Here is a 72089-nt window from a genome sequence, read left to right as displayed (position 1 = left end):
TAGAAGTTATTTTTCATTCTCTCGTTCACAGCTTGCACCTGTACTGTCTGAACCTTCTAGATGGTAGCAGGGTGAACATGCCGTGGCTCGGGTGACTGAGATCCTTGATAACCTTCTTGGCCTTCCTGTGATACCGGGTGCTGTAGATGTCCTTGAGGGCAGGAAGTAAGCTGATATCTGGTGTTTGGAGGGTGTTGTATACAGTACAATCCCAGTGTAAGTGTTTTAACACACAGAAATGAAGTGCTCTGAAACACTCAAACCTAAATAATGGTGTTTTTAAGAGAATGTTGTGAAAACACTTTTTGGGGTTTCAGTTTATGCAAAAGGCAGCATCAAATCACAAAAACTGGGTTAGAAATGAGAATGGTTTATAGCCTAAATATTTATTGATAATATAAGGGTCTACTGAGAATATTTTTAAAAGAATTCCACCTTTATTTTTTTCAAAGCTTTGTTTAGACATATTGGAAACAGTAGGGCCAGTAAGATGGTACATTTCATTGGAATTGTACCCTCTCAACCACATAGCCACTCTACAATAAATTATTCTGTGATGAATTGAAATTTACAACAAAAAAACAACAACATATACTTAGTAAAAATGTATGCAAGTCATGTGGTCTAACGGACAGCAGAAACGCACCTGGCTTAGACATTTCACCCCTCTTCCCACTGAAGATCGGGGTTCAATTCCGTGCTCCAGCCATTCAATCTGTTTCTCCCACCTATCTGTATCCCCTCTGTCATTTCATTACTGCCAATTTATTTTTTATTTTTTTAATGTATGCAAGTTATTTAAATGATTTGTTAATTTTATTTTACTTTCAGGAATATAACCAAAGAGAGAGAAAATGTTATGAGAGAAAATGTTATGATTTAACTTAAATAATTAAAGTCTTTGGTTTTAAACACATTGCAGTTCCTATCTTGGCACTCCTATCTTGGCACACATCATCCAAAGTTATACGCTACTATGCACAGCCTTCCCAGAGCCACCAGTCATAAGCTTTAAGAGATGTCCTACCCTAAATGACAAACTAGTCTACAGCTACCTTCCTTGTGACTCTCAAAAAACGTGGCTAGACCACAAACCCAGGGGCTTTTTAAAATGCAACCAGTGCAACCATTGCAGAAACATTGCACATAAAAAGTATTTTTTTGACACAGCTTCTAAAACGGAGTATCAGGGTAGCATTTCATTAACTATAACAGCACTCATGTCATTTACCGATTGGAATGTCCACAGTACAAGGTATTCTACATTTGACGGACATAGAAACGCCTTCGAGACCGCTTAGCGGAACACAAGTACACCATATAGGGAGGCTATGAAGACTACCCTATGACAAGGCACTACAAGTATTTACACCATGGCGACCCTGCCTCCATACAAGCTATGGGTATGGATCATGTTCCGGCCTCAATTAGAAAAGGGGACCACCCTAAACAGCTAAACCGAAGGCAAAGTTTTGGGATTTACATACTACAGGTCACTAAATTAAGTATCCCGGTTTAAATGAAGATATGTTTTTTTTAACTTTCCTGTAGAGTTGTGAGAGGTCCCTTTGCTGTCATCTAGTGGACATATTGCTATATTGCCCTCAGCTATGTTTAGACTCCTGTGGACTAGTCTACTATAAAATAGATGTCTCTCTTATTCTTACCACTTTTCCCAGTCATATTCAAGGATAGAACTTTGTTTTTCTTGGGGTTCTGATGCTTCTAGCCTTGTTTAGCACTTTGAAAACATATCTACAGCATTTTATTTTTTAATGTGTATATTGCTTACAAGGTGTTGTCCAATGAATTCTGTAACCACTCCCTCTTCAAATCAGGATTGATTGGAAAATGCTGTTCTAAAGAGGAAATTGTATTATTGTATCTTTGTACTCCCTGACGAAGACCATGCAGCCAAAGTTTGTAATCTTTGTTTCCATTGAACATGCCATACAAATAAAGGCATTTTAATAAATGATATGAAGAGTGCCTTGCAATGGTGTAATGGACCATGATGAAACCATCAGGCAGATTAATGTTCAATGAGGACTGCACCCATTCCCACATCCAGAATTGTCAATGTGAAGGATTGTGTGGTACCAGTGGAGAAAGTTGTGTGTGTTAATTGTAGGGGCTGGAGATCGGAGGTGTCCAGTGAGAGAAAGGGAGACTGAGGTTGCGAGGGTTGGAGTAATACAGAAAATGTATTATGCCGAAGCAGTGAAGAGTGGTAGAGAAAGATGTGTACAGGGTGAGGGATCCTGAGAGGATTCTTGAAAGTAGGCAGAGACCAAGAGACAGTGATGGGAAGAACATGAGCTTCAGTAAGGTGGAATTTTTAGCATTTATAACCATGGTTGTCAATTATACTGCAGAAGTGGATTGAAAGTCACAGAAAATAGAAGTTGTGGTGGCAAAGGCAGAGAAGTATTTGAGATTGCAAGGATTAAATGCAGAACAGCTGCTGGAGGTTGTCACGTTCTGACCTTTGTTCCTTTTTTATGTCTTTATTTTAGTTTGGTCAGGGTGTGAGTTGGGGTGGGCATTCTATGTTGTTTTTCTATGTTTTGTTCTGTAGGTCATTTTCTATGTGTTTGGCCTAGTATGGTTCTCAATCAGAGGCAGGTGTCAGTCTTTGTCTCTGATTGGGAGCCATATTTAGGTAGCCTGTTTTCTATTGTGTTTTGTGGGTGATTGTTTCCTGTTTTGTGTTTGCACCTTTCGGGACTGTTTTGATTTTCGTTTGTATCATTCACTTTGTTATTTTGTATTTTTTAGTGTTCAGTTTTAATAAATTAAAATGGACACTTACCACGCTGCACATTGGTCCGATCCTTCATACTCCTCGTCTGAAGACGAGGAAAATCGTTACAGAGGTGTTGTGTGGTAGTGTTATGTCCTCTCAGACTGTTGGTCTGGAGTAGGACTAGATAGGGTTCAATAGTGGAATGAGTCGTATTTTTGGGGGAGTTGGCATGGCAAATTTCCCAATTTTATATTGTCGTATCAAATAATATAATGTAGGTAGGTGATGAGAGACCTCACACACCAGTACAGAAGGTGGCGTTGTATGCACCTAAAAGTTGGATGCGATCCACCAACCAAATCTCAAAAAAGAAGAAGAAGAAGAAGAAGAAGAAATAGGATTTTCAATGAAAGAAGCAAGTGCAAAATCCCAAATTCTTGCAGGCCAATCTCCCAGTGGAAGCTCGGAGGAGGAGGAAGGGGAGGACTGTCCCCCTCAGTGAATTTTATGGAAATAAAAATAGTGAAACATTTAAAAAGTTATCAATTTTAGATAAAACTATACTTAATATATTCCCGCCACCAAATAATTCATGAAAACACACTGTTTTGCAATGGATGTCTATAGTAACCTCAACAGCACTCTGTAGGGTAGCACCATGGTGTAGCCGGAGGACAGCTAGTTTCTGTCCTCTTCTGGCTACAATTACTTCAACACAAAACCTAGGAGGCTCGTGGTTCTCACCCCCTTCCATAGACTTACACAGTAATTATGACAACTTCCAGAGGAAGTTCTCCAACCTTTTAGAACTCTTGCAGCATAAACTGACATGTTGTCCACCTAAAATCAAAGGATCAGAGAATGAATCTAGTACTGAAAGCATGAGATGCAGCTAGCTAGCACTGCATTGCATAAAATGTGCCAAGTAATTGACTCAAAGAGAGAGAAAGACGATAATTGAACAGGGGCCCGCCGGTCTAACTGCTAAACTGTAACTGCACGATCATAACGGGTTTACTAACGCATTAGTTCTAGTAGCTATGTTGACTTGACGCTAGCTAATATGGTGAAAACAATGTAGGCAGTGTGTAGTGTTTAAGTTTAAATGTGACTTTGTATTATTTAGGTAGGGTAACTTCCTTATTGGGACATTGCATAATTAATTAGGGGGACCTTGGGTGACAAATAATATTGCTGGCGGGCCAGATTTGAACCACGGGTAGCCAGTTGGAGAACCATCTCTATTAAAGGGTAGCCAGTTTCTGCTCTGCTTGCTTTTATAACTCGGTGAAAGAGCGCAACACATACACACTGAACTATGATCAACTCTATAATTAATAGACAATGAGACAAGAACATAATGCCCTGAAATAACAGTACTAGTCACAATAGGCTTGGCAACCTCACTGTCGCAGCGAACAGGAGACAGTAGGCTAGGCTCAGTGGCCAGGAGATAGTGTAGCCTATGCTTATAGGGTATTGTTTGGTGAATTTCAAGTGTTTCTCTATTTATTGAGTTTAAGTGTGTGACATTTTGTCCTGTCACTTTGCATGACATGCAGCTTTACATAAAACATTTTAAAACAATAAATACTGTAAACAGTAAATGTTTAACTTTTTATTTAAAAAATCCTATAAAAGTGCAAGCATTGTTTTGATAAATGTTGGGCTTTTCTTCTGATGCCTTTCCCCAACTAGCGCTATGTTAGGTTACCCATCTAGTGGTTGAATGCTTTTATATTTCAGCATACTTTATACCAGTGGTGCAACTTTCACTGGGGACAGGGGTTATGTCCCCCGCACATTCTGAAATTGCATTTTGGTCCCCCCCAGTTTTATAATTGCAATGTGATACAAAAAACAGCTAAGGTGTGCTTTAGTACCTTGCAGACGCCTCCGAGCGGTCGGGCTTTTTGGAGTGTTCAGCTGGCTGAATTTAGGACCACTGGATTTAGGACCAAGGGCACACCACAGGCTGTGTGAAGGCAAAGCTGAGAGTTGAGCATAATTCAGTGTGTATGAGTTGCACTCATTCACCAAGTTGTAAAAGCAAGCAGAGCAGAAACTGCCTACTCTTTATTTGACTGATGTAGCTGGCAAGGTAAATACTGTTTAAATTAACATAATTTTAAAAAAACTACTGTTTATTCGAAGTGCTGAGCTAGTATTGTAACTGACATGTAACGTTAGCTAATGTTTCATCCCCTCTCGACTGAGGTGAATTTATAAGCTACAGTAGCTACCTCAGCCAGGTCGGCTCTAGCTTCTAGCTGTCTAACAGCTGTTGTTTTTACAGAAATGTTTTGTAGTCTTTGTTTTGTCCCGTTTCAGATGTAAATTAACTTGGTTAGCGTTCGCCAGTTGATGTACCGTTAAAGAGAAAGCTGGCCAAAAGTTGGCTAATGTTAGCTATTATTTTAGCTTCAATCACACAAGACCTGAATCAAACGATGAAACCATCTGCCAAAGATTGATATTCTGAAGTTTTTCCACTGCAATGTGAGTTTTATTAGTCATTATGGCAATGTAATGTTATTGATCTGTCAGTTTCCCTAGCTAATTCCCTACTTTTCACACCGACACAGTAATAAAGAGCTCTAACATTACAGGCTTCACTGTCATGGTGCACAGTAGAGGTCTGCGCACCAGCTGGCTTTCTGTCTGACTCCTAAACCCAACCGCAATCCCGCAATATTATTTTAGGCGTATGTGAGGCAGCTTACTTGCCAGCCACGGTCCCAGCAATTTTGCATCCTATAGGCAATATTGCATTTGCAAAAATATCTTAAGAAATATGTACAATTACCAGAGATTCTCACATGGTAAAATGTCTGGTAAAATGTCCAGAGATTCTCACATTCTCCCTTATTATGTATTACTGGGATATGTCAGCCAACGTCATTCATCAGGAGAGAGAATGCAGGAGGCAGTCAACTAATGAAGCATGCAGTTGACCATTTTGTGGTGCTGAAATGAACAGATGCAACAGCTGAACAGCGCCTGGTGCTGAAAATATAGATAACTTTCTATGCAAGTGTTGCACAGCAATAAATAGAGAAAAACTACCCCATTCGAGTAATTCATTTCAACAATAATCTTAATTTGATTTCGCAAACAACAAGATGGCTTAATTGGAGTCTATTTCTGCCGAGCCTAGGCCTATATAAAATATACCTTCAGTGGCTGAGGTAGGCTATGAGGCTTAACAGAATCTTTCACAATAGAAAAAGTATATGGCCTAATAGAAGTGGGATTGTTTTATTAGGTCTACTTACAATTGCAACTGGCCAAACATGTAGCATCCTACAAAAAACAATCATTTAAAGAAAAAAAGGTGACATCTGTGTCTGAATGTCTGTATAGGGATTTCCTGCTCCTGTAACAACGGAACACAGAAAATAATGTCAGCTTGATACCTAAATATCCCTGGATAAGCACTCACAATAATGTTAGTATTTACTAAATACAGTGATATAGGCCACTAAGTTACTTACTCAATGGGAAAGGTTGAATTTACCCTCGGACACGATCTTGTGGATGTCGGGTGAGAGAAGCGCAGGCAGTCCACAATTGACTTATGTGAAACCCGAATCCTGTGGTGAGTCTATATTGCATTCATAGAGGAAAAATAGGACTCGCAGGTGTAAGTCGATCCAAACATTGTTAGCACATAAAATGCAAGGTTATTTGTTGTGCTGTATTCTGAGCATGCCACCCAAAACGCAGACAAGGATTCGGCACTCCTGAACTCATTCCTGATTTCGCTCAATGTCTGGAATTCAAATCAGCTCAGTTTGAATTGAATTGCGGCCTAATCCAGCAAGGGTGCCGTTTTCTTAGCAAGGGAGGAGAATTCTCCACCTGGGCGGACTGTGAGAGGAACACGTAAAAACGCAATGATATCATTGGGCATGCTGTAGTCTTCCCATCTGGTGGAGAAGTTGTCCCTCAGCTGCTTGGTGAAATCTTCCATCACCTCTGTGACAATGCCTGGTCCCTGTCACGTTCCTGACCTGTTTTCCTTTGTTTTATCTTTATTTAGTAGGGTCAGGGCGTGAGTTGGGGTGGGTTGTCTATGTGTGTTTTTCTATGTTGGTATTTTGTGTTCGGCCTGGTATGATTCTGAATCAGAGGCAGCTGTCAATCGTTGTCCCTGATTGAGAATCATACTTAGGCAGCCGGGGTTTCACATGTGGTTTGTGGGTGTTTGTTCCTGTGTTAGTGTTTCGCCACACGGGACTGTTACGGTATGTTCGTTTATTGTTTTGTATCGTGTATTGTTTTCATGTTCATTAAATTACCATGGAAACTTACCACTCTGCAAATTGGTCCTCCGATCCTTCTCGCCTCTCCTCGTCCGATGAGGAGGACGACTTAGACTGCCGTTACAGTCCCTCTTCCTGTCGTTTCTTCAGGGTGCTGAAATGCAGCAGCCTTCCAGATGACAAGTCCAAATCGAACAACTCAAGATTCCTAGTAAAAACTGCAGATTAAACCCGTGTAAGTGACATAATATGTCCGCCAAAAAAGCCTTGTGTGTAGCTTGCAGTTATTAACGCTTCAATGTTTCTGCTCCGGCCTCTGTCTGGGGCGGGAAGGACACTTTGAAAGTTATATGCTTGGATTTTCAATGACGTCTGAGATTGAATTATTTGCAAACAGGAATATTTTCATTGCAAATAAGACACATTGGCTCGGAATTTGGAAAATATGGAAAGATGAACCTATCTCTGTACAATCTTCCCTGAAACTTCCATTTTTATTATCCACCTTTCTTTTGATACTTTTCTCTTGCTATCAAACTAATTGTTCTGAACAAATGTTAATGTATAACAACGAATTGTAGCCTAGAGTAGGCTACATAGACCTGTTTTTCCCACCAATTAACGCACAGAGAAATAGAAAAAAAATAGTATTGAATAGAGATGTGATTTTGTGGGCATATTTATGGATTCATTATGTACTAATCAGATGTGTTAAAAATGTTGTTCAAATTGTAGTGTAGGCCAATGAATTGTGCTAATATTATATTACAACTTATGTTCTGGCCCGACGACTTTTGGCTCCGACACAATTTGGCCCTGGGCCAAACCTAGATGACAAACCCTGATTTGGGGGATGTATGTAGACACCGCAGGAGTGCAGGGACGGTTTTAAAAGTGCCTTTTGTCTTTTGAAGAACACTGCAAAGATTTCTGAGTACACCACAAAGGCTGCTGCTGGGATAAGAGTATGTTCATCCATGCCTCTCATCTGTGTGGGTGAAAAACAAATACAATACATTACATACATAGTGTACCTCACATAAATAGAACACAGAAGAATACAAGGTAATGCAAAAACAGTTTTGATTTGATTTTATTCGGATCCCCATTAGCTGTTGAAGAATCAGCAGATATTCTTCCTGGGGTCCACAAGCGCAAGTATATAATTGTAAAAGATCACAGTGAAATTCAAAATGTCCAATCTCATCTCAGGCTAATCGCACATTAATTACAAAAAACTAACCTATATTTAACTAGGCAAGTCATTTAAGAACAAATTCTTATTTACAATAACGGCTTACCCTGGCCGACACTGGGTCAATTGTGCGCTGCCCTATGGGACTCTCAATCACAGCCAGATGTGATGCAGCCTGTATTCGAACCAGATACTGCAGTGATGCCTTTTGCACTGAGATGCTGTGTCTTAGAGAGCTGCGCCACTCGGGAGTGCCAATATAACAAGTCTATTAAGCCTTTGTCTTAATTTTTTTTTAACAATAGTGTATTGAGCTCAGAGCTGATGGCAATAAAGGATAATGATCTATCTTACCTTCTTCATCTCCAAGGTCTCCATCTTCACAGGGTGTAGTGATGTTGACAGTGAAGGTCTGTTTAGTGACAGGACTGGCAGCTAACCAGCTGTAAATGGAGTTGTAATGTTCTCTCCCTACCTCCAGAGGGAGTAAGAGGTTAGGTTGGTGGTGAGATCAAGTCTCACATGCACCTGTAAGGTCCTAACCGTTAGGACATGGAGAGCTAAACTTAAATTGAGGCTGGTATGTCTTGTCGGTATGTAGGCCTAGGTTGACCTTTTTTTAATTAAATTATGTGCATTTGGTTTATTGATTGCAGCCTAACATGGTGGGAATTATGTTAAAGGAACTATTTGTGCTGAACATACCAGTAGCCTATTTTACCGCTACGCCTAAAACTTAAGTGTAATCCTGTATGTCCTAATAATATAATTAAAATGAAAGGACATTGCATAGTCCTACGATGTGGATGCTTTTTTGATTGGGGTAGTCCCGATAGGGGAATTAATTTCATTACATCATTGATGTTTCCTACTGTTGGTTTGTTGTTTTGAAACAATGTGCTTTATTTGCATCACTGCACGAGATAAATAAAGAGAGAGTTAAATAGGGTAGTAAATAGAGCTTTTTCATGGGAGAAGGAAGCTATTACAGGTTGTGGTCTGCACAATATCTCTAACGTGGCCTCAGGGGAATTCGTAAGACTACTATATAAATAAACTCAGCAAAAAAGAAACGTCCCTTTTTCAGGACCCTGTCTTTCAAAGATGATTTGTAAAACTCCAAATAACTTCACAGATCTTCATTGTAAAGGGTTTAAACACTGTTTCCCATGCTTGTTCAACGAACCATAAACAATTAATGAACATGCACCTGTAGAACGGTCATGAAGACACTAACAGCTTACAGGCGGTAGGCAATTAAGGTCACAGTTATGAAAACTTAGGACACTAAAGAGGCCTTTCTACTGACTCTGAAAAACACCAAACGAAAGATGCCCAGGGTCCCTGCTCATCTTTGTGAACATGCCTTAGGCATGCTGCAAGGAGGCATGAGTACTGCAGATGTGGCCAGGGCAATAAATTGCAATGTCCATACTGTGAGACGCCTAAGACAGCACTACAGGGAGACAGGACGGACAGCTGATAGTCCTCGCAGTGGCAGACCACGTGTAACAACACCTGCACAGGATCGGTACATCTGAACATCACACCTGCTTGACGGGTACAGGATGGCAACAACAACTTCCCGAGTTACACCAGGAATGCACAATCCCTCCATCAGTGCTCAGACTGTCCGCAATAGGCTGAGAGAGGCTGGACTGAGGGCTTGTAGGCCTGTTGTAAAGGCAGGTCCTCACCAGACATCACCGGCAACAACGTCGCCTATGTGCACAAACCCACCGTCGCTGGACCAAACAGGACTGGCAAAAAGTGCTCTTCACTGACTAGTCGCGGTTTTGTCTCACCAGGGGAAATGGTCGGATTCGTGTTTATCGTCGAAGAAATGAGCATTAAACCGAGCCCTGTACTCTGGAGCGGGATCGATTTGGAGGTGGAGGGTCTGTCATGGTCTGGGGTAATGATTCACAGCATTATCAGACTGAGCTTGTTGTCATTGCAGGCAATTTCAATGCTTTGCGTTACAGGGAAGACATCCTCATCCCTCATGTGGTGCCCTTCCTGCAGGCTCATCCTGACATTACCCTCTAGCATGACAATTCTACCAGCCATACTGCTCGTTCTGTGCGTGATTTCCTGCAAGACAGGAATGTCAGTGTTCTGCCATGGCCAGTGAAGAGCCCGGATCTCAGTCCCATATAGCACGTCTGGGACCTGTTGGATCGGAGGGTGAGGGCTAGGGTCATTCCCCCCAGAAATGTCTGGTAACTTGCAGGTGCCTTGGCGGAAGATTGGGGTAACATCTCACAGCAAGAATTGGCAAATCTGGTGTAGTCCATGAAGAGGAGATGCACTGCAGTACTTAAATGCAGCTGGTGGCCATACCAGATACTGACTGTTACTTTTGATTTTGACCCCCCCTTTGATCAGGGACACGTTATCCCATTTCTGTTAGTCACATGTCTGTGGGACTTGTTCAGTTTATGTCTCAGTTGTTGAATCTTGTTATGTACATACAAATATTTACAGCAGTTGACAGTTGACGCAGTTGACAGTGAGAGGACGTTTCTTTTATTTGCTGATTTTATGTTCCCCACCATTTAGTATGATACATTACTTTCTGTTTGGGTACATTATGAATGGAATAGTGTGTGTACATTATCACACGAAATAGAGGAAGCTATCATAGTTCCTCTGAATCGGATGATGTAACTTATCATACATTTTGGAGGATGTACAGTGCATTCGGAAAGTATTCAGACCCCTTGACTTTTTCCACATTTTGTTATGTTACAGCCTTATTAAGAATTTATTCAAAAAAATATATCTACAAACAATACCCCACAATGACAAAGCAAAAATAAGTTTAGAAATTTTTGTAAATGTAAAAAAATGAAATATCACAAGTATTCAGACCCTTTACTCAGTACTTTGTTGAAGCACCTTTGGCAGTGATAAAAGCCCCGAGTCTTCTTGGTTATGATGCTACAAGCTTGGCACACCTGTATTTGGGGAGTTTCTCCCATTTCTTCTGCAGATCCTCTTAAGCTCTGTCAAGCTGAATGGGGAGCGTCACTGCACAGCTATTTTCAGATCTCTCCAGAGATGTTCGATCGGGTTCAAGTTCGGGCTCTGGCTGGGTCACTCAATGCCATTAAGAGACTTGTACCAAAGACACTCCTTCGTTGTCTTGGCTGTGTGCTCGTTGTCCGGTTGGAAGGTGAATCTTTTCCCCAGTCTGAGGTCCGGAGCACTCAGGAGCAGGTTTTCATCAAGGATCCCTCTGTACTTTGTTCCATTCATCTTTCCCTCAATCCTGACTAGTCTCTCAGTCAAACATCCCCATATCATGATGCTGCCACAACCATGCTTCATGGTAGGGATGGTGCCAGGTTTCCTCCAGATGGGATGCTTGGCATTCAGGCTAAAGAGTTTGATCTTGTTTCTGATGGTCTGAGAGTCCTTCAGGTGACTTTTGGCAAACTCCAAGCGGGCTGTCATGTGCCTTTTACTGAGGAGTGGCTTCTGTCTGGCCACTCTGCCATAAAGGCCTGATTGGTGTAGTGCTGCATAGATGGTTGCCCTTCTGGAAGTTTCTCCCATCTCCACAGAGGAATTCTGGAGCTCTGTCGGAGTGACCTCAGGTTCTTGGTCACCTCCCCGACCAAGGCCCATCTCCCCCAATTGCTCAGTTTGGCTGATCAGCCAACCCTAGGAAGAGTCTTGGTGATTCCAAACTTCTTCCAATAAAGAATGAGAGAGGGCCCTGTGTTCTTGGGGACCTTCAATGTTGCAGAAATGTTTTGGTACCCTTTCCCTGATCTGTGCCTCAACATAATCCTGTCTCTGAGCTCTGCAGATAATTATTTCGACCTTATGGCTTGGTTTCTGTTCTGACATGCACTGTCAAGTGTGAGACCTTTTATAGACAGGTGTGTGCTTTTCCAAATCATGTCCAATCAATTGAATTTACCACAGGTGGACTTCAATTACGTTGTAGAAACATCTGAAGGATGATCAATGGAAAACAGGAAGCACCTGAGCTCAATATTGAGTCTCATAGCAAAAGGTCTGAATACTTATTTAAATAAGGAATTTAAATGTCCAAAAATTTGTTTTCACTTAGTCATTATGGGTTATTGTTTGTAGATTGATGAGGAAAACATATATTTTAATAAATTTTAAAATATCTGAATACTTTCAGAATGCACTGTATAGTATTACACGTCTTTCTCTGAGACCAGGTTGCTTGTTGTGTTGTAACAACAAATGAGAATTATGTGGAGAATTCACGTTAGCGGTTAGGAAAAGTAATGACAAAGGTAAGGATAATTTATGTGAAAGGTTAGATGAGAATGCTGTTCATCGACTATTATCAGCTCAGCATTTAACACCATAGTACCCTCCAAACTCATCATCAAGCTCGAGACCCTGGGTCTCGACCCTGCCCTGTGCACTGGACTTCCTGACGGGCCGCCCCCAGGTGGTGAGGGTAGGTAACAACATCTCCACCCCGCTGATCCTCAACACTGGGGCCCCACAAGGGTGCGTTCTGAGCCCTCTCCTGTACTCCCTGTTCACCCACGACTGCGTGGCCATGCACGCCTCCAACTCAATCATCAAGTTTGCGGACGACACTACAGTGGTAGGCTTGATTACCAACAACGACGAGACGGCCTACAGGGAGGAGGTGAGGGCCCTCGGAGTGTGGTGTCAGGAAAATAACCTCACACTCAACGTCAACAAAACAAAGGAGATGATTGTGGACTTCAGGAAACAGCAGAGGGAGCACCCCCCTATCCACATTGACGGGACAGTAGTGGAAAGGGTAGTAAGTTTTAAATTCCTACGGCGGACACATCACGGACAAACTGAATATGTCCACCCACACAGACAGCGTTGTGAAGAAGGCGCAGCAGCGCCTCTTCAACCTCAGGAGGCTGAAGAAATTCGGCTTGTCACCAAAAGCACTCACAAACTTCTACAGATGCACAATTGAAAGCATCCTCTCGGGCTGTATCACCGCCTGGTACGGCAACTGCTCCGCCCACAACCGGAAGGCTCTCCAGAGGGTAGTGAGGTCTGCACAACGCATCACTGGGGGACACCACCCGATGTCACAGGAAGGCCATAAAGATCATCAAGGACAACAACCACCCGAGCCACTGCCTGTTCACTCCGCTATCATCCAGAAGGCGAGATCAGTACAGGTGCATCAAAGCAGGGACCGAGAGACTGAAAAACAGCTTCTATCTCAAGGCCATCAGACCGTTAAACAGCCACCATTAACATTGAGTGGCTGCTGCCAACATACTGACTCAACTCCAGCTCACTTTAATAATGGAAATTGATGGGAATTTATCAAAAATGTATCACTAGCCACTTTAAACAATGCCACTTAATATAATGTATATGTATATACTGTACTCTATATCATCTACTGCATTGTGCCATCTTTATGTAATACATGTATCACTAGCCACTTTAAACTATGCCACTTTTATGTTTACATACCCTACATTACTCATCTCATATGTATATACTGAACTCGATACCATCTACTGCATCTTGCCTATGCTGTTCTGTACCATCACTTATTCATATATATTCATGTACATATTCTTTATCCCTTTACACTTGTGTGTATAAGGTAGTTGTTGTGGAATTGTTAGGTTAGATTACTCGTTGGTTATTACTACATTGTCAGAACTAGAAGCACAAGCATTTCGCTACACTCACATTAACATCTGCTAACCATGTGTATGTGACAAATAACATTTGATTTGATTTGATTTAGATGAATTGGGATAAGGTTAGAATAATGGTAAGGGGAAGGGGAAGCTAAAATGCTACAATTTACCCTGATGCAACTTAAACACACAACCTTTGGATTGCTAGACGGTCGCGATATACACCCTACCCATCCTCCTCAACCAACCTTCCTCCAATTAATTTTTCTTAAGTAACCTTCTGTCTTTATAATCAATACTAATTATTGGAGGTGAAAAGATTTAAGTAAAATACCAAACGTCTTTCCATTGAGTCCATAACTACAGAGTATGCCAACACTTGATTGGTTGTTTTGATTCACAAGACATGTGGAACAATGATTATAAACTCCACATTTACAGTGTCTGTGATTGTTAACTGATTCATCTCTCGTTAGAATTGATCTGAGTTAATTAAAGGGTATTTTCCTCTGAAAGATGACTTTCCTTCTCTCCAATTACTTTTCTCACACTAATACAGGAACAGTATAGACTTGTTTGTGTTTCCCATTTCAATGAAGTTTGAGGACAATTCCTTCTATGATGATGTAACTATCTATAGAGGATGTGCCCAACCAATATATTCAAATGTAATACCGATCAGCTTTTCATTCATGAGTTTTATCCAAAGTAGGCATGTTAAAGGTTAGTTAGACTGCTCGACTCTAAACAGAAAATATTGGTGGTTTCCTGTGATTACGTGGTCAGTGTCTATCTGTCACGTAGAGGCCAGATGGTAGAGTGAAAGACGAGTGGTTGAGGAACAGGTCATGTGCTTTATTAAATAGATCATGGGCAGAGAAGTGAGATGGGTGAAAATGTTGTAGTTAGTTTCATGTCAAGTGTTGCAGCATGAGCAAAACAAGACTGCCGTTTTTGGGGTCTTAACTGGAAAAAACAGACTCTAAATGGTGTAGCTTACGTATATAATATATACTCTACTTTGTGACAAGTGTGTTGATACTGAGATATCGAAGCTATCTACTCTGTGAAGCCCAGCATTCAGCCCAGTCTGAAACTCAGCAGGTGAAAGAGATTGTGGGAAAGTATTTTTTTTATACACTTAGTTATACATATATGCTGGTTTCTGGTGAAAAAGTTCAACACCCTGACAACTGTGCACCGAAAGAGGGGTTGTCAGTGTGAGCTGCAGAAACATCTGTTTTAGGAGGAGCCAAAGACAGTTCTTCACACTGACCATAATGCTAAAGATCAGGAATCAGGAAGTTAAAATGTAAACAAAACACTGGAGTCACTATATTGCACAATCTGAAAATTGTAGAAAAATACATCACATACATACACAGAATGATAAATGAGGCACTCATGTTTTCTGACCAAATGTGATTAAAATTATATTTGGCATGGAATAATTTACAAGACATGTTTTTATATAAAACATAAATTGGCACAATAATGCATGACCACAGTCCAAATGTAAAAGCATAGAACGGTTAGAGAACATTTTGCTGACACATGATTTAAGTTACACTTACAATATACAGTACACTGACTCAGAGTACAAATTGGTGTACACTGGCTCAGAGCACAAAACTCTTCCTGGGGTCCACACAAAACATTGTAACCGTACATTCAAACTGCATGAACACAGTTATTGTCAAAGCAAGATCTGAACTACACTTAATCACGTCTGCATTTTGGGAAAAGCAATAAGAGTAAAATGTCACCAAAGATCACTTTTTGAGTCAAAAAGCAAATCAAGATCTACCACTCAGAAATGTTTCAACAGAATTTGGTGGTTTCCAACGTAGCCTAATTGTCACGTTCTGACCTTAGTTCCGTTTTTATGTCTTTATTTTAGTTTGGTCAGGGCGTGAGTTGGGGTGGGCATTCTATGTTTTGTTCTGTATGTTCTATTTCTATGTGTTTGGCCTAGTATGGTTCTCAACCAGAGGCAGGTGTCAGTCGTTGTCTCTGATTGGGAGCCATATTTAGGTAGCCTGTTTTCTATTGTGTTTTGTGGGTGATTGTTTCATGTGTTAGTACCAATCGGTACCAGTTCGATTTTCATTTATTCTCTTGTTCTTTTGTATTTTGTATTCATTCTCGATTAAATGATATTATGGATACGTACCACGCTGCATTTTGGTCCTTCCACCAACGAAAGGCATTACACTAGTAGCCATTGTGCTGAGGAGTAGGTGGCTTTATCTCACCAAACATCTGCTTTTTATGTTCACAGCTACTATCCACTGGCAAGCTAAATAATGACCAGTTATAAAGAAATATACAGGGGCGGCACCTACATTTAAACAACAGAACAGACAATACTGAAAAGAAGCTTTGGCACAGCAGTAGTATAGTAAGTACACTAATTAATTGTATTAAAAGAGGTTCCATTTGTTTTAACCTATACATTTGGACAATGGGCACTTGAAAAGAGGGATCATCCTACTAATAACCCTAGGCATAGTTATTGAATTTGTCTGTATCAGTGAATCTCATTGAGGCCCCAATTCAACAAGAGACTGTGAGAATGACCAACAGAGGAAGTTTGAAATGATAACAGCACAATCGTTAAATGGGAATTTCCTCCAGTAACAACTGTGCCTCCATTAAGTTTTCCAGATGAATATTTACTATAATTTTGTCTCAACATCCACTGTAAGATTTAACGCCTTCTATTGAATGTGAATTATCATGTCATCCTCTGAGTAACTTGCGGTTCTCTCTCTCCTTCATGCTGTGTTAACATCCTCGCTGGCAGCGATGTGATGTAACGGGAGTGTATAATAAACTAATGTCAGGTTAGGGTTGTCTCTAAGCAGATCCAGTTCTGGTATACCTCTTCGCTCCTCCTAGACAGGGAGAGGGAAAGAGGTAGGGAGGGAAGGATTGAGAGGAACAAGGACAGAGGGGCAGAGACGGGGGGAAGAAAAGAAAGAAAGTTAAAGAAAAATTATAATGTGTTTTGTTATTAGATACTTTGTACCAGAGGAAGGAAACAAGACAGGTCTGATGCTCTCTTGTCTATTCTCATTGTTCTGCTGTATGTACCTCAACAGTCAACACATCTAGAACCATTCCTAAATCTAGTGGGAGGAACCAAGAAGCCAAGCTTAAAAGTCCACTGACTTGACAAATACTATTAAAGAAACAGGTAAATCAAAGGCATTACTATACTGAACAATAATATGAATGCAACATGCAACAATTTCAAAGATTTTACTGAATTACAGTTTATATAAGGACATCAATAATTTAAATTAATTCAATAGGCTCCAATCTATGGATTTCTCATGACTGGGCAAGGGCGCAGCAATGGGTAGGCCAGGGAGGGCATAGGTCCACCCACTTGGGAGCCAGGCCCAACCCTCCCACCCCTCCCAGATGACCTGCAGGTGAAGAAGCCTGATGTGGTGGTCCTGGCTGGTATGGTTACATGTGGTCTGCAGTTGTGAGGCCGGTTGAATGGGTAGGTGTGTCTAAACGTTTGACTGGTACTGTATGTACAATATGAAGTGTGGCTTCTCATTGTGCAACCCAAACATTTCATATGGGCAAAACTGGTTGCAGTGACATCAGGCCGGTTATCAAACTCAAGTGGTCTGTGCAACTCAAGACCACATTAACCCACTGGCACAGAGCTAAAGCCTACAGTTGTAGACCGCTACAAGACCATGGTGCTTGCCTACGGAGCTGTGAGGGGAACGGCACCTTCGTACCTTCAGGCTCTGATCAGGCCCTACACCCAAACAAGGGCACTGCGTTCATCCACCTCTGGCCTGCTCGCCTCCCTACCTCTGAGGAAGTACAGTTCCCGCTCAGCCCAGTCAAAACTGTTCGCTGCTCTGGCACCCCAATGGTGGAACAAACTCCCTCACGACGCCAGGTCAGCGGAGTCAATCACCTGAAACCCCACCTCTTTAAGGAATACCTAGGATAGGATAAAGTAATCCTTCTAACCCCCCCCCCATAAAAGAGTTAGATGCACTATTGTAAAGTGGTTGTTCCACTGGATATCATAAGGTGAATGCACCAATTTGTAAGTCGCTCTGGATAAGAGCGTCTGCTAAATGACTTAAATGTAATGATGTAAATGTAGACATGAGGGCTGCTAAAGCTGCTGTATTACATCTCCTATGTTAATCAGCCTGTAGTATTATTACTAACCTGGTTATCTGTTGATTTAATGTGGGTTCTCTCTGCATAGTGAATGTCATCTTGCTCTCTTTCGGGTGAATCTATAAAGGCAAATAAAGGAAATTAAATATACAGTGTGGGTGGGAGTAACTGACAGATATGCACAAATGCTCACCCCCAAGACAGGTTCTACAAACACTAAGGACTCTTTTTTGCACCAGAGAAGCTATAAATATTGTCAGAGTCTGCTTGTGTATATGTGCCTTCTGCATTTTCAACATTTAGAGAAGTGGTCTGAAATAATGCAACTGTCTGACCAAGCAGAGTAAGTGTGGAAGATACGCCACTTCATTTGACCTGCATCCGTTGTTCAGGCAAACATTTCCTACCTATTCCAAAACACGATCCTTGATAATTAAAAAAGGTTGTGCACAAGGAGAATGACCTCACCCACCTATAAGATTAATACCTGTATGTGAGTGTCCGTTTCTCCTCTTCTTAAGATAGATTGCAAGTCCAACAAGTCCTGAAGCAACCAAAACGCAGATTACAGCAATAATAAGAGAACCTCGAGTCATCTCATCACCATCTAAAGTAAAAAGAGAGCAAACAATATTTTAATTTAAACATTGGGATTCAAAAAATGAGCTCTACCATACTTATTGTTTCATATAGAAGTTGGTATTGTCTGGATATCAGCAATTTAACATTGCTACTGTACATGTTTTTACCTGCCACCTTGGAGGGATCACTCTCTATACAGGGATTTGGAACAACAGCTGTCTCCTTGCTGACTGGGTTGGCAGCCTCACATCTGTAAGAGTCTCTGGTCTGTACATCCACCTTGAGAGGTAGAGAGAGGGTGGTGTTGAGGTCAGGGCTGCTCGTCTGGTTGAGTTTCTCCTCTCCTCGGTACCAGGACAAGGTCACCTCTCTCCCGTTCTCCACAGAACACAACACACTACAGGAGCTGCTGTCATGGACTGTCACTTGGACAGGTTTGGACAGAACTGGAAGACAAATAATGAATACAGGGGAATTGGTGAGATGGTACTTATCTTTGGCAAAGAGCAGTTGCTACATCCATTTTTGGACTTATACATTAATGATTTGCAGCCATTGATTCTTGAAGAATATAACTTAAACAGTTGAAGTCAGAAGATTACATAAAGCTTAGCCAAATACATTTAAACTCAGTCTTTCACAATTCCTGAGATTTAATCCTAATAAAAATGCACTGTCATTGAGTCAGGTTTGTAGGCCTCCTTGCTCGCACACCCTTTTTCAGTTCTGCCCACACATTTTCTATAGGATTGAGGTCAGGGCTTTGTGATGGCCACTCCAAAACCTTGACTTCGTTGTCCTTAAGCCATTTTGCTACAACTTTGGAAGTATGCTTGGGGGTCATTGTCCATTTGGAAGACCCATTTGCGACCATGCTTTAACTTGCTGACTGATGTCTTGAGATGTTGCTTCAAAATATCCACATCATTTTCCTGCTTCATGATGCCATCTATTTTGTGAAGTGCACCAGTCTCTCCTGCAGCAAAGCACCCCCACAACATGATGCTGCCACCCCCGTGCTTCACGGTTTGGATGGTGTTCGTCGGCTTGCAAGCCTCCCCCTTTTTCCTCCAAACATAACACTGGTCATTATGGCCAAACAGTTCTATTTTTGTTTCATCAGATCAGAGGGCATTTCTCCAAAAAGTATGATCTTTGTCTCCATGTGCAGTTGCAAACAATTTTCAGGCTTTTTTTATGGCGGTTTTGGAGCAGTGGCTTCTTCCTTGCTGAGCGGCCTTTCATGTTATGTCGATATAGGACTCGTTTTACTGTGGATATAGATACTTTTGTAACGGTTTCGTCTAGCATCTTCACAAGGTACGTTGCTGTTGTTCTGGGATTGATTTGCACTATTGTTTGTAGAGATGAATGTGGTACCTTCAGGCATTTGGAAATTGCTCCAAAGGATGAACCAGACTTGTAGAGGTCTACAATTTTTTTGCTGAAGTCTTGGCTGATTTCTTATGATTTTCCCATGATATCAAGCAAAGAGGCACGGCGTTTGAAGGTAGGCTTTGAAATACATCCACAGGTACACCACCAATTTACTCAAATGTTGTCAATTAGCCTATCAGAAGCTTCTAAAGCCATGACATCATTTTCTGGAATGTTCCAAGCTGTTTAAATGCACAGTCAACTTAGTGTATGTAAACTTCTGATCCACTGGAATTGTGATACAGTGAATTATAAGTGAAATAATCTTGCACAAAGTAGATATCCTTACCGACTTGCCAAAAACTATATTTTGTTAACAAGAAATTTGTGGAGTGGTTGAAAAACGAGTTTTAATGACTCCAACCTAAGTGTATGTAAACTTCTGACTTCAACTGTAAATGCCTCATGAGCTTTGTCCCCATCAGAAAACCCATCAGCTTGTTGAACTCCAGTGTTTGTAAAGAAAGAAATTGTAAGCAAACACTTTATAGTCTAAAAACATGGTTACAACTATAATTGTTATATAATGGTTGATCAGTCCTTGCATGCATAGCTCTGTCAATGAATTTGAGTGGTTACATTTCTCCAGCCCCATCACTCAGCTTTTTCCCGAACCAATAAAGTGACCACTTTAGTATTGTTTCTACTGCTGATTTCTACTGCTGACAATCACACACACTTACAGTACACAGTCAGCTGAAATATATGTGTCGTCTTCTCTTCATCTCCATCTGTATTCTCCACAGTGTAAACCCCAGAATCATCTATTTGTAGGTCTGACAAAGTGAAGGATCCAGTAACATTGTTCCAGTGAAGGCGATTTTTAAATCTCTTCACAAGGTTGGTATTACTTTGTTTACCAGGGTACACGTGTGCAATACTGCCAAGGTCTCCATAAAGTAAACTGCCAGACTTCAACACCACCACTGGAAAAGAGAGAGACTTTCCCACGATGCCTTTCACCTGCCGAGTCTCAGGTTGGGCTGAATGCTGGGCTGAATGCTGGGCTGAATGCTGGGCTGAATGCTGGGCTGAATGCTGGGCTGAATGCTGGGCTGAATGCTGGGCTGAATGCTGGGCTGAATGCTGGGCTGAATGCTGGGCTGAATGCTGGGCTGAATGCTGGGCTGAATGCTGGGCTGAATGCTGGGCTGAATGCTGGGCTGAATGCTGGGCTGAGCAGAGAACTGTGGAGAGAAAGAGAGACTCAATATCAACGCATGGATTTAAATATCATACTTCTTCTCTAAAAAAATAGCAATGTAGCAAATTACAGTTACTTGATTTCTTGAGAAAATGTGTCAAAACTGAACTAACTTTTTCTAAACAATTAACATGTAGACCCAAACTGAAACACGTCGGCCAAAATGACACATTTCAAATGTAGTATGTCTCAAAACAATAAACACATGACATAAAATCAACTACCTCCATCAAAACATACAACTTGTTATCTAATGAAAAGTTTTTTGAAAAGTTATTTCAAATGGCACAATAAATACTAACTACAACTATCAATATACCCTAACATGGTTAACCCTCTTTCATGACCCTCCGTCATGTGGACGGTAATCATAAACTTTACACCTCCACACATCTGAACCACTCTTCCTCTATGGGCCCCTCTACCTCTCCTTTCTCCTTGCCCTTTGCCTCTTATGCGGTCCATTGTTGCAAATAGCAACTCAGAGGTGAGTGACCTCTTTAATCCATGAATAAGGACTGATTGCTCAGTGAACAATTGTGTAAAGTGTGCACGCATGCAGAAGAAGTTCACATTCATGGGAGTAATTTGTATCGGCTGTCACCAAATGTTTTACGTATTTTGTAGTGAGTTGTGTTTACTGTTTTGCAAAAATGTGCTTAGCATTTGCATTTTGTGTGGAAGCAATGAATAATACTGTTGTGCTCATTAGATTATGATCTAATGAGTCTGGGTTGGGTTGATTAAGGAGGTTACCATTCCCATGGGCATGGTGACGCAGGGGGGTCACGAGGAGAGAATAAGTCTCTTCCTCATTGACTCTCCTGCGTTTCCCGTGGTACTAGGCCTTCCCTGGTTAGCTCGTCATCACCCCCCCCCCATTTCATGGCAACAAAGGGCTCTCACGGTTGTGGTCGCGAGTGTGCTCAGGGAGGTGTTTAGGGGTTTCCGTTGGTGCTACTATGGTGGAAATTCCAGACCAGGTCTCCACCTTCAGCATTCCCCGCGAATATGCCGATTTGGCTCTCGCCTTCTCCAAAAAGAAGGCGACTCAATTACCACCCCATCGACGGGGGGATTGTGCGATAAATCTCCTGGTAGACGTCGCACTTCCCAGGAGTCACGTGTATCCCCTGTCACAGGTGGAAACATATGGAACACAGGTGGAAACATATGTCACCGAATCCCTGCGTCAGGAGTACATTCGGTCCTCCACTTCAACCGCCTCCTCAAGTTTATTTTTTGTGAAGAAGAAGGAGGGAGGTCTGCGCCCGTGTAATGACTACCGAGGCCTAAACAGATCACTGTGAGGTACAGTTATCCGCTACCTCTTATCTCCACTGCGATTGAGTCAATGCACGGGGCACGCTTCTTCACCAAATTAGATCTCAGGAGCGCTTACAACCTGGTGCGTATCCGGGAGAGAGACGAGTGGAAGACGGCGTTCAGTACCACCTCAGGGCACTATGAGAACCTCGTCATAACGTACGGGTTGATGAATGCTCCATCAGTCTTCCAAGCCTTTGTAGATGAGATTTTCAGGGTCCTGCATGGGCAGGGTGTAGTGGTGTATATTGATGACATTCTGATATACTCCGCTACACGCGCCGAGCATGTGTCCCTGGTGCGCAGGGTGCTTGTTTCGACTGTTGGACCATGACCTGTACGTCAAGGCTGAGAAATGCCTGTTCTTCCAACAGTCCTTCCCCTTCCTAGGGTGCCACATTTCCACCTCGGGGCTGGAGATGGAGAGTGACCGCATTTCAGTCGTGCATATTTGGCCGACTTCCACCATGGTAAAGGAGGTGTAGTGGTTTCTAGAGTTTGCCAATTACTACCGTTTTGTTTTCACCCTTTCGCACAGACCAGGTTCCCAGAACGTGAAGGCAGACGCACTGTCCCGGCTGTATGACACAGAGGTGCGGCCCATGGATCCCACCCCCATACTCCCGGGACTCCTGCCTGGTGGCACCGGTAGTGTGGGAGCTGGACACGGACATTGAGCAGGCGTTACGTGCAGAGCCCACTCCTCTCCAGTGTCCCGCTGGGCATCTGTACTTTCCGTCTGCTGTCCATGACCGGCTGATCTATTGGGCCCACACGTCACCTTCCTAAGGTCATCCAGGCATCGGTCGGACGGTGCGCTGTCTGAGTGGGAAGTCCTGGTGGCCCACTTTGGCTAAGGACGTGATGGTTTATGTTTCCTCTTCCTCGGTGTGCGCGCAGTGTAAGGCTCCTAGGAACCTGCCCAGAGGTAAGTTACACCCCTTACCGGTTCCACAACGGCCATGTTCGCACCTGTCAATCAATTTCCTGACCGATCTCCCCCATCACAGGGAAACAACATGATCCTGGTTGTCGTGAATCGTTTCTCTAAGTCCTGCCATCTCCTTCCTCTGCCTGGTCTCCTTATCGCCCTACAGACTGTGGAGGCCTTGTTTACGCACGTCTTCTGGCACTACGGGGTGCCTGAGGATAGAGTGTCTGATCGGGTCACCAGTTCACTTCGAGGGTCTGGAGGGCGTTCATGGAACGTCTGGAGGTCTCGATCAGCCTTACCTCAGGTTTTCACCCTGAGAGTAACGGGCAGGTGGAGAGCGTTAACCAGGATGTGGGTAGGTTTGCCACTCCTCCAGTAACCTCTCCCCCTTCCAGTGCATACTGGTGTACCAGCCGGTTCTGGCCCCTTGGCATCAGAGTCAGACCGAAGCTCCTGCGGTGGACGACTGGTTCCGGTGCGTGGAGGAGAAATGGGACGCCGCCCATGTTCACCTTCAGCGCGCCGTTCTGTGCCAGAAAGCCAGCGCAGACCGTCACCACAGTGAGGCACTGGCTCTCGTACCGAAACCTGCCCCTCAGCCTGCCCTGCCGGCTGCTGGGTCCGTAGTTTGTGGGGCCGTTCAAAGTCCTGAGGAGACTGAGCGAGGTGTGTTACAGGTTACAGCTCCCCCCGATTAACTTATTAACCCCTCGTTCCATGTGTCTCTCCTCAGGCCGGTGGTGGCTGGTCCGCTCCAGGAGTCTGAGGCGCGGGAGGTTCCTCCACCCCCTCTGGACATCGAGGGGGCCCCGGCGTACGTCGTTCGCTCTATACTGGATTCGAGGCATAGGGCGAGGGGCCTTCAGTACCTCGTGGAATGGGAGGTGTACGGTCCGGAGGAGAGATGCTAGGTTTCGGTGGAGGTTATGTTGGAACCTTCAATGCTGCGGGAGTTCCACCGTCTCCGTCCGGACCGCCCTGCACCTCGCCCTCCGGGTCGTCCCCGAGGCCAGTGTCGGCACGCGGGTACTGTCACGACTTAAGCCGAAGTCGGTTCCTCTCCTTGTTCGGGCGGCGTTCGGCAACACCGGCATTCTAGCCATCGCCGATCCAATACAATTGCTACATTGTATTTACTTCACCACCATGGCCTATTTATTGCCTTTACCTCCCTTATCTCACCTCATTTGCTCACATTGTATATAGACTTATTTTTCTACTGTATTATTGACTGTATGTTTGTTTTACTCCATGTGTAGCTCTGTGTTGTTATATGTGTCGAACTGCTTTGCTTTATCTTAGCCAGGTCGCAGTTGTAAATGAGAACTTGTTCTCAACTTTCCTACCTGGTTAAATAAAGGTTAAATAACAAAATTACAAAATATATAGTTAGGGACAGATACAATATATACAGTGGTCTCCACTAATTTTGACCCCCTTGGTAAATATGAGCAAAATGTCTTTATTGTTTAATCTCTTGGTCTTTCATTTAAAAAATGCACACAAATCCAACCTTTAATTAAAGCAAAATAATTGAAAGAATAAATACATTCTTATCATAAAACAAATATTTTTTCTCAAATATCGTACCAGTCAAAAGTTTGGACACACCTACTCATTCAAGGGTTTTTCTATATTTTTACTATGTACTACATTGTAGATTAATAACACATTTGGAATTATGTGGTAACGAAAAAAAGTGTTAAACAAATCTAAATATATTTTAGACTTTAGATTCTTCAAAGTAGCCACCCTTTGCATTGAAGACAGCTTTGCACACTATTGGCATTCTCTCAACCAGCTTCATGAGGTAGTCACCTGGAATGCTTTTCCAACAATCTGGAAGGAGTTCCCACATATGCTGAGCACTTGTTGACTGCTTTTCCTTCACTCTGCGGTCCAACTCATCCCAGACCATCTCAATTGGGTTGAGGTCGGGTGAATTTGAAGGCCAGGTGTAATGGGGTGCGTACTGGCGGCAGAGAAGTCAGGTGCAGGAGAGCGAAAACTGATTTACAACGGTGTCGTTTAATCAACATAAAAACCACCGTAAACAGAACAATACATGAATGGGTCAAACAAAACCCGGTAATCACCAGTATAACGTGCACAAGCACTACAAGAAAACAATTCCGGACAAGGACATGGGGAGGAACAGAGGGTTAAATACACAACATGTAATTGATGGAATTGGAACCAGTGTGATGGAAGACAAGACAAAACCAATGGAAAATGAAAAGTGGATCGGCGATGGCTAGAAGGTCGGTGACATCGACCGCCGAACGCCGCCCGAACAAGGAGAGGGACCAACTTCGGCGGAAGTCGTGACACCAGGCAATATTATGCAGCACTCCATCACTTTCATTATTGGTCAAATAATCCTTACACTACCTGGAGGTGTGTTTTGGGTCATTGTCCTATTGAAAAACAAATGATAGTCTCACTAAGCGCAAACCAGATGGGATGGTGTATTGCTGCAGAATGCTGTGGTAGCAATGCTGGTCAAGTGTTCCTTGAATTCTAAATAAGTCACAGACAGTGTCACCAGCAAAGCACCCCCACACCATCACACCTCCTCATCCATGCTTGATGTGACGGTTGGAACAAAAATCTCAAATTTGGACTCATCAGAACAAAGGACAGATTTCCACTGGTCTAATGCCCATTGCTGGTGTTTCTTGGCCCAAGCAAGTCTCTTCTTATTATTGGTGTCCTTTAGTAGGGGGTTCTTTGCAGCAATTCGACCATGAAGGTCTGATTCACACAGTCTCCTCTGAACAGTTGATGTTGAGATGTGTCTGTTACTTGAACTCTGTGAAGCATTTATTTGGGCTGCAATCTGATGTGCAGTTAATTGCGAATTTCTGAGGCTGGTAACACTAATGAACTTATCCTCTACAGCAGAGGTATCTCCGGGTCTTCCTTTCCTGTGGTGGTCCCCATGAGGGCCAGTTTTGTCATAGCGCTTGATGGTTTTGCGACTGCACTTCAAGAAACTTTCAAAGTTCTTGAAATGTTCCGCATTGACTGACTTTCAGGTCTAAAGGTAATGATGGACTGTTGTTTCTCTTTGCTTATTTGAGCTGTTCTTGCCATAATATGGACTTTGTCCTTTACCAAATAGGGCAATCTTCTGTATACCAACCCTACCTTGTTACAACACAACTGATTGGCTCAAACGCATTAAGAAATTCCACAAATTAACTTTTAAAAAGGCAAACGTGTTATTTGAAATGCGTTTCAGATGACTACTTAATGAAGCTGGTTGAGAGAATGCCAACAGTGTGCAAAGCTGTCAAGGCAAAGGGTGGCTAGTTTGAAGAATCTCAAATATAAAATATATTTATATTTGTTTAACACTTTTTGGTTACTACATGATTCCATATGTGTTATTTCATAGTTTTCACTATTATTCTACAAATGGGCATTTTCAACCATTTAGCTATTTTCTTACAGCCATTTCCTGATTTGTGCAGCTCAGCAACCTTTTGTTGCACATCATTACTGTCTTCTCGGGTCTTTCCCATAGTGATGGATAAATATGGGAACTTGGCCTGTATGTCACCTCATATTTATACCGCGGTGAAACAGGAAGTCATGGCTTACCACTTAAGCATTCCTAATCACTCAGGTGAACTTAAAAACGTAAAATATGAATAGGAATATACTTATGAGTATACTTATGAGATTTAACTCATAAGAATTTCTAGGGGTGCCAATAATTGTGGCACACATGTTTAGGAGAGAAATATTTATCACATTTATATTTTTCAATAATTTTACAGATTTTGGTGAACATTTTGAATGAAAGACCAAGAGGATAAACAGCAACAACAACAACATTCACAGCCTGTTTTGCTCATATTTACCAAGGGTGCCAATATTAGTGGAGGGCACTGTATACTGAAGTAAATGTTATGATGTACCATTAGCTAGAGCTAGGCAAAAGTTGGCAAACGTTAGCTTGCTAGCTCACTAACTTTAGCTTTTATTTTTGCCTCAATCACACTAGACCTGAATCAAACAATGAAACAAGCGGCCAAACTATTAAAGAGCAATATATTCTGACGTAATGTGAGTTTTTATTAGTCAGTATAAAACTGTAACGTTATTGATCTGTCAGTTTCCCTAGCTAACTCCCTACTTTTCACACTGACACGGTATAAACAGCTCTACAGGCTTCACTGTCATGGTGCACATTCAGTACACAACACTATGCCCATCATGTCTTAGCAGGATCAGATGGTGACAGGTGTCCCAGCAGGGTCAGACAGCCAGGGAAGACCAGTCTACGGAGCTCAGGTGAATTTAGCAATATATTATAACAATCAGTGAATGGGTACAAAGTTCCATCTTGAGTTGATGGGTAGGCTACAGTCTGTGATCTGGGAATAATGGTCATTTCAATTATTGAACCATTGATTGTTTTCTTGGATAATGTATAAATGTACACCAAGGTAAAATGTCATGCCTCATCTGAGCAGAATCAGATGGTGACAGGGGTCTCAGCAGGGTCAGGCAATCAGGAAAGACCAGTCTGTGTCAGCGCAGAGGTTGAACATTTGGAGATACAAAAATGTACTCTCTCAGTGCAGCAAACACTGGACAGGCAAGAAGCTTCAAGATGAACATTATTTTAAAGCAGGCAAACTTCTACAGTTGATTTCCAAACTGTATCATGGGTTGATAGTGGCTTTTCCCGATGACACAAAACATGTCAAATAAAAATGTGAGGCAAACCAGGGAGACACTATTGATGATGATGAATGGATACAGATATGCCCTGTCATGTTCATATAATCTCAGACATAAATGGCTGCAGTTTAAGATCATCTATAGAATTTACTACAGTGGAAAGTAAAAGTATTTGAACCCTTTGGAACTACCTGGAGTCTAAGTCACAACAATAGACAAACACAGTCTGCTTAAATTAATAACACACAAACAATTATACGTTTTCATGTCTTTATTGAACACACCGTGTAAACATTCACCAAACGTTTTCTGTAGTTGCGGATCAGACCTGCACAACGGTCAGGACGAATTTTGGACCATTCTACTTCACAAAACTGTTTAAGTTTAGCAATATTCTTGGGATGTCTGGTGTGAACCGCTCTCTTGAGGTCATGCCACAGCATCTCAATCGGGTTGAGGTCAGGACTCTGACTGGGCCACTCCAGAATGCGTATTTTCTTCTGTTGAAGCCATTCTGTTGTTAATTTACTTCGGTGTTTTGCGTCGATGTCCTGTTGCATCACCCAACTTCTGTTGAGCTTCAATTGGCGAACAGATAGCCTTAATGCAAAATGTATCGATAAACTTTTTTTTACATAAACCTTAGCCAAATACATTTAAACTCAGTTTTTCACAATTCCTGACATTAAATCCTTTAATGATGTCTGTGAGTATAACATAACTCATATGGCAGGCAAAAACCTAAAGAAATCCAACCAGGAAGTGGGAAATCTGAGGTTTGTAGATTTGCCTATCCAATATACAGTGGGATATTGGTCATATTGCACTTCCTAAGGCTTCCACTGGATGTCAACAGTCTTTAGAACCTTGTTTAATGCTACTACTGTGAAGAATGAGGGAAGGAGAGCTCTTTGAGTCAGGTGTCTGGCATGAGCTGAACATGCGCGCTCACGTGAGAGCGACCTGCTTACCATTACATTTTTGAAGACAAAGGAATTCTCCGGTTGAAACATTATTGAAGATGTATGTTAAAAACATCCTAAACATTGATTCTATACATCGTTTGACATGTTTCTACGAACTGTAATGGAATTGTTTGACTTTTCGTCTGACCTGCGCGTCATGAATTTGGATTACTGGACTAAACGCGCGAACAAAATGAAGGTATTTGGACATAAATTATGGACTATATCGAACAAAACAAACATTTATTGTGGAACTGGGATTCCTGGGAGTGCATTCTGATGAAGATCATCAAAGGTAAGTGAATATTTATAATGCTATTTCTGACTTCTGTTGACTCCAAAACATGGCGGATATCTTTATGGCTTATTCGGGCTCTGAGCTCTGTACTCAATATTATAGCATGGTGTGATTGTTCTTTACATTTAAAAACAAATCTGACACAGCAGTTGCATTAAGGAGAAGTTTATCTAAAGTTCCATGTTTAATACTTGTATCTTTTATCAATGTTTATTATGAGTTTTTCTGTAAATTGATGTGGCTCTCTGCAAAATCACCGGATGTTTTGGAGGCAAAACATTACTGAACATAACGCGCCAATGTAAACTAAGATTTGTGGATATAAATATGAACTTTATCGAACAAAACATACATGTATTGTGTAACATGAAGTCCTATGAGTGTCATCTGATGAAGATCATCAAAGGTTAGTGATTAATTTTATCTCTATTTCTGCTTTTTGTGACTCCTCTCTTTGGCCGGAAAAATGGCTGGGTTTTTCTGTGACTAGGTGCAGACCTAACATAATCGTTTGGTGTGCTTTCGTTGTAAAGTCTTTTTGAAATCGGACACTGTGGTGGGATTAACAACAAGTTTATCTTTAAAATGGTGTAAAATACTTGTATGTCTGAGGAATTTTAACTTTGAGATTTCTGTTGTTTTGAATTTGGCGCCCTGCACTTTCACTGGCTGTTGTCATATCAATCCCGTTAACGGGATCTCAGCCGTAAGAAGTTAACCTAACTGCAGTGTCCAATTTACAGTAGCTATCACGGCAAACTTTTATCACGGCAACTCCTCGCAGACTTGATGCAACATTTTGTGTAGTGATGTAATTCTTCACTGGATCAGTCTGAAACTTTGCACACACACTGCTGCCATGTTGAAGACAACATTGAAATTACAAATAGAGTCATATCTCAATGTATGGCCTTGCATGTTTTTTTGATTGTATTATCTTTTACCAGATCTAATGTGTTACATTCTCCTACATTACTTTCACATTTCCACAAACTTCCAAGTGTTTCTTTTCAAATGGTAGCAAGAATATGTATATCCTTGCTTCAGATCCTGAGCTATAGGCAGTTAGATATGGGTATGCCATTGGAGGAGAAAATCGATCCTTAGCAACATGCCTATGCATTTTGCATTTAGGCATAATAAATATAAATTTCCAATAACAATTACTTAGAATTAAACAATAATACAAAAAAATGCTTTATTAAGCTCTACAGTCATTCTACAGTGCCTTTGAATTAACTTTAAGAAACACGAGTTTGTCCAGTCTTTGGTTTGAGTATCACGTGGTGAGCTATGCATGCAGTTTGTTAATTTAACACAGCAGATGCTCTTATATTCCCATGCCCAAAGTCAACACAAATCTATTTTGTAACAACAATATCATGGAATAAAATATAATAAATTTGTAGATAGTTTCCAGAGTGTAAAAAAAGTTACAAGTGCAAATACTGTAGGCCTACCTGATGAGTGTTAAAACACATTTATTTTCCTCAAATTCGACGATTAGATACTTCATATGTAACTGGTTCCTTTTTACACTGTTAGCACTGTTCCTAATCCTCTTTTTTAACAGCCTGTATTGAAATCACAACCTCTCTGGTGCTGCAGCAGGCGCTCATTCATTGTCTATATTAAAGGTTCTGCTTGTCTCCAATCATGTAAAATGAAGTAGATGTATTTAACTTCTTGCGACTATAGGGGGTGCTGTTTCAAATTAGCATAATTGTCTCTACAGATGAAACGGCTTCCTACTCAATTCTTGATCGTACAATATGCATATTATTACTATTATTGGATAGAAAACACTCTCTAGTTTCTATAGCCGTTGGAATTTTGTCTCTGAGTGGAACAGAACTCATTCTACAGCAATTTCCCTGACATGGAGTCAGATTTCACACATTTTGGCCCCTGATCTGGAGTCAGTTTAAAGGCCACTGTGAATGCTATGAGGATACGGACACTGCTTACGTCTTCCCCTGGATGCCTTTACGTGATGACGCTTTGAATGGTATCGATTGCGCAATCACAGCCACTATAAAACAAAAAAACGTGTTGGTAGGAACTCTTTTCCAGCTGCGCCGGACGCGCGGTGGACACCGCCCTGCTCTTTTTCCAAGCATTAGTGTAGCAAGTAATATTTCTCCGGTCATGTTTTTACCCGTTATAGGTGTTAACAGCATCATAAGGTAGTTAATTTGAACCGTTGTATAGCAATTTATATCCTTTTAGTGCGATTTTGAGGCATTGCTTTGTTGTGCACTTTGACGCGCTGGGCACATTTCGGTGTCCCGGTCGTACGTTAGTGGGCATTTCGACGGACAAGTGGACATCTTTCGACCAAAAGAAGATTAGACCCAAGAAAGGATTCTTTGCCCAAGATTCTGATGGAAGAACAGCTCACAGTAAGAACAATTTATGATGATAAATCGTGTTTCTGTCGAAAAATGTTAAAGCTTACGCCGCCATTTTGTTTTGTACAGCTTCGCTTGGCGCAACCTGTATTGAAAAGTAAGGATAATTTAAAAAATGTAAATCAGCGATTGCATTAAGAACTAATTTGTCTTTCGATTCCTGTCAACCCTGTATTTTTTAGTCAAGTATATGATTAGCTATTGATTAAACTAGATCACTCAAAGATGGCGACCGACATTTCCAGGCTTGTTTTGCTACTTTTTTCATTGTATAACCACGTTTTTTTATGGCTAAATATGTACATTTTCGAACAAACTGTATATGTATGTTGTAATATGATGTTACAGGAGTGTCATCTGAAGAATTCTGAGAAGGTTAGTGAAAAAATTTATATATTTTGGCGATGATATGATATCGCTCTCTTTGGCTAGAATCAGTGCTCGGGTAACGTTTGCGTATGTGGTATGCTAATATAACGATTTATTGTGTTTTCGCCGTAAAACACTTAGAAAATCTGAAATGTTGTCTGAATTCACAAGATCTGTGTCTGTCCATTGCTATGTGCTGTGTATTTTTAAGAAATGTTTTATGATGAGTAAATTGGTAATACAAGTTGCTCTCTGTAGTAATTCTAGGAGCTTTGGTGAGATTTGTGATGCTGGCTGCAATGGCAAACTATGATTTATACCTGAAATATGCACATTTTTCTAACAAAACCTATCCTATACCATAAATATGTTATCAGACTGTCATCTGATGAGGTTTTTTCTTGGTTAGTGGCTATCAATATCTTAGTTTAGCCGAATTGGTGATAGCTACTGGTGTTGAGAAAATGGTGGACAAAGAAAAATGGTGATTTTTGCTAACGTGTTTAGCTAATAGATTTACATATTGTGTCTTCCCTGTAAAACATTTAAAAATCTGAAATGGTGGCTTTATTCACAAGATCTGTATCTTTCATTAGGTGTCTTGGACTTGTGATTTAATGATATTTAGATGCTACTATTTAATTGTGACGCTGTGCTAGCGATGCTAATCAGTGTGGGGGGGGGGGGGGGGGGGGGGTGCTCCCGGATCCGGGGTAGAGGCTCGTTAGAGGTTAAAAAAATGTATTTAACCTGTCTAGGATCAGCGTGGCGCTAGCGGCACTCCCCCCCCCCCCCCACTGAAAAACCAGTGCCGCGAAATTCAAAAAAAATATTTTTTTAAAATATTTAACTTTCACACATTAAAGTCCAATACAGCTAATGAAAGACACAGATCTTATGAATCCAGTCAACATTTCCGATTTTTAAAATGTTTTACAGGGAAGACACAATATGTAAAGATGTACATCTATTACCTAAAAAACACATTAGCATATTCCACCATCTTTTATTTGTCCACCAACACCAGTAGCCATCACCAATTCGGCTAAACTAAGATATTTATAGCCCCTAACCAACAAAAAAACTCATTAGATGACAGTCTGATAACATATTTATGGTATGGGATAGGTTTTGTTAGAAAAAAGTGCATATTTCAGGTATATGGCATAGTTTACAATTGCACCCACCATCACAAATGGACTAGAATAATTACAATGAGCAACGTGTTTACCTAACTACTAATCATCAAACATTTCGTAAAAATACACAGCATACACGAATCGAAAGACACAGATCCTGTGAATACAGACAATATTTCAGATTTTCTAAGTGTCTTACAGCGAAAACACAATAAATCGTTATATTAGCTTAGCACATAGCAATTAGCAGCCCAGCATTGATTCTAGCCAAAGTGAGCGATAAAAGTCAACATCGCCAAAAGATATTAATTTTTTCACTAACCTTCTCAGAATTCTTCCGATGACACTCCTGTAACATCACATTACAACATGCATATACAGTTTGATCGAAAATGTTTATATTTAGCCACCAAAATCATGGTTAGACAATGTGAAATGTAGACAAGCTGGTAAAGAAAACGTCCTTGCGCCACTTAGACAGTGATCTACTCTTATACATAAATACTCATAAACGTGACTAAAAAATATAGGGTGGACAGGGATTGATAGACAATTTAATTCTTAATACAATTGCGTTATTACATTTTTTAATTTATCCTTACTTTTCAATACAGTTTGCGCCAAGCGAAGCTACGTCAAAAAACATGGCGTCCTAAGCCACTAAAATGTTTCGACAGAAACACGATTTATCATAATAAAAATGTCCTACCTTGAGCTGTTCTTCCATCAGTATCTTGGGCAAAGGATCCTTTCTTGGGAGAAATCGTCTTTTGGTGGAAAGCTGTCCTCTTGCCATGTGGAAATGTCAACTACGTTCGGGATGAACTGAAAAGCGTGACCAACTTTTCACATCGTTGCAAAAATAAATGTCCCAAAATCGCACTAAACGGATATAAATTGCTATAAAACGCTTTAAATTAACTACTTTGTGATGTTTGTAACTCCTATAACGAGTGAAAAGATGACCGGAGAAATATAACAGGCTAAACTAACGCTTGGAACAGGAGAGGGTCGGTGTCTTCCACGCGCGTTACGCAGCAAGAAAAGACTTGCTAGCTAAAGGTTTTTTTCATTTGTAGGGCCTGTGAACGAGCAATCGAGCCCGTTGGAATCGTCATCACGTAAAGGCATCCAGGGGAAGACGTAAGAAGTGTCCGTATAGTCATAGCAACGACAGTGCCCGTTTAAATGACTTCAGAAAAGTGGCCAACGTTTCTCAAATCTGACTCCATGTCAGGGAAATTGCTGTAGAATGGGCTCTGTTCCACTTAGAGACAAAATTTCAACTCCTATAGAAACTATAGACTGTTTTCTATCCAATAATAATAATAATATGCATATTGTACGATCAAGGATTTTGTGGGAAGCCGTTTAAAAAATTAGCCACATTAGCATAAATAGTCTAAACAGCGCCCCCATCCCCAACAGGTTAAAAAAGGCCATTTCTTCTCAGAATTCCAATAAGATGATAGATTCATGCAGTGCTTTTATTATAATGGAGATCTTTTCCCCCCTACTCTTGTCCGCGGTGGAATGTGAATCTACAACCTTCTGACAACTTTGGCATGTAGGCTAATGCTTACAAAATGAAGAACAGTTGGTATTGAGGGTAAACGGTAGGCGTGTTCTCTGCTATCCACTTTGTTTCATTTTGGGTACAGAGGAGGGTCAATTGTCTTTTTTCAAGCGGTCAGGGAGTGTAACAATATATTTTACTGAAGGGTCATCCATATTCATTTCAGCAGTGGTGGGCCGTCAGGGCCTGCAAGGCCTTCTCTGCTGGCCTAAACATCATCAGAATATATATATTTTTTAAATATATTTTCCCACAAATATGTATTAAATTATTCCCCAGAGTAAGAGTTATACTCTTCATTTCATAGCTTTCCTCTTGGTTGCACTGCTTCCAGCCCCAGGTTGAGATTTGGAGGGCTGGTCTTTATGTTAGATCTTTTATCCAATCATATTCAGCCATCATGTGTTGCCAGGGGTCTAAAATCTGCCCTCAGGCCTTCAGAATCAACAGTGCGGGCGCTTGTAGCTTATAGTGAATGGAAATGAAAATTTATTGTCAACCAATCAGCTTTAGAGTTGGCTATTGTACGCCTGTTGGCTGGCTCCAGTGTTACACAGGAGCCAGCTAGCAGGCGTAGTGCGTGCACGTCTTTTGATTGGATTACCAATATTGAGAGGCAGGTCCTATGGGCAGGTATATGCAGATCTAGGAAACTGAATTTGATAAACAAATTAATTTGCGTACTACTAAGCTGTTTTTTCAACCCACAATGGCGGAAGGAGGAGATGATATCGATTTGGTCGAGGATATAATTATAACGCCATTCTCAAGACGAACTTTTCAAGAAAAGTTAGACATTGTAAGGAGAGGTCGCCCGACGCCACAAAGCCTGTCGCAGGCGGGAAAGGGGTACGTTCGCTCGCCACTTTCAAAGTTTCAACTACGAGCGCTGTCAATGGCTCACACAAGCAATGGTGCTTTTGAAAACTTTTGGGGACACCGGAGTGGATCTACAGCTCAAAGAACAAGCACGCAGGGCAACGGAGCTGCACAATGAAAAGGTGAAGGGAAATATTGAAAAGACTCATAGATTGTGTCATATTTTTGGGTAAACACTGTTTACCCAAAAATTTCAATTTGTCAATTTCAAAGTGACGCAACGCATGGTTATACTGCGTTTCTGTCTAAATGTATAGTGTCTAAAGCCATGGCATCATAATGCTGGTAAAAAGAGGTGGATTAATTCGGGTGGGACTGTGTAGTACCTCACTGAAGGCCCAGGCCCCAGGCCCACGGCACGCAACTGCATTTCAGAGAGGTCCGATTTTCTTACAGAGAGGTCCGATGAACTTACAATCCCTTAAACCTGTTGGGGATGGGGGCGCTGTTTAGACTATTTATGCTAATGTGGCTAATTTTTTAAACGGCTTCCCACAAAATCCTTGATCGTACAATATGCATATTATTATTATTATTGGATAGAAAACAGTCTATAGTTTCTATAGGAGTTGAAATTTTGTCTCTAAGTGGAACAGAGCCCATTCTACAGCAATTTCCCTGACATGGAGTCAGATTTGAGAAACGTTGGCCACTTTTCTGAAGTCATTTAAAAGGGCTCTGTCGTTGCTATGACTATACGGACACTTCTTACGTCTTCCCCTGGATGCCTTTACGTGATGACGATTCCAACGGGCTCGATTGCTCGTTCACAGGCCCTACAAATGAAAAAAACCTTTAGCTAGCAAGTCTTTTCTTGCTGCGTAACGCGCGTGGAAGACACCGACCCTCTCCTGTTCCAAGCGTTAGTTTAGCCTGTTATATTTCTCCGGTCATCTTTTCACTCGTTATAGGAGTTACAAACATCACAAAGTAGTTAATTTAAAGCGTTTTATAGCAATTTATATCCGTTTAGTGCGATTTTGGGACATTTATTTTTGCAACGATGTGAAAAGTTGGGCACGCTTTTCAGTTCATCCCGAACGTAGTTGACATTTCCACATGGCAAGAGGACAGCTTTCCACCAAAAGACGATTTCTCCCAAGAAAGGATCCTTTGCCCAAGATACTGATGGAAGAACAGCTCAAGGTAGGACATTTTTATTATGATAAATCGTGTTTCTGTCGAAACATTTTAGTGGCTTAGGACGCCATGTTTTTTGACGTAGCTTCGCTTGGCGCAAACTGTATTGAAAAGTAAGGATAAATTAAAAAATGTAATAACGCAATTGTATTAAGAATTAAATTGTCTATCAATCCCTGTCCACCCTATATTTTTTAGTCACGTTTATGAGTATTTATGTATAAGAGTAGATCACTGTCTAAGTGGCGCAAGGACGTTTTCTTTACCAGCTTGTCTACATTTCACATTGTCTAACCATGATTTTGGTGGCTAAATATAAACATTTTCGATCAAACTGTATATGCATGTTGTAATGTGATGTTACAGGAGTGTCATCGGAAGAATTCTGAGAAGGTTAGTGAAAAAATTAATATCTTTTGGCGATGTTGACTTTTATCGCTCACTTTGGCTAGAATCAATGCTGGGCTGCTAATTGCTATGTGCTAAGCTAATATAACGATTTATTGTGTTTTCGCTGTAAGACACTTAGAAAATCTGAAATATTGTCTGTATTCACAGGATCTGTGTCTTTCGATTCGTGTATGCTGTGTATTTTTACGAAATGTTTGATGATTAGTAGTTAGGTAAACACGTTGCTCATTGTAATTATTCTAGTCCATTTGTGATGGTGGGTGCAATTGTAAACTATGCCATATACCTGAAATATGCACTTTTTTCTAACAAAACCTATCCCATACCATAAATATGTTATCAGACTGTCATCTAATGAGTTTTTTTGTTGGTTAGGGGCTATAAATATCTTAGTTTAGCCGAATTGGTGATGGCTACTGGTGTTGGTGGACAAATAAAAGATGGTGGATTATGCTAATGTGTTTTTAGGTAATAGATGTACATCTTTACATATTGTGTCTTCCCTGTAAAACATTTTAAAAATCGGAAATGTTGACTGGATTCATAAGATCTGTGTCTTTCATTAGCTGTATTGGACTTTAATGTGTGAAAGTTAAATATTTTAAAAAAATATTTTTTTTGAATTTCGCGGCACTGGTTTTTCAGTGGGGGGGGGGGGGGGGTGCCGCTAGCGCCACGCTGATCCTAGACAGGTTAACAGTTCACAAGAAACTCAAGATAGATCTGACAGACAAAACCAAAACCTGAAAACCCACATCATTTCCTTCTCACACTACATCTTAAATACTTTGAGGGCTTGTTTCCCAGGCACATATTAGGCCTAGTCCTGGACTAAAACCCTATTTTAATGAAGATTCTACATTGTGCATACCTTTTAGTCCAGGGCTTATTCTGTTTTCCAGGAAACAGGCCATGAATGTTTGCTCTACGGGGGTTCTTAATTTTGTTGATGGACCTGGGCATATTGTCATTCAATGATATAACACCATGGAGGAGATTCCCAACTCTAGTTCTTATCATGACAATAATGTTTTAAAACGTCATACAAATCATAAACACAGTTGTTCATGTTACAGTTTCAGAAAAGGGAAGTTGTTCAAGAGCAGCGCTTTAGGCAAGTTGGACAAACATTTAATGCAGTGAGTTGATAAAATCTTGTTACCAAGAGGAAATGCTCTCTCTTCTCCATCCTGAACACAGAGGGGAATGACTTGTGAGCTCACATTCAAGCCCAACATTCAAATAAGAGGCACATTGGTTGCAGTCAGATCACTAGTCTCAGAGAAATAGATAACAAAGTCATCTACCTGTTAAAATGAGTTACTCACGTTGATCAACTTCGCTTTCTCTATGAGATACAACAGAGTTGGTCTGCACATTTTTATCACACAACTGTTGTTAGGTGTAGCCATCAACACTTGTGATCATAGCCACACAAAATTGGGGTGCTATAGAACCCCCTGAAAAATAAACCATGGAAAAAAAGCGCCCAGCCCCCACCATCATACTGCTTTCTGTGGCTATACTTGTCTATTTGCTTTTGCACATAAAATCTCCCTACAACATTATTAAATGGGTAAATGTCTCCTTTTTATATCAGTTGTGTAACTTGAGGGTGTACGCTACATCTGGAACAACAGTGGAAGTCCCATAAAATTGTATAAAGCATCAGGTAGCCTAGTGTGCAGATATAGTATTTACATTTGGGAACATAACTAATAACACTAATAAGCCTACATGTACAGCTTACCTATATACATGTATATATATTTGACATTTCTGTATCACATGGAAAAATGTCTAAAGGTGTCACAAATGAGATTAAACACAGCTGTCTCCAGTCTCTACAACCACAGTCACAAGAATCAAGGGGCACATACCGAAGAGATGCAGTAGCGTCACCTTCAGTTTGTTTCTTTGAGAAAACAGCATTGTAGCCTACAGTCCGTCCAATCATCCAACTGGTTCCACTAAATCATCTAGAAATAACATGACATAGTCTGAGATACTCGACAAGAGCGCCCAGACATTGAGTTTGTTAGTTGAAGCTGTCCCAGGGGCCGGGTGGGCGGAGTTTGAAACAACCACAACTCCATCTCCATCTACAGCTCCATCTACACACACAACACAAAAAAGAGGAGGGGCGTGGAGGGAGATATTATCCTGTTATCTGAGCAGCAGCCTTGGTGGTGTACCCAGGAATCTTTGCATTGTTTTTCAATATGATGAAACCGCATCAAAGGTAACACCTGTTAATTTGTCTCTCAAAAGACTGTTATAGATGAACTCATCCTGTGTGCATTCTTTCTAGCCCAGATAATTTTAGAATGTTGAGTGATGGTGGATGAGCATTCCATTTCGAGGCAGAGAACAGAGAGAGAGAGAGAAGGGGGAGAGCGAGAGAAGGGGGAGAGTGAGAGACGGGGGAGAGGGAGAGTGAGAGACGGGGGAGAGAGAGAGGGGGAGAGCGAGAGAGGGGAGAGAGAGGGGAGGAGAGAAAGAGAGGGGGAGAGAGAGAGGGGGAGAGCAAGAGAGGGGAGAGAGAGGGGAGTAGAGAGAGAAAACAGCCAGGATCACACTCTAATCATTCTTGATTTAACCTTTTTCTTTTTTTATTACATCAAATAAAAATAAATTTTATTGGTCACATGCACATATTTAGAAGATATTATTCCGGGTGTAGGGATGTGAATTTATTTAAAAGATATTGTATGTTTGTGAAGGATTCACCATCCTGCTTTGTGAACAATTTGACCAGGTGACACAATAATGATCGATTTGAACAGGGCGTAATGTGTTTAGTGTCTGTGTGTGCAGACAGTCAGCTGTCTATTTTGATCCACATTGGGTGAACCGTTTAGGAATTACATCACTTCTTGTACATAGTTCCCCTAATTTAGGGGACCAAAAGTATTGTCACTTTTCTACAATTGTTAGTTTGAAAATGTGTTGTAGGTTGTGTAGATCAGTGATTTTTTTTTAAATTAAGGCGGCAAAATGTGAAAACTGCGCAAGGGTATGTTGGGTTGCTAGATCGGAAGGTTGCTAGATCGGAAGGTTGCTAGATCGGAAGGTTGCTAGATTGAATCCAAGAGCTGACAAGGTTAAAAATCAGTTGTTCTGCCCCTGAACAAGGCAGTTGACCCACTGTTCCTAGGCCAACATTGTCAATAAGAATTTGTTCTTAACTGACTTGCACAGATAAATAAAGGTAAAAAAAAAAATAACAACATTTTAGTAGACTTGAGATATGTTGATTTAACATGAACTTAAGCCCTCCAATTGTACTAAAGTGAAATTTTTGTCAATTTATCCTAGTCTGAATCAGAGCCTGTAAAAACTAAAACTACCTAACACCAACACCTAAAGCTAATAATATCAAATAAAAATCAGTTACTGTACACTGTACACTCAATAGTAACAATATACTTACTTTTTAGCACTTTGAGATTGTTTTTAATTGAAAGCAGGTTAAGAAACGAAATGTATTATTATTGATTACTGTTACTCTGAAATAATATGCACGTCAAGAAAATATGTTTACCTAGATAAGCTTTGTCACAGACACGTTAATTTATTCTTCACATTTTCACAGCTCGTTAAATACCTTCTATTATCACCTGAACTGACACATTTGTGAAGGTTAGCTGGACAGACATGTTTCACCTGCATTCTGATTGGTTTTCTCAACTTTTGTGACGTTAGTATAGGGATATTGTATAGTATATTTTTTTCCCTATTCATTTAAATCTTGAACCTTTAAAATCTTGAATCTTGAAATTATTACCACCATCATTTTAACATCCAAGGTAGTCATTCACATACAGGATAGTTGGTAAATACTAGGCTACATTGAATGCAACATGGATATGTTGCCAGTAAACAGTTTTTATATTGACTCATTACAACATCTCTAGAAAAACACATTTATGAAAAACATATTACCAATTAGAGATAAATATTGTATTTATTTATCCTTTAAACAGACTCTTGAGGTTAGAAACCTATTTTGAGAGGGTTATGTTAGCTAGTTAAACCAGTTAGCAGTTGTCAGTTCATTCAGATGTACTAATGGCACTAAAGAAGTCTCTTTTCTTGTTCTACGGAAGTGTTTTTAACCAGAACAAGAACAGTTCACCACGTTCAGACACTCAACTATGACACTATGATAACTGCAACACCCTCATAACCCACAGGTTTTTTCTTCTCACGCTTTAACAGTGTCATTATTGAGACATTCACAGCATTCTCAACCATCTTCCCCATCTCATTTACTGCTCTGACCACATTGACGTTTTACGTGAAGCCCACTGCCTGTTTCCTCAACCACTTGTCTATCGCTCTGCTATCTAGCTTCTCTATGTGACAGACATTTCCTTTTAAGAACAACAGTTTGATACCATGAAATGCATCTTAAATACTTGCCATACTTTTAATTTGATCCAAAGGGTTCTTCATTTTGTTGATGGACCCAACAACATTGGAAGACATTGATACAGCTGATTGTCACTTTAAATGGAACACTAGTCACTTTAATAATGTTTAAATAGTGTTTTACCAATTTCATACTGTATTTTACTGTATTTTATGTCAATGCTTGTGATAAATGTATATATTTCTTAATTCCATTATTTTACTTTTAGATTTCTGTGCATTGTTCTGAATTGTTAGACACTACTGCACTGTTGGAGCTAGGAACACAAGCATTTCACTGCACCTGCAATAACATCTGGTAAATATGTGTATGTGTCCAATACATTTGATTTGATGTACAGTACATTTCTCTGTTGATGACACTGTTCTCTTCAATTCAAGTGGCAGCAGTTTGACTTTGGCTTTTGAAAAAGCTCAAACCGCTTTTAACATCCTTCAACATAATCAGTATGATGTGAAGCTTCTTCTGAATTCCTCTAAAACAAAATAGATAGTCTTTTCCAATACTAAATACTCTGAAAACCATGTCATTACTTCCTTGGAAGGAAATTCCATAGAGCAAGTGAAGCTGTACAAATATCTGGGAGTTTGGTTGGATGAGAAGCTGAGCTTCACTAATCATGTTGAGAACCTGGTAAAGAAGATCAAGTTGAGAATAGTTTTTTATTACCGGCATAAGGCTTGTTTTTCTTTGGGGACCAGAAAAGAGCTGGTACGGTGTACATTCCTGTATGTCTTGGACTATAGTGATATAATTTATAAACAGACCTCAAGCACAACTCTGAAGGCAATTGATTTTGACATCACTGTGATCTCTATAGTGCTGTTGGCTGGTCGTCGTGGACTCTACTTAGGCTTACACATTGTTATACTATGATTTATGAGGCCGTTTAGGGAAAAATGCCACTTTTTCGCTGTTCTTCTTTGATAAGGTCAGAAAATAAACAACAGTTACGGTCTCACTATTTACTTTTTAAGGTTACTGAGCTCCATGGATTTGTAATTCTGTCCAGACCAGCTTGAATCGCCAGGATCTTGTTTCCTTGGAGGAGTTTAAACGTTTGGTTGACTCACATGTTACTAAGGAATGTGATTGTCATTCGGACTCGATGCGGTGGTACATATATCATTTTTTATCTATGACGATTGTGTGTTTCTGTAATTGAGATGTATGTCTGTCTACGTATAAAAAAACAATGACGGGTGTGTCTACGTCTGTAACTTGTTACAGTATGTCTGATATTTGAATCAAACATTGCTCCCCCCTGCTGCTCTCTTTGTTGGACCAGGTCTCTCTAGATTTGTTTTTTCACCGATTGCGTCACCTCCTGAAGTCTGCAGAAAAACTGCCAAAGAATGACAGCGAAACCAGTATGTGGATTCTCTCATGGGTAGTGCAATGTTTCAAACTCAGCGATATTGTTTTATGTGATTTGCCTTTTCCTGCCCTCAGACTGAGACAATGATATGTCCTCCCTGCTGCTTCATCTCCTCCCACCACCAGCACGAGGGAAGAGGACCAAGATCAGTGCCAGTGCTTGTACACTTTCATAAGGTAAGATGATTCAGTCATTGTGGGGTTTCTCTTCATTGTCTTAACATGTTGAGAGTGACTTAAAAAGACCCTTTGTGTGTTGCAGTCATGCTGCAGCATTGAAGACCATCTTGAATGGAGCCATGGTCGACAGCCATACCTCCTTGCCGTCGCAAGAAGACAGAGCAAGATTGCCAACTACTACATCGTGGTGGACAAGAGGCTTGTTCCCTGCCAGGAAATTAGTGGTCTGAGTGGTTTTGATGAACTGTTCAAAGCCCACTTTGTCTTTAACCTGACGTATGATGATGCTCTTGTCAACTTCTGCACATTAGTGCAGACAACCATCTACAACGTTGATGTAGGCAAAACAAGAGAGGCCCCTAGCTTGATAGAGTTGAGGACATAACTTCTTAACTAGATAAATGTATGTTACGGTGCTTTTGTTGTCAAGCGTTGCACAGAAACAGACAGTCATTGATATCTCATTTGAGAATTGAGCATAGCTTCTATCCCTGCACAAAGTTTAGATTGGTCTGAACTCAAGATGTTTGTAGATGGCAGTTTTCAACATTCTCAGTTTATTTTGTTTTATAGTATTCATAAGGATATTAGTCAAGTAGTTGATGCATTAAGCTTAGAAGGGCTCTCTCATGTTGCTGATACTCCTGTCCAGTCAGAAGCTCCACAAATGGGTGGTGACATTGGTGTCCCACATGATAACACTCAAAGTGATTGTTTTGAGAAGAATGGAAAGTCTTGATAAAGATATGTTTCTCCATCATTGCCAAATAGCAAGCTAGTGGTGTTGCAAATAGTGTTGTGTCAACAGTAGTGTGTGATTTAGAAAAGCTTACTACTGGGCTGCACTCCCAGATTAAACAAAATCTGTCAGTTACACCTATGGATAACCCCTCCCCTCTATCTGCTGTAAATTATAGTTTTGAGAACTTTGAAAACCCGTTTGCCAGTTTTAACACAGAAACCAAGAGAACAAAGTACTTCAACCAAAAATGGGGTGTTGTGGAGCCAGTAAAGTAGTGTTGGGAGTTAGATTTGATAGCAGGCGAAATACACAAATATGCATGTATGATCAAGTCCTAGTGAAAAACATTTTAGTATATATTCCTATTCTGGAAACATTGACGTTCATCTGACGCAATTCTGAAATCTGCATGTTATTGGAAAATGCACCAAGAAATGCATTCTGTGTGTCACGACTTCCTCTCCTTGTTCGAGCGGCGTTTGGCGGTCGACGTCACCGGTCTTCTAGCCATCGCCGATCCACCTTTCATTTTCCATTTGTTTTGTCTTGTTTTCCCGCACACCTGGTTTACTTTCCCTCATTACTTGACGTGCATATAACCCTCTGTTCCCTCCATGTGTCACGTTCCTGACCTGTTTTCTGTTGTTTGGTATGTGTTTAATTGGTCAGGGCGTGAGTTTTGGGTGGGTAGTCTATGTTATGTGTTTTCTATGTTGGGTTAATGGGTTGCCTGGTATGGCTCTCAATTAGAGGCAGGTGTTTGGCGTTTCCTCTAAGCCGTCACCAAGACCGCAGAGAGTCATATTAATATGAGAGTCATATTAAGGTAGGTTGTTTCACATTGTTTGTTGTGGGTGGTTGTCTTCCGTGTCAGTACATGTTACCACACGGGACTGTTTCGGCTTGTCTGTTTCCTGTCTCTGTGATTGTCTGCACCAGATAGGTCTGTGTCGGTTTTTGCACATTTGTTATTTTGTATTGTTGTTTGTAGTGTTTTACTTGTTCTTTATTAAACATGTTTAACACTAGCCGCGCTGCACTTTGGTCCTCTCCTTCACCCCTGGAAGAAAACCGTTACACCATGTCTGTGTGTGGAATTGTTTGTTGTAAAGTGTTTGTGCACTTCAGACTGGTTTGCTACAGTTGATTTCAACCTGTATTTTGTTGTTCTGGGTGCAGTTTGTTTTTCTCATTAAACTGCTCCGGTTGTTACCCAGTTCTGCTCTCCTGCGTGTGACTTCCCTGCAGCCAGATACGCACCTCTTACACTGTGGAAGACAGTTATGAAGAATTTTGTGATGGAAGTTATTACCTCTACAGGATCGATGTCCCCCTTGCCGGACAGTTGAGCTAAAATGCGCTAATGTGAATAGCATGACGTTGTAAGTAACAAGAACATTTCCCAGGACATAGACATGTCTTACATGGGCAGAAAGCTTAAATTCTTGTTAATCTAACTGCACTGTCCAATTTACACTAGCTATTACAGTGAAAAAATACCAGGCTATTGTTTGAGGACAGTGCATAACAACAACAAAAAATGTATCATGGCAACTGGTTTGATACATTCACTTCAGTAATCTTGTTCTGATTTGTCATCATGAGGGTCCCAGAGATAAAATATAGCATTGTTTTTGATCAAATCAGTTTTTATATTCAAATATAGGAACTGGGTTCTACAGTTTGAACGCCTGCTGTGTCTGCCCCCCTCCCCCTCCCATCTAGGTGTGTTAAGATTAGTGTATTTTCTCTAGGGAAGCTAATTATCCATCATTTATGACATTCCTGGGAGTGTGTAAACTTATATTTTTTATTACCATATCATTTCTGTATGTTCTCTATAGTTATTTACATGAAAATGTATCAATTGACCAATTCGGCACATTTGGGGAGACTTGATACAACATTTTGAACACTAATGCAATGGTTCATTTGATCAGTCTAAAACTTTCCACATACACTGCTGCCATCTAGTGGCCAAAATCTAAATTGGGCCTAAACTCCTACATTATATAATGGCCTTTCTCTCCAATTTCAAAGACGCAAAATAAATAAAAAATTATTTGTATTATATTTTACCAGATCTATTGTATTATAGTCTACTACATTAATTTCACATTTCCAAAAACTTTCCTTACAAATGGTATATCCTTGGTTCAGGTCCTGAGCTACATGCAGTTAGATTTGGGTATGTCATTTTAGGCAAAAATTTAAAAAAGGGTCCGATCCTTAAGAGGTTCAAGACTCATCCCCTGTTCTCTAAATATAGAAATGCTTTACAGATCCAATTGTACAATGACGCTGATACTGCCAACCCGCTTGGATTCAAGCGTGGTGTTCACAAGATAGGCGCCATTTATGTTGCCACCCAAGTTTAACTCTGCTGTGAAGAATATTAATTTAGTGTCAACATTTTCGTTATCAAGATCTAAAGAAACATGGCTTTGATGCCATTCTAGAGCCATTGGTAAATGATGTTAAAAAACTGGAGAGTGATGGTGTAAATTAGCCTTTTTTCAGCTGATAGAGATTATGGAACTATCTGCCAATTAACTGGATACAATTTGGGGATGCATGCAGTCCTTGTGTTCACAGAGTCCTTCAGTGGTCATTACTTTTGCCGGTTATGTTTGAAAGAAAAGTGTAATGCTCAGACGGTTTGACTGTAAGATTGTCTTGCGTGATAAAGATCAATTTGAAATGAATCAGTTGCAATCAGACCCACAGTTTCCATCTGTGTATGGTGTAAAGAAAAATGTTAAACAGTTTGCAGCACTTCCATGTTAGCAGTACTTTTTCTGTGGACATAATGAATGACATTCTTGAAGGGGTGGCTCAGTTTGAGTTAAAATTGTTGTTTGAATATGTCTCTGAAAATGTTATTTTGAAAAGTGCACTTCCCTCTCGAATCTACTCATTTGACTATGATTACTTGAAGCACAAAAACCGTCCAACTAAAGTCAACCAAGTGAACAGTGGAAATAGCAGAGCACTTAATTATATTCTAACTCTGTCTTGTGAGAAATAATCCCTTGATTTTGGGTGATGTGTTCAACCAGGAAATGAGAACTGGAATTAGCTGCTAATTTTGCTGCAAATAATCGACATTGTTTTTTTCCCCTTTTCTTAGCCAGGGCATGACTGTATCTGAAGCATTTGATAATTGAACATCACCCACTTGTCAAACTGTTGAACCCACATAAAAACGTAATACTCAAACATCACTTTATGATACATTACCCAGCATACATAAAACAAATCTGTCCTTTATTACGTGGAGCATGAGGTTTGAGGTAAAGCAAAATAACACCCTCAAAAACTTACATTACTAAGTCCCTTGCCAAAAAACACAAATTTGCTATAGGCCATCACTGGAAGACATCACCATTTCGACAGACTGAGTATGGACCGATGAAAGTATTTTCCCTGAGGGATTTTACTGGTGGTGAGTTGGCAGCGTCTCTTCAGGTCACTATGCAGAAAGCCATTTACTCTACCAGCTGGGTTAAGATGGATGGTATGGTGTACAGAAAAGGACTGATAGTTTGCAGTAAGAAGGAGCATGAAATGCCAGTCTTTTGTAAAATAACTAAGATCATTGTGGATGACAATATTGTATACCTATTGCTGGACAAGTTGCATACTGATAATTTCAATGAACATTAGCATGCATTCACTGTGTTTGATGGTGTTGATGACAATGTTGTTGTTAAAAGATTATCTGAAATGTTATAAGCCTTTTGTCCTTTAAAGTGCTTATGGTGCTGATGAGAGCCTTTATGTTGTTCCTTTGTTTGACTTGATTGAGTAATAGTCAGATTATTGGCAACTTTGTCAAGAAAATGACATACCTAGTCTTAGAAGGACTTCCACTTGTGTTAAATGGCAACTCTGCAAATACTCTTGTTCTCATGTAGTACATGGACTGAGGCGCCTGTGATGCCAAGTTTTCAATCTGATGCTCCTGTGATGCACTGATTTCATTTGAATGTGCCTGTGATGCACTGATTTCATTTTAATTTGCCTGTGATGCAATGATTTCATTTTAATGTGCCTGTGATGCACCCTTTTCATTTTAATGTGCCTGTTATGCACTGATTTCACTGTGATGTGCCTGTGGTGAACTGATTAAATTTTAATGTGCCTGTGATGCACTGTTTTCACTGATGCACCCTTTCTTTGTGGCCTAAATAAATGAAACAATGCAGAGTCACTACTCTTGTAAGAAATCCTTTATTGCTCCTGTTTAACTCACCTACAACTTGCAGGCTTGATTTATGAGTGGGAGAGAACCAGTCAAAAAAGTGTTATTTCCTAGTGTGAATATTTATCACTTCCTGGTGTCAGCTACAGGATACATTCTCTAGAGTTGATCCTCACCACTGGAAGGTGTTGCAAAAATACTCCCATGGGTTATTTGAACAACACCTGAAGTGTTACAGTTGAATTCAGAAGTTTACATACACCTTTGCCAAATATATTTAAACTCAGTTTTTCACAATTCCTGACATTTAACTTCTCTGCGCTACGGATCCCTTTTACGGGATCCTTTTCTTAAACAACCGCTGAATTGCAGGGCGCAAAATATTACTAAAAATATTTATAATCATGCAATCACAAGTTAAATATACCAAAACACAGCTTAGTTTGTTGTTAACTTCTTGAGAATACACGGGGTGCTGTTTTCGCATTAGCATAATTTCTTCTACAGATTAAACTGCCTCTTATTCAATTATTGCTGTTACTATATGCATATAATTAATACCATTGGATAGAAAACAAGCTATGGTTTCTAAAACCGTTTCAATTTTGTCTCTGAGTGAAACATAAGTCATTTGACAGCACTTTCCCTGAGCAAGAAGAAGATTGCAAGATGTGTATGCTCGCTTAAACGCTCTGCCTATATATGGTCACGCCACCTATGACCCGAAACACACTTCATTCGTCTTCCTCTGGGTGTCATGAAGACGTCAGAGGAGAATTTTTTTGTTTATCTTGTACTGACGTGAAATAAGACCTATTTCTTTAGCGTGACCGACAACTTCCGGTTCTCTGAAACGCGCGTTTTAGAGGTGCAATTGTCTTTTGTTATGCTGCCGTTACGGATGAAAACTATCTCCGTCTCGAAGTTTGTTTGATACATGTGACCATATCATCTTAATGTATGTTTTTTCAATATAGTTTAATCAGATTATTTGAATTTTTTCGGGAGTTTTGCCGTGTTCCGTTCTGTGAGTTTTTTAACTTTGGACAGAACCGTGCCAGTCGACCAGTATCTATGCTAAATGAAGAGGGAAAGTTGCCATTGTGAATGAATTGAACGACTCATCAGAACTAAGGACACCTTTATCAACATTCTGATGAAAGATCAGCAATAGTAAGACCCAATTTACGATGTTATTTCATATATCTGTCGTGCATGTGAACTGGTCGGGCGCGCCCAGCTGGTTCTAGCTGGCGTGGCTATGCTAATTTAGCGCTACATTTTGTTTTCGCTATAAAACATTTAATAAATCTGAAATATTGTTTGGATTCACCAGATGTTGGGCTTTCAATATCTGTACGCTGTGTATTTTTTCTGAAATGTTTTAAGACAAGTAATTAGTTATATGACGTTGGTCTCTGTAATTGTTCTGGCTGCATCAGCACTATATCAGATTGCAGCTGCAATGTAGAACTGTGATTTATACCTGAAAAATGCACATAAAAAAAAAAAACTATGCTATACCATAAATATGTTATCAGACTGTCATCTTATGAATATGTTTATTGGTTAGTGGCTATATATATTTTCATTTAGTCGAATTAGTGACCTACTGACGCAGGAAAAAACTGTTGGAGTAAAAAAATGGTGTCTTTTGCTAACGTGTTTAGCTAATAGATTTACATATTGGTTCTTCCCTGTAAAACATTTTAAAAATCTGAAATGGTGGCTTTATTCACAAGATCTGTGTCTTTCATTGGGTGTCTTGGACTTGTGATTTAATGATATTTAGATGCTACTATTTAATTGTGACGCTATGCTAGCGATGCTAATCAGTGTTGGGGGGGTGGGGGGTGCTCCCGAATCCGGGTTAGGTACTCGGTAGAGGTTAATCAACCTATCATGTCAGATTTTGAAAATATGCTTTACAGCGAAAGAAATCCAAGCTTTTGTGAGTGTATCAATCAATGCTAGAACAGCTAGCCCCAAATTAGAATGGTCATGAAAGTCAGAAAAGCAATAAAATGAATCGCTTACCTTTGATAATCTTCGGATGTTTGCACTCACGAGACTCCCAGTTACACAATAAATGTTATTTTTGTTCGTTGTAAATTACTTTTATAACAAAAAAACGCCATTTGGGTTGCGCGTTATGTTCAGAAAACTACAGCCTCGTTCCGGTCCTGAAAGGCAGAAGAAAATTCCCAAACGTATCAGATTCAAAAATCTTACAAAAAATATTTATAATGATGCAATCACAAGTGAAATATACCAAAACACAGCTTAGCTTGTTGTTAATCCACTTATCGTATCAGATTTTGAAAATATGTTTTGCAACGAATGCAATCTAAGCTTTTGTGAGTGTATCAAACAATGCTAGAACAGTTAGCCTTATATTAGCTTGGTTAGCTTGGTCACGAAAGTCAGAAAAGCAATACAATTAATCGCTTACCTTTGATAATCTTCGGATGTTTGCACTCACGAGACTCCCAGTTACACAACAAATGTTATTTTTGTTCGATAAATATTACTTTTAAAACAAAAAAAACGCCATTTGGGTTGCGCGTTATGTTCAGAAAACCAAAGCCTCGTTCCGTTCGACGAACATTCCAAAAAGTATCCGTAATGTTCGTAGAAACATGTCAAATGGTTTTTATAATCAATCCTCAGGTTTTTTTTAACATACATAATCGATAATATTTCAACCGGACCGTAACCTATTCAATAAAAGAGAGAAAGAAAATGTCGAGCTACCCCTCTCGCGCGCAAGAACTAATCAAAGGACACCTGACTATTTTTTTAAAATCTCGCTCATTTTTCAAAATAAAAGCCTGAAACTATGTCTAAAGCCTGGTCACAGCCTGAGGAAGCCATTGGAAAATGAATCTGGTTGATACCTATTTAAATGGAAGAAAGACGGGCCAGGAAACACTTCTATTTTTTTATTTTTTTTATCTCTTCCGGGTTAGATTTTCTCAGGTTTTCGCCTGCAGAAACAGTTTTGTTATACTCACAGACAATATTTTGATAGTTTTGGAAACTTTGGAGTGTTTTCTATCCCAATCTGTAAATTATATGCATATTCTACGATCTGGACCTGAGAAATAGTCCGTTTACCTTGGGAACGTTATTTAAAAAAAACATAAAAAAACTGACCCCTAGCGTCAAGAGGTTCTAAGAGACTTGTCCCGAAGCCACTCTGGCTTCGTCTGGCTGTAGGGTTGTTAGGGTTGTTGTCCTATTGGATGCCCCAGTATGCCCCAGTCTTAGCCCCAGTCTGAGGTCCTGAGTTATCTGGAGCAGGTTTTCATCAAGAATCTCTCTATATTGTGTTCCGTTCATATTTGCCTCGATCCTGACTAGTCTACCTGGCACTGAAAACATCCCCACAGCATGATGCTGCCACCACCATGCTTCACCGTGGGGATGGTGCCAGGTTTCCTCCAGACGTGACGCTTGGCATTCAGGCCAAAGATTTCAATCTTGGTTTCATCATGTTGTGGGGATGTTTTCAGCGGCAGGAAGACTACTCAGGATCGAGACAAATATGAACTGAACAAAAGTAGGCTGTTTTTCATGGTCTGAGAGTCTTTAGGTCAGCAAATCAAATGTATTTATAAAGCCCTTCTTACATCAGCTGATATCTCAAAGTGCGGCACAGAAACCCAGCCTACAACCCCAAACAGCAAGCAATGCAGGTGTAGAAGCACGGTGCCTTTTGGCAAACTCCAAGCAGGCTGTCATGTGTCTTTTACTGAGGAGTGGCTTCCGTCTGGCCAATCTACCCTAAACACCTGATTGGTGGAGTGCTGCAGAAATGGTTGTCCTTTTGGAAGGTTCTCCCATCTCCACAGAGGAACTCTAGAGCTCTGTCAGAGTGACCATCGGGTTCTTGGTCACCTCCCTGGCCAAGGCCCTTCTCCCCCAATTGCTCAGTTTGGCCGAGCATCCAGCTCTAGGAAGAGGCTTGGTGGTTACAAACTTCTTCCATTTAAGAATGATAGCCACTGTGTTCTTGGGGACCTTCAATGCTGAATTTTTTGTTGTTGTTACCTTCCCCAACTCTGTGCCTCGACCACAATCCAGTCTCGGAGCTCTACGGACCATTTCTTCAACCTCATGGCTTGGTATTTGCTCTGACATGCACTGTCAACTGTGGGATCTTATGTAGACAGGTATGTGCATTTCCAAATCATGTCCAATCAACTGAATTTACCACAAGTGGACTCCAATCAAGTTGTAGAAACATCTCAAGGATAATCAATGGAAACAGGATGCACCTGAGCTCAATTTCAAGTCTAATAGCAAAAGGTCTGAATAATTATGTAAATAATGCACTGTACATTCCGAAGGCACTGTACATACCTTAAGGGAACTCTGAGACGGGAGCCGTATGGTTAGTGAAGAAAGTCCCATTGCAAATGTACGGTCCCTTACCTGACGTCTTATTGCGTCGCAGAAAATCGCGGACGGCGTCGGGCCGTGGGCGGCGGAGAGCTCTTTCAGGAAGTCACTCAAAAAAACGTTTCGGAATTTCGGTTTCCGTTTTATAAAAATGACAAATTTTTGACTTTTTTCTGCATTCTCGAAAATTCCCACAAGAGGGAAAATAAATCATATTGCAGGCGCACGAGCACTAGGCAAACGAGCGCGGCCTTTTCTCCTAAACTGAAAATATTTCGAAGACGAAACTCGGCGAGCGTAGGTTTGGAGTAATGGGCAGTTGGCCCCGAACAAGATGGCGTCGAGACCTCGGCGCTTTTTGAGTTATGGCTATTTTTCTGAGATTAAAGGGTTAAAACGCAAGTGGGGTGCTAATTTGACCGCTTCATGTCAAAGTACATAAGCATACGGTGTCAGGAAAAAAAGAACCAGCCATTTATCTATTGTAATTTAAGAGAAATCGTACATTGACCGTTTGGTGATGTTCACAAAGAGGATTTTTTTTTTCAAAAAAATCACAGATCCAGTTGCACTGTGTTCAGACGTACATTTTTAAAGTGGGTCTCGAAGCTCTGCGAGAATCCTGTGATTTTATATGATTTTATGAAATAACACACACTCCTTTAACCCTCTTTAAATAAGTCCGCTCTTAACATAAAGACTTAAAACTCAATATTATATAAGAGCCTACCCCAAGGAGGGTATGTGTTCACGTTCAGCTTCCTATGTCAACTGGAAGTACCTTAAATGGTGCCATAGGGTCAGGTTTGAAGGGTAATAAAGGTCAGATCTTTTCAAAACTTCACTTGTGTGATTAGACAACCCTCATGAACTGTAATCAGTCATTTTTCCAAACAGATGTCAAAGAAAAGCTCTCTCACTCAAAAACACACACACAAAAAGGAAGGATGGAGTGAAAAAGTACGGTGCTTAAAGACACACAAAGCCCAAAATGGCATTACTATTATCTCTAGGCCGTGCCGAGTTCAACGAGATGCCCCGCTTGACCGTAGCTGGCTCGGTCTGAGCGCAGCGACCGTTACAAGAGAACGGACACGAATGACCTTTTGACCTCAATGTCAATTTCATTTGCTTTTGGGACACAGAGAGAGAACCGTTAAGGTTAGAAACACAATTTCACCTCAGGAGTGTTCTTAAGGTCCTCCCGATCTGTGCAAGCCTAACCCTGACCTTGTGGCATTAACCCTTCACAGTTAAAAGAAGGTGTTTACATCAATGAAATGTCTCCCCATTGGAATACATTGACTGCACCTCTAAATTCAACCTAAAGCCTATGTGGGTTATGATTGTCTTATGGACCTGTCTTTGATGTCAGTCCATCAGGCCACCATGAGGTCTACCTGTGTCGATTCTAAGCTTCCTGGAGCAACCGGAAGTGGTTAAATCACCCTAAAAGTGTTTGCCATACCCAACATGCAGTATGAGAGAAATAGTGCATTCAACCCTATGTAAATCAGTCAATTTTTAACATACAGACTTAAAACTCAGGATTCTGTAACAACATACTCCAGTGATGATATGTGGGTTTTTTCAGCTTCCTGTGCCAACCGGAAGTGCCATAATTGGTGTCAAATGGGCTGTTTCAAAGGGTTAAAAATGTCAAATCTTTCCAAAACTTCATATATGTGAATAGACAACCTTCCTGAACTGTAAATCAGTCATTCATCCCATCAGATCTCAAAAAAAAAAAAATTCACACCCACACAGAAATGATGGAGGGACACTCTGAGGGGCTAAGAGGCAGACAGTGCCTGCAGTAGTTACTTTTGTTCCAACTTTTAAAGAACCGTCAGACCTAGAGTTCTAAAAATTTACAAACCTGTTCTAGACCTCAGGTCGATTGTGCACAGTGAATTATATGACTCTAGAAGGTTCTCGGATCGATAAAAAGCCTCGTGTATTTGCCATGTTTTCAATTCATTTGACCTCAACGAAACGGACGACCTTTAGAAAAGTCCCAGAGTCTCAAGACTAGGTGCGTTGAAACCGGCTCGGCCCATAGAGACAGACCCCAACGAGCCTGTTTGATTGCTCATTCAAGGACCCCGTAGCAAGGCAATGAAAACAGTGGATTTTCAGCACCAATTAGCGTTTTGCTCGGACACCGAATGACCTATCGAGCCGAAACTTGGGATTCGAGGTCGCCTCACATAGGGCTAAACATAATGTGAACATTGGACCCGCAGCTAGAACATAACTATGTATTATTTGTTTTATTATGGTTTAAAGAGAAAGCGCTGTGAATTTTGGGCCTGCTCTGAAATATGTTATAGTTGGCATCGAAAGGAGTTGGAAAAAGTGAGTTTGGAGTCAGATGGTATCAGTTTGGTGTCTGAAAATATCTATTTGACTGATGGACACTGACTTGCTCGTTGACTTTTGTACAATTGCAATATGTTTCAACGGGGAGGTACCATGAGGAAAAAGCGACATGATGAAATTTCACAAAACGAGCGATGGAGAGGAACCACTATCACTGCCCGGCCATCCTGAGGTCATCAGAACGTTGACTTTTGCATTTCTAAAGTATTTAAGAGAATGCACGTTACATTTGCAATATGATGTGATGTTTTTCATATTGCAAATGCCTGTTACATTTGCAATATGATGTGATGTTGAATCATATTGCAAATGTAACGTGCATTCTTTAAATACCTTGGACATACAAAAGTCAACGTCCTGATGACCTCAGGATGGCCGGGCAGTGACAGTGGTTCCTCTCCATCGCTCGTTAGGGGAAATTTCATCATGTCGATTTTGGTGATGGTACCCCCGCGTTGAAACATTTTGAAATTGTACAAAAGTCGCCTAGCAAGTCAACTAGCATGTCGTTGTCATCCCATAGCAACACATTGACTGCACCTCTAAATTCAACCTGAAGCCTAAGTGGGTTATGAATGTCTTATGAACCTGTCTTTGATGTCAGTCCATCAGGCCACTATGAGGTCTACCTGTGTTGATTCTAAGCTTCCTGGAGCAACCGGAAGTGGTTAAATCAGCCTAAAAGATATCCTGATATACATGACTTGCAATTTTGAAAAATCACTGCATTCAACCCTATGTAGATCAGTCAATTCTTAACGTATAGACTTAAAACTCAGGATTCTTTAACAGCATACCCCAGTCAAGACATGTGTTTAACTATAGCTTCCTGTGCCAACCGGAAGTGCCTTAAAATGGAGTCATGGTTCTGTTTCGAAGGGCTAAAAAGGTCAGAACTTTTCAAAAATTCATTTGTGTGATTAGACAACCCTCATGAACTGTAAATTAGTCATTTCTCTAAGCAGATGTCAAAGGAAAGCTCTCTCACACACAAAAACACAAACAAAGCAGTGATGGAGTGAAAAAGTACGGTGCTTAACAACACACAAAGCCCAAAATGGCATTACTATTATCTCCATGCCGTGCCGAGTTCAACGAGACGCCCCGCTTGAACGTAGCTCGCTCGGTCTGAGCGCAGCGACCGTTACAAGAGAACGGACACAAATGACCCTTTGACCTCAATGTCAATTTTATTTGCTTTTGGGACACAGAGAGAGAACCGTTAAGGTTAGAAGCACAATTTCACCTCAGGAACAACCCTAAGGTCCTCCCAATCTGTGCAAGCCCAACCTTTACCTTGTGGCATTAACCCTTCACAGTTAAAAGAAGGCGTTTACATCAAACAGTTTACAATGACATTTCGCCCCATAGGAATACATTGAGTGCACCTCTAAATTCAACCTGAAGCCTATGTGGGTTATGAATGTCTTATGAACCTGTCTTTGAAAACAATCCATCAGGCCACTATGAGGTCTACCTGTGTCAATTCTAAGCATCCTGGAGCAACCGGAAGTGGTTAAATCAGCCTAAAAGATGTCCTGATATACATGAATTGCAATTTTGAAAAATCACTGCATTCAACCCTATGTAGATCCGTCAATTCTTAACGTATAGATTTAAAACTCAGGATTCTGTAACAGCATACCCAAGTCAAGATATGTGTTTAACTATAGCTTCCTGTGCCAACCGGAAGTGTCTTAAAATGGAGTCATGGTTCTGTTTCGAAGGGTTAAAAAGGTCAGAACTTTTCAAAACTTCATTTGTGTAATTAGACAACCCTCATGAACAGTAAATCAGTCATTTCTCTAAGCAGATGTCAAAGGAAAGCTCTCTCTCACACACAAACACACACACAAGCAATGATGGAGTGAAAAAGTACGGTGCTTAACGACACACAAAGCCTGCAATGGCATTACTATTATCTCCAGGCCGTGCCGAGTTCAACGAGACGCCCCGGTTGACCGTAGCTCGCTCGGTCTGAGCGCAGCGACCGTTACAAGAGAACGGACACAAATGACCTTTTGACCTCAATGTCAATTTCATTTGCTTTTGGGAGACAGAGAGAGAACCGTTAATGTTAGATGCACAATTTCACCTCAGGAACAATCCTAAGGTCCTCCCGATCTGTGCAAGCCTAACCTTGACCTTGTGGCATTAACCCTTCACAGTTAAAAGAAGGTGTTTACATGAAATAGTTTACAATGAAATGTCTCCCCATTGGAATACATTGACTGCACCTCTAAATTCAACCTAAAGCCTATGTGGGTTATGATTGTCTTATGAACCTGTCTTTGATGTCAGTCCATCAGACCACCATGAGGTCTACCTGTGTCGATTCTAAGCTTCCTGGAGCAACCGGAAGTGGTTAAAACACCCTAAAAGTGTTTGCAATAGCCAACATGCAGTTTGAGAGAAATAGTGCATTCAGCCCTATGTAAATCAGTCAATTCTTAACGTATAGACTTAAAATTCAGGATTCTCAAACAGCATACTCCAGTGAGTATATGTGTTTATTTTCACCTTCCTGTGCCAACCGGAAGTGCCATAATTGGTGTCAAATGGGCTGTTTTGAAGGGTTAAAAAGGTCAAATCTTTCCAAAACTTCATATATGTGAATAGACAACCCTCCTGAACTGTAAATCAGTCATTTATCCCATCAGATTTCAAAAAAAATAAAAAAATACACAATCAACAGAAATGATGGAGGGACACACTGAGGGGCTAAGAGGCAGACAGTGCATGTAGTAGTTACTTTTGTTTGAACTTTTAAAGAACCGTCAGACCTAGAGTTCTGAAAATTTACAAACCTGTTCTAGACCTCAGGTCGATTGTGCACGGTGATTTATGTGGCTCTAGAAGGTTCTCGGACCGATAAACAGCCTCGTGTATTTGCTATGTTTTCAATTCATTTCAGCTCAACGAAATGGACGACATTTAGAAAAGTCTCAGAGTCTCAAGACTAGGTGCGTTGAAACCGGCTCGGCCCATAAAGACAGACCCCAACGAGCCTGTTTGATTGCTCATTCAAGGACCCCGTAGCAAGGCAATGAAAACAGTGGATTTTCAGCACCAATTAGGGTTTTGCTCGGGCACCGATTGACCTATCGAGCCGAAACTTGGGATTCGAGGTCGCCTCACATAGGGCTAGACATGATGTGAAAATTGGACCCGCAGCTAGAACATAACTACGTATTATTTGGTTTATTATGGTTTAAATGGAAGGCGCTGTGAATTTTGGGCCTGCTCTGAAATATGTTATAGTTGGCTTCTAAAGGAGTTGGAAAAAGTGAGTTTGGTGTCAGATGGTATCAGTTTGGTGTCTGAAAACATCCAATTGACTGATGGACACCGACTTGCTAGTTGACTTTTGTACAATTGCAATATGTTTCAACGCGGGGGTACCATCAGCAAAATCGACATGATGAAATTTCCACGCAACGAGCGATGGAGAGGAACCACTAACACTGGCCGGCCATCCTGAGGTCATCAGGATGTTCAATTTTGTCTGCTAAAGTATTTAAAGAATGCGCGTTACATTTGCAATATGAATCAACACATCATATTGCAAATGTACCACTGTGTGTTATGTTTGCAATATGATTCACCACATCATATTGCAAATGTAACACTCTGTTATGTTTGCAATATGATTCAATACATCATATTGCAAATATAACACTGTGTTATGTTTGCAATATGATGTGATGTTTTTCACTGTTGAATCATATGCAAATGTAACGTGCATTATTTAAATAAACCCTATGTGGGTTATGAATGTCTTATGAACCTGTCTTTGATGTCAGTCCATCAGGCCACTATGAGGTCTACCTGTGTTGATTCTAAGCTTCCTGGAGCAACCGGAAGTGATAAATTCACCCTAAAAGTGTTTTGCCATAGCCAACCAGCAGTTTGTGATATATAGTGCATTCAACCCTATGTAAATCAGTCAGTTCTTAACGTATAGACTTAAAACTCAGGATTCTATAAAAGCATACCCCGATCAGGATAGGTGTTTACTTAAAGCTTCCTGTGCCAACCGGAAGTGCCTTAAAATGGGGTCATAGGTGCTGTTTCAAAGGGTTAAAAAAGTCAGATCTTTCCAAAACTTTAAGTGTGTGATTAGGCAACCCTCATGAAGTGTAAATCAGTCATTTCTCTAACCAGATGTCAAAGAAAAGCTCGCTCACACACACACACACACACAGAGCCTTAAATGCTTTTAGGGGCATCCAGACTTCCATACCCGCTCTGGGAGCACTATACTACAGGCAAAAAACAATGGGTGCTGGCCTGAGTGATTTATGGAGGTTTTCAAAAAAAGTCAGAAAATATTCTATGTTTTTTCTTAAAAATATTTTATGTTTTTTCTTCTCGAGTCAATGGCCTGAGTGATTTATGGAGTTTTTCCAAAAAACTCAAAAAATATTCTAAGTCCAAACTTTTCGTGCACCTGGTATTTTTTTTGGGTTACCAGGTGCCATGGTTGAAATTGCTTTTAGGGGGCATCCAGAATTCCATACCCGCTCTGGGAGCACTATTTACGGGCAAAAATCAATGTGTGCTGGCCTGAGTGATTTATGGAGGTTTTCAAAAAAAGTCAGAAAATATTCTATGTTTTTTCTTCTGGAAATTTTTGTTTTGTTTTTTCTTCTCGTGTCAATGGGGGTCCGGCCTGAGTGATTTAAGGAGGTTTCCAAAAAAAGTCAAAAAATATTCTGTTTCATTTTTTGGGTTACCAGGTGCCATGGTTGAAATTGCTTTTAGGGGGCATCCAGAATTCCATACACGCTCTGGGAGCACTATTCTACGGGCAAAAATCAATGGGTGCTGGCCTGAGTGATTTATGGAGGTTTTCAAAAAAAGTCAGAAAATATTCTGTTTTTTCTTCTGGAATTTTTTTTCTTTTTTTTCTTTTTTTTTTCTTCTCGAGTCAATGGGGGTCCGGCCTGAGTGATTTAAGGAGGTTTCCAAAAAAAGTCAAAAAAAATTCTATGTTTCATGTTTTGGGTACCAGGTGTCATTTTTCAAAACCGTTTTAAATGCTTCATTTTGGCCTTTTAAAAACAAAATGTTATTTTTGACTATGAAATCCAAAAAAGCACTTTTTTAAAGGGTTTGATAAGTTTTTTCTAATTTATTCACATTTTTGACTTTTGACTTTTGACTTCCTATGAAATCATATTCCAAACGCACAAAACATATTCCTTAAGTACAATTAAACATTTCAAAAAAAATTATGATCTTATAATGTGACTAAAGTATCTTCATATAGTTCTTATACGTGTGTAATTGACCTAAAAATCGAAAGAATTTCAAAAAACGGTCCAGAAAGCACTTTTTTAAAGGAGGTTATACGTTTTTTCCAAATTTTTGACATTTTTGACTTTTGACTTTTGACTTCCTATGAAATCATATTCCAAATGCACAAAACATATTCCTTATGTTCAAATAAACATTTACAAAAAAATTATGATAATAAAATGTGACTAATGTATTTTCATACAGTTCTTATACATGTGTAATTGACCTAAAAATCGAAAGAATTTCGAAAAACGGTCCAGAAAGCACTTTTTTAAAGGGGGTGATACGTTTTTTCCAAATTTTTGACATTTTTGACTTTTCACTTTTGACTTCCTATGAAATCATATTCCAAATGCACAAAACATATTGCTTAAGTTCAAATAAACATTTACAAAAAATTATGATAATAAAATGTGACTAATGTATTTTCATACAGTTCTTACACATGTGTAATTGCTATAAAACTCGAAAGAATTTCGAAAAACGGTCCAGAAAGCACTTTTTTAAAGGGGGTGATACGTTTTTTCCAAATTTTTGACATTTTTGACTTTTGACTTTTGACTTCCTATGAAATCACATTCCAAATGTACAAAACATATACCTTAAGTTCAAAAAAAAAAATCAAAAAAAATTATGTTAATAAAATTTGAAAAAAGTATTTTCATATAGTTCTTACACATGTGTAATTGACATAAAACTCAAAAGAATTTCAAAAAACGGTCCAGAAAGCACTTTTTTAAGGGGGTGATAAGTTTTTGCCAAAACTTTCAAAATCTCAAAATTTGACTCTTGGGTTTTGACTTGCGTTACATAAAGCCTATGAAAAATTTAGATGGAACACACTCGCCCACTATAGGAATTTTGGAGTGTTACACAGCTCATTTGCAGCATGGCATTTGCCATCAGCTTTGGATGAAAGCGGGCCAGAACTAGTGTACTTGTCCATCGTGTATATGCTGCGCTCGGTGCCAATAAGTTGCCATGTTATTTTGTACAATTGGGGGGGGACTTCCCTTACATACAATAATGCATACAATAATACATACACATATATTCGTTTCTTAAAAAATTAAAAATCCTTTATTTCTACTAAAGTTCTGAACCTTTATATTCTCATAGTTTCTTCAGATTGTAAATTAAAAATAACATTTTTGCGAAAAGTAATATTAAATTCTTGATCGATTTGACTATGGCTTTTGTCATGACGTGACTATCATTAATGTGATGTATGAAATTTATCGAATAATTACCTACTATGTTTAATTATTACTTGATTCAATTAATCATGCAACAATTAACTCATTAGGTATTTGGGGCACAATTTTTGTGATTATGCAGTGGGACTTGTGGTTTTGTACGGTACTGTCACCACTTCTGCCGAAGTCGCTCCCTCTCTTTGTTTGGGCGGCGTTCGACGTCACCGGTCTTCTAGCACCGGTCTTCGCTCCACCTTTCATTTTCCATTTGTTTTGTCTTGTTTTCCTGCACACCTGGTTTACATCTCCTCATAATTACTATGTGTATTTAGCCCTCTGTTCCCTCCATGTCTGTGTGGGGTATTGTTTATTGTCAAGGTTGGCACGCTTCCGGCTGGTTTGCGCCGGGTTTTGTTTTGTACCCGTGCTTTGGGGCAGCCGGTACTTTGTACTTGGTTGTTGTACTTTGTGTTGCCTCACTTGTTCTTTGGACATTTGTTTTGGTGACGCGGTTGCGTTCTGTTCTAATAATTGCCTCAGTAAAGTGCTTTGTCCACTCATCTCTGCTCTCCTGCGCCTGACTTCCATGCACCAGCTACACCCATCGTTGACAGGTACCCTGCGTCACTTCTTCATTACTTCAGACCAGCGCAAGGTTGAGTTACAACACTGATTGTGCTTTTGGGTCCTACTGTGTCTCTAACTGACAATGAATTGGCGACAAACCTAAATAGAAACTGATAATTGTGCACGACTTCAGTATTTGCGGTGGCAGGTAGCCTAACGGTTAGAGCGTTGGGCCAGTAACCAAAAGTTTGCTGGATTGAATCCCTGAGCTGACAAGGTAAAAAAATATGAAAAGCAGTTAACTCTCTGTTCACCAGTAGGCCGTCATTGTAAATAAGAATTTGTTCTTAACCGACTTGCCTAGTTAAATAAAGGTTAAATAAAAAATGAATTACTATAACTGTTGTTACACTAAGGTTTTTATTTTATTTTGTTAGGATTATTTTGCTCTTAGTGTAGTACTGTAGTCCACTCCCGACCAGTCATGTTGTACAGTGCCTGAGTGGGAAAAAGGTCTAAGACACTGCATAGCAGCATCTGTGTTGCTACAGATGCTGGTTCAATACCTGTGCTGGCCTTGACTGGGAGAACCATGAGATGACTGTAGGGTTTTGGTTTCTCTCCCTCTAAAAACATAAATAAATCATTCTAAATAACAAACTGTCTTTATTTATACATTTGTAACAACCCCATGTTGAAGAATGGTCTTTTTCTCGCTCATTTTATGTTATTTGAAAACAAAATAATCTCTAATATTGTTATTTTTTTAACAAAGCGATTATTATTAATTTAGAATTAATGCAAAGCCCCTTGGACATCCTCACAGATATATTGTTAACTCTGTTATTAGCAGGACAATATATATTGTCCTTGCTCCCAAGTGGCGTCAATGGGATTTCCATGCAGTTCTCCAGCTGTATCCACTGAAACAGCTGTGGGCGCACAAGGTTCAAGGCACAAGGGCAGGGGGCACGGGATGGGCCGCAGAGACGAGTACAGAAAACAGACCTAACCCATGGGAAAGGGAGGAGCAGGAATGGAGAGGGGGGGTGGACCCCCACCCCGCCCCACTGGGTAGCACAGAGCAACACTTTCAGAGGCCTTGCACTAATAATGGCACTGACTAGGGAAACGTTCCTGCTGTTCTTAGTGCCAGTCTGCACGTTCAAACTAAAACATTGTACCTAATAATGGCGTGAAACATGCCCCTTAGATATGAATTCAGAGGGCAGATTTTATTAAATATTAAAGCATTAGATCTCTCACTAAAAGCGTTACTCAAAAGTTATACTTAAATCCAAACTGGATTTAACGAAAAATGACATGAAAAGCACACAAGTGGTGTGAACATCTCCCTACCTGCAAAAAAAATGACATTGCAAACCAAAGAGAATAGATGAAATGGACATTGTTTTCATCAAGCTAACTTCTTTCTATGGTGTTACCCGTTCAAGAGTTAGGACCGTAACCACGGAAAAACGCATGGTTTTCAAGAAAGCGGTTCGTTTTGCAAGATTCTTAAAAGGTGTATGCAGCATTTGTGTTTTGGAGTCACTTTTCATTCTTAATTGATCTACCATTTCTATCATAGGCCACTGTAATCGATGGGGGCTCAGGGCGGTACCATTCTGCTCATCTGATGAAGGTGCACATGGATCAGATTCAATCTTTGAAGACATAGATCGAGTCATTGAAGGCAGACCAGCAGAACGAGAAACATTATTGGAGGACAGAGATAAGGGCAAAAGCTGATGCATTGGTCCAAAGCCACGCTGAGAATGACGCGATGAAGAGGACGAGGAATGAGATGGAGACAATGCTGCTTTATGCTGTTCTGCTGTAGCCTAATAAACAAATGCAGGTGGCAGATATCTTCAAAAGGCTTTATTATCCAAATGTAAAAGCATACACTGTACTGTATTTCTTCATCAGCATCTTTATACTTTCGTTAATGAAATAGTGATAAAAATACTCTTTCAAAATGCCAATGCTGATTTAGTTATGGAGCCATAACGAATAACCATGGGAAAAAATATCACTGAATTACAGAAATATTGGAACAAAGTTGTCTAATGAAGGTAAACTAATTGTTGCTTACTGGAAAATACTCTTTCAAACACACACGGTCACGTTGTACAACGCCATTATGGCTATTGGCAGGACTATATTTTGGCCTACATGGGCGGAGCACAACTTGCCCAGCGTTTCTCTCCCACTAAAAACAGAAATAAATGTTTTGGCCTTCACAAATATTATTTTGGCCTTTATTCATATTACATTATACCTTTACCAACACCTCTCTGTATTTTGATACTTTGTGGATTGGTGCCCCCGAGTGGATGGGATCTCCCGCAGTGCAAAATGCGTTGCTACAGATGCAGGTTTGATACCCGTGCCGGCTACCACCGTGAGACCCATGATACTGCTTTTGGTTTTAACTTAGAATCCTCCAATCCTCTAGAAGTCATATTTGGCGGAGAGTCACGTCATATTTTTTGATATACTGTAGGCCTACAGTAGGCGACATGAGTCTCCCTAGTGTTGAGTAAAGTGCTGTTAAAAGTGATGTAGGTATTATTCATTTAAAGAACATATTGAAGTTAGAAGCAATAGGATTTGAAGCAATAGTCTACAACTATTTTAGCACCGTTTCACGCTGCTCTGAGACAAGCATGGGAACTGGTCTTGATAAATCAATGAGAATGTTATTTTCACTGAATCTCCATTTGGGTATTGGTTTGACTACAATTATACAATTAAGGTTTAGAAATGTTATGCTCTTAGTGTAACCTTTATTTAACTAGGCTAGTCAGTTAAGAACAAATTCTTAATTACAAGAACAGCCTACTCCTTCCTCTCCGTCTGAGAATTTAACCCTGGTCTACTGCGTGCCCGCATGACACAGCTATTCTTTAGCTAAATAGCCCAGTACTGTAGCCTACTCCCGACCGTCACGTTGTACAGTGCCATATTTTCCGTTCCATCCTTACTGAAACCCAAAGGGCTTTTTGTTTTTCTTGGGATAGAAACACCACAATATTAATCAAATTAACTAAGCATCATTTCTTAACCTGTCTAGGATCAGCGTGGCGCTAGCGGCACCCCCCCCCCCCCCCCCCACTGAAAAACCAGTGCCGCGAAATTCAAAAAAAATATATTTTTAAAATATTTAACTTTCACACATTAAAGTCCAATACAGCTAATGAAAGACACAGATCTTGTGAATCCAGTCAACATTTCCGATTTTTAAAATGTTTTACAGGGAAGACACAATATGTAAAGATGTACATCTATTACCTAAAAACACATTAGCATAATCCACCATCTTTTATTTGTCCACCAACACCAGTAGCCATCACCAATTCGGCTAAACTAAGATATTTATAGCCCCTAACCAACAAAAAAACTCATTAGATGACAGTCTGATAACATATTTATGGTATGGGATAAGTTTTGTTAGAAAAAAAAGCATATTTCAGGTAGACTTCATAGTTTACAATTGCACCCACCATCACAAATGGACTAGAATAATTACAATGAGCAACGTGTTTACCTAACTACTAATCATCAAACATTTCGTAAAAATACACAGCATACACGAATCGAAAGACACAGATCCTGTGAATACAGACAATATTTCAGATTTTCTAAGTGTCTTACAGCGAAAACACAATAAATCGTTATATTAGCTTAGCACATAGCAATTAGCAGCCCAGCATTGATTCTAGCCAAAGTGAGCGATAAAAGTCAACATCGCCAAAAGATATTAATTTTTTCACTAACCTTCTCAGAATTCTTCCGATGACACTCCTGTAACATCACATTACAACATGCATATACAGTTTGATCGAAAATGTTTATATTTAGCCACCAAAATCATGGTTAGACAATGTGAAATGTAACTCAGCTGGTCAGAATTTGTCCTTGCGCCACTTAGACAGTGATCTACTCTTATACATAAATACTCATAAACGTGACTAAAAAATATAGGGTGGACAGGGATTGATAGACAATTTAATTCTTAATACAATTGCGTTATTACATTTTTTAATTTATCCTTACTTTTCAATACAGTTTGCGCCAAGCGAAGCTACGTCAAAAAACATGGCGTCCTAAGCCACTAAAATGTTTCGACAGAAACACGATTTATCATAATAAAAATGTCCTACCTTGAGCTGTTCTTCCATCAGTATCTTGGGCAAAGGATCCTTTCTTGGGAGAAATCGTCTTTTGGTGGAAAGCTGTCCTCTTGCCATGTGGAAATGTCAACTGCGTTCGGGATGAACTGAAAAGCGTGCCCAACTTTTCACATCGTTGCAAAAATAAATGTCCCAAAATCGCACTAAACGGATATAAATTGCTATAAAACGCTTTAAATTAACTACTTCATGATGTTTGTAACTCCTATAACGAGTGAAAAGATGACCGGAGAAATATAACAGGCTAAACTAACGCTTGGAACAGGAGAGGGTCGGTGTCTTCCACGCGCGTTACGCAGCAAGAAAAGACTTGCTAGCTAAAGGTTTTTTTCATTTGTAGGGCCTGTGAACGAGCAATCGACCCCGTTGGAATCGTCATCACGTAAAGGCATCCAGGGGAAGACGTAAGAAGTGTCCGTATAGTCATAGCAACGACAGTGCCCTTTTAACTGACTTCAGAAAAGTGGCCAACATTTCTCAAATCTGACTCCATGTCAGGGAAATTCCTGTAGAATGGGCTCTGTTCCACTTAGAGACAAAATTTCAACTCCTATAGAAACTATAGACTGTTTTCTATCCAATAATAATAATAATATGCATATTGTACGATCAAGGATTTTGTGGGAAGCCGTTTAAAAAATTAGCCACATTAGCATAAATAGTCTAAACAGCGCCCCCATCCCCAACAGGTTAAAATCACTCCAATATACTATGTTCTTACAAAAAAGGTTATAAATTATTTAGTTCAGCCACTATTGAAGACTATCAAATGCTTCTCAAAGATGTCCTCTAGTGGTCAAACTAGCACTAACTAGCATTAATGGTACCAGTGGTTGGCACCTAAATAGCCATAGAATTCTTCGGCACCATGCAAGCTGTGCCACAGTAGGCTGCAATTTTTAAAGGACGAACCACTGTACTTCAGTCATACTTACGGTGGTCAGAGGGATCTGTTCTTCCCCCTCGTGTTGAGAGTTGAATGTCCTTGAACCACTTTTACATGCACATCTACAAACTGTGAATGTTCGGTCTAGTCTTTACCTTCTTCACTTGTCAAGAGTTTCAGAGGGTCTTACCATATTCTGGTCTTGTAGTTTGAACTATTTCAATGTGTGGATCACATCCTCTATTTCTCTGGTCTGTATTTCAATTCTCAGTGAGTCCTTTTAAGCACTCTGGCCACTGACTGGGCACAAGTTTATACTGTTGCAGGTATCATCCGGATATTTCGAAATGAGAACTGGTAAGTGCTGTAGTTTTACTGGTACAGTAATATATACTGTACATTCATAATGAGAAGGATCTATCACTAAAATCATTCAAATGTTTTTACAGAACTGCAAGAAAACCAGTATCTGGTGGAAGAGGTAAACTGTTCACCACAGAGCAGGAGACCCACATTGTAAATATGGTCATTGCAAATAACTGCATCAGACTCAGAGAACTGCAGGACCACATAATGACAGATAACACAATATTCCAAAACATCAACAGAGTGAGTCTCTCTGCATGGTCTCGTCTACTGAAACACAACAGAATTTGGATGAAGCAGCTGTACAGAGTAAGAAACTCAGATGTGTAAAACAACTGAGATATGAATATGTGCAGGTAAGCTATACTATCCTATCATTGGTACTGGATCTGGAAGTGTATGGTGCTACATCATATTGACTGATCCCTGTCTTTTCATACTGTGCTACATTGTTTTGTCTTGTCTCTTTCACAGAGTCATGGAGCTAGAAGCAGATGCAGTGCACCATGAGCTAATATATGTGGACGAGGCAGGTTTCAACCTTGCAAAAACAAGGGGCCGCGGCAGAAATATCATCGGACACCGTACCATCATCAACGTCCCGGGACAAAGTGGTGGCAACATAACAATGTGTGCGGCGATTAGTCAAAACGCCGTCCTTCACCATCATGCAATCCTAGGCCCATACAACACTGCTCACATTATCACATTTCTGAACACCCTCCACAACAGACTAATCCTTAATGACCAGGGGCCAGAGCAGCCCTGGTACGTTATCTTCTGGGACAATGTTGGTTTCCACCGGGCTGCTGTGGTACGCAATTGGTTCACAGGTCACCCACTTTTCATCGCACTCAATCTCCCCCCATACTCTCCGTTCTTGAATCCTATTGAAGAATTCTTCTCTGCATGGCGTTGGAAGGCGTATGATCGCCAGCCCCACCAACGCATACTCCTTCTACAGGCAATGGAGGAGGCTTGTGGAGACGTCGATCAGGGGTCATATGGCACTCCAGGCAATACTTTCCACGCTGCCTAGCTTAAGACAACATCGCATGTGATGTGGATGAAGTCTTATGGCCAGACCCACAAAAGAAGGCGAGATGTAGCCTCATTGTTTTCTGTTTTCTAGCACAAATGTTTTTGTTTTCTTCTACTGTGCTTTTGTTGTTTGAGGAGTGTTAGAACATTTTGAGAGAAAATAAATTATTTTTCACCTCAGAGTGTGTCATGTACGTTATACACATCCATACTTTACACATTTGATACCTGTGTGTATGTGTGTTTACGACATGCATGACAACTGACAAACTGCTGTGCCCTGCACACAGAAAAAGCAATTTTTTATCATTTATATTATCAGTGCGTAGTTGGTGCTTCGTGTGCTTATTCAAATGGGGATTTGTGTGTACTGTATTGACACAAAAACACAATTGTTTTAAAGAGTTTGAAGAGTTTTGCAAGAATGATTTGCTTTTGCAAGCCATAATGTTTTGCTGATTTGGTGTAAGGTTTTCTGGTTAGTGTGTAGAGTTTTGCAAAAATAGCCTATAGTTTCAAAGATAGTGCCTAAGCCATCAAAAAAAACTGTAATAGCTATGTTATCCACGGAGGAGCTAACCTCACGACGGAAGTACTCTATAAGCACTGAACCGGTCTTACATGGTGTGATCATGTTTAATGACTTCTAATAACTTCTGAACGGAGGGTTCTTTTTATTAGTGGCATGTGTGTTAACCATCAGAAGAGTGTTTTGGAGATACTCTTCCACGTGTTGCAATCTGAGTGACTACTTACTCCTCTGTTGCTGTTATCAATAGCAATTTGACTTGTGAGGTCTCTAACCTTTTTACTGATTGTGGCTGGACTGACTGTGCTTGCATTGGTAAAGGTACTCAAGGGGACCAGCTTTCCTTCCGATTTTTCTGAAATGTTAATCGACCAGAACACGTGACCAGAACACGTTTCTAACTACTTCCGTTCAACATTCATTGATTGTGGTGTCGTCACTTCCTCTTGAATTTGCAGACGTGTTGCTGTGCGTTTTGTTGCCAACCTTACTTTACCAGCTGACAACTTTACGTTTGTTTTTTTTTCTTTTTAATTACCGTTTATATTTTTTGTTTTTCCATCACAACTTTTTCCCCTCATTCAACTTTTTCACTCCGGACGCTTTATCTGGACACGGTTCGTCAGTAACATTAACATGATGTCTTCTAATTGCAGTCGCTGTACTCATAATATACAGGAGAACGATCGCCTTATGGTGAGGATAGCTGTGCTGCAAGCCCAGCTTCAGACGCAATCGTTAGGCAAGGGTAATTTCAGTGTAGGAAAGGATGAAACAGCGTCTGTGCCACCAGTAAGTACAGATAGTAACGTTAGTATAAATCCCCCCGCACAGTCCCCGCAGCCGGACAACTTTCTCATGGCTTCTGGAGGGAAATGCTGTAGGAATGCTCAACTGGTGTCGCTCATTCAGCCGACAGAAACTTTCAACCGGTTTTCCCCATTAAGTAGCGAGTCGGAGTCTGAGGCCGAGTCTTCTCTTGTCTCTACTCCTCCCGTTACGGGGTCTGAGACGCCGAAGGCTCCCACCATTAGCTCTGACAAATTGAAAACCCTAGTCATTGGCGACTCCATCACCCGCAGTATTAGACTTAAAACGAATCGCCCAGCGATCATACACTGTTTACCAGGGGGCAGGGCTACCGACGTTAAGGCTAATCTGAAGATGGTGCTGGCTAAAGCTAAAACTGGCGAGTGTAGAGAGTATAGAGATATTGTTATCCACGTCGGCACCAACGATGTTAGGATGAAACAGTCAGAGGTCACCAAGCGCAACATAGCTTCAGCGTGTAAATCAGCTAGAAAGATGTGTCGGCATCGAGTAATTGTCTCTGGCACCCTCCCAGTTAGGGGAAGTGATGAGCTCTACAGCAGAGTCTCACAACTCAATCGCTGGTTGAAAACTGTTTTCTGCCCCTCCCAAAAGATAGAATTTGTAGATAATTGGCCCTCTTTCTGGGACTCAACCACAAACAGGACCAAGACTGACCTGCTGAGGATGACGGACTCCATCCTAGCTGGAGGGGTGCTCTCATCTAATCTACCAACATAGACAGGGCTCTAACTCCTCTAGCTCCACAATGAAATAAGGTGCAGGCCAGGCAGCAGGCTGTTAGCCAACCTGCCAGCTTAGTGGAGTCTGCCACTAGCATAGTCAGTGTAGTCAGCTCAGCCATCCCCATTGAGACTGTGTCTGTGCCTCGACCTAGGTTGGGCAAAACTAAACATGGCGGTGTTCGCCTTAGCGATCTCATTAGGATAAAGACCTCCTCCATTCCTGCCATTATTGAAAGAGATCGTGATACCTCACATCTCAAAATAGGGTTACTTAATGTTAGATCCCTCACTTCAAACGCAGTTAAAGTCAACGAACTAATCACTGATCATAATCTTGATTTGATTGGCCTGACTGAAACATGGCTTAAGCCTGATGAATTTACTGTGTTAAATGAGGCCTCACCTCCTGGTTACACTAGTGACCATATCCCCCATGCATCCCGCAAAGGCGGAGGAGTTGCTAACATTTACGATAGCAAATTTCAATTTACAAAAAAAAAAAAAGACGTTTACTTCTTTTGATCTTCTAGTCATGAAATCTATGCAGCCTACTCAATCACTTTTTATAGCTACTGTTTACAAGCCTCCTGGACCATATACAGCGTTCCTCTCTGAGTTCCCTGAATTCCTATCGGACCTTGTAGTCATAGCAGATCATATTCTAATTTTTGGTAATTTTAAAATTCATATGGAGAAGTCCACAGACCCACTCCAAAAGGCTTTCGGAGCCATCATAGACTCAGTGGGTTTTGTCCAACATGTCTCTGGACCTACTCACTGCCACAGTCATACTCTGGACCTAGTTTTGTCCCATGGAATAAATGTTGTAGATCTTAATGTTTTTCCTCATAATCCTGGACTATCGGACCACCATTTTATTACGTTTGTAATCGCAACAAATAATCTGCTCAGACCCCAACCAAGGAGCATCAAAAGTCGTGCTATAAATTCTCAGACAACACAAAAATTCCTTGATGCCCTTCTAGACTCCTTCTGCCTACCCAAGGACGTCAGAGGACAAAAATCAGTTAACCACCTAACTGAGGAACTCAATTTAACCTTGCGCAATACCCTAGATGGAGTTGCACCCCTAAAAACGAAAAACATTTGTCATAAGAAAATAGCTGCCTGGTATACAGAAAATACCCGAGCTCTGAAGCAAGCTTCCAGAAAATTGGAACGTAAATGGCGCCACACCAAACTGGAAGTCTTCCGACTAGCTTGGAAAGACAGTACCGTTGTAACGGCTGTCAATGTCATTCTCCTCCTCAGACGAGGAGGAGCATGGATCGGACCAAGATGCGGAGTAGGAGGTATTCATGATTTTAATGGCAAACCAA

General features: G+C 40.5%; 1 protein-coding gene and 1 long non-coding RNA gene across 2 annotated transcripts; one reads left to right on the top strand and one right to left on the bottom strand.

The window, feature by feature from the left end:
* Positions 1 to 14688: 14688 nt before the first annotated feature.
* LOC129855876 (uncharacterized) lies at positions 14689 to 39412 on the bottom strand. The gene is made up of 6 exons (XM_055923975.1): positions 39265 to 39412; positions 20721 to 21224; positions 18768 to 19046; positions 18506 to 18625; positions 18067 to 18137; positions 14689 to 16751 (listed from the first exon to the last, which is right to left on the bottom strand). Exons 1-6 carry the CDS (start codon positions 39314 to 39316, stop codon positions 16632 to 16634), a joined length of 1146 nt encoding a protein of 381 aa, XP_055779950.1. The 5' UTR covers positions 39317 to 39412; the 3' UTR covers positions 14689 to 16631.
* Positions 39413 to 39530: 118 nt separating this feature from the next.
* Positions 39531 to 48322, top strand: LOC129855885 (uncharacterized). Its single transcript, XR_008759567.1, has 3 exons — positions 39531 to 39626; positions 43272 to 43373; positions 43459 to 48322. It is a non-coding gene; the product is annotated as an uncharacterized LOC129855885 (long non-coding RNA).
* Positions 48323 to 72089: the final 23767 nt, after the last annotated feature.

The sequence above is a fragment of the Salvelinus fontinalis genome, chromosome 5 (assembly GCF_029448725.1).
Source record: "Salvelinus fontinalis isolate EN_2023a chromosome 5, ASM2944872v1, whole genome shotgun sequence".
Classification (NCBI taxonomy): Eukaryota; Metazoa; Chordata; class Actinopteri; order Salmoniformes; family Salmonidae; genus Salvelinus; species Salvelinus fontinalis.
This window is presented reverse-complemented; position numbering and strand designations above follow the sequence as displayed.

Excerpts from the sequence above, each read along its gene's own strand:
- LOC129855876 (XM_055923975.1), bottom strand. The coding sequence starts at position 39,316 with ATGCTGTTTTCTCAAAGAAACAAACTGAAGGTGACGCTACTGCATCTC. Across the intron at positions 18,626-18,767 it reads TGATCCCTCCAAGGTGGCAG|ATGGTGATGAGATGACTCGA; the intron begins GTAAAAACATGT and ends TTTTTACTTTAG. Across the intron at positions 16,752-18,066 it reads TTAAATCAACAGATAACCAG|GAGGAGCGAAGAGGTATACC; the intron begins GTTAGTAATAAT and ends CTCCCTGTCTAG.